Consider the following 72,089-nt stretch of genomic DNA (forward strand, 5'->3'; position numbering starts at 1 on the left):
GAAAATTGAAAAATATTGCCAAAATTTCCCTCAAGAGTTGACAATTTCAGGCTTTGCAGACACTGCCCACCCAAATCTGCATCCTTATCTGGTCCTGCTGCTCCCAGCCATGGTCAACCCCACCGTGTATTTCGATCCACCTGTTTGCAAATAAAAGCTCCACAGACAGCAGAAAACTTTTGCTTTCTGAGCACTAGGGAGAAAGCATTGGTTATAAAGTTCCCTGCTTTCACAGAATTATTCCTGGGTTTATGTGCCAGGGTGGTGACTTAACATGCCATAATGGCACTGGCGGCAAGTCCACCTACAGGGAGAAGTTTCATGATGAGAACTTCATCTTGAAGCATACAGATCCCGGCAGCCTGTCCATGGCAAATGCTGTACCCACGTGCAAATGGTTCCCAGTTTTTTATCTGCACTGCTAAGACTGAATGGTTGGATGGCAAGCATGTGGTCTTTGGCAAGGTGAAAGAAGGCATGAAGCACCTTGGGTCCAGGAACGGCAAGACCAGCAAGAAGATCATCATTGCTGACTGTGAACAACTCTAATAAATTTGATCTGTATTTCATGTTTTATCTTAACCACCAGAAATGCCTTCTGTAGCTTGAGGGATCACCCTTCTACCCTCAGTGTACTTGCAATATCCTGTAATCCTCTTCATTTTCAGCAAGCAATGTTGTGTCACCTGCATATTGTGGGTTGTTAGTTTTCTTCCAATCCTGATGCTGTGTTCTTCTTCATACAGCCCAGCTTCTCGGATTATATGCTCAAAATACAGATTGAATAAGTATGGTGAAAGAATGCAACCCTGAAGCACAGCTTTCCTGATTTTAAACCATGCAGTATCCCCCTGTTCTGTTTGAGTGACTGCCTCTTGGTCTATCTACAGGTTTTGCATGAGCACAATTAGCGTATTTCTATGCAAATAAGGTGCACCTTCTATGTTTGTTTGCCAACATGTAAAAAAATTAGCATAGTGTGCTTACAAAAACAAACAGCATGGGTTATTTCCGTAAAATATGTAAGTGTTCTGGAATTCCCATTCTTTGCAATGTTACCCATAATTTGTTATGATCCACACAGTTGAATGCCTTTGCATAGTCAATAAAACACAATTTAGGGTTGTGTTATAGTGAAAACATGGAGAAAAGGAATTGACATTATGCTGCAGTGACAAAGAAGGAGCTGCCTTGGAAATAAGGTCATCAGTCTGAGGTTCTTTACTCTGAAAACTGCTCAATAGAGATGCTGAAAATGGCATAAGGATATTAGGTAGCAAATCCTTATGTTTAAGGATTTCCCCAAACTGAGGTGCTTTCAGCCATCTGTAAATTAAACCATGTTTGTTTAAGGTGGTATTTGTGTGGCTGATTTACAGATCACCCGCAGGTGCCTACTTAACCCTTAAGTCACCATGCACATAGTGTCCCAGAACCACCTGTCTCATGTAATTGTATACCTCAAAGTCACTACATTCGGGGTCTCACAACCCGGATACTAGGAGCACAAACACTTTAGTATGTACTGACTTCCCTGTGGACAGGGACTTTTCTTTGGCTTATGATCCAGTGATGTGGCTTCTCTAGCTGGTACCAGGGATCCAGCTTTAGGTGTACTGGGCATGGTGCCATGAAGGTAACCCTCTCCTTTCTGGAGTATATCCAGCATCATTTTTCATTTTTCTCCAATTCTTCTCTTCACAGAGTCCCAAGAACTCACATTACTTGCTTTTTCCTCTTGTCTATTTTTAACTCATCATACTCAGGTTTCTGCTTTAACCTTGGCGAACTACAAAATTGAAAAGATTTTCCCAGTTTCTTGCCAATGCTCCAGTCCCAAACTTCTTGAAGATTTCCTCTCCATAAAAGACATGGGCCCAACTGTTCCTTCTCTGCTCACTCCTGCTCCTTCACTTGACCATAAAGGACAAGACAAAAGGCACAGATATTTCAGGCTGGAATTTTACAAGAAACTGGGAAGTCTCCTACTTTTCCTGGGCACAGCCAGACTCAGAAAACTGCAGAAAAAGCCAAGGAACACACTGATAAAACAGTTGAAGAACTCAAAAAGATTATTCAAGAACATACTGGAAAAATTAATAAGTTGCAAGAATCCATAGAGAGACAGCATGTAGAAATCCAAAAGATTAACAATAAAATTACAGAATTAGACAACGCAATAGGAAGTCAGAGGAGCAGACTCGAGCAATTAGAATGCAGACTGGGAAATCTGGAGGACCAGGGAATTAACACCAACATAGCTGAAAAAAAATCAGATAAAAGAATTAAAAAAATGAAGAAACCCTAAGAATCATGTGGGACTCTATCAAGAAGGATAACTTGCGTGTGATTGGAGTCCCAGAACAGGGAGGAAGGACAGAAAACACAGAGAAAATAATTGAAGATCTGCTGACAGAAAACTTCCCTGACATCATGAAAGACGAAAGGATATCTATCCAAGATGCTCATCGAACCCCATTTAAGACTGATCCAAAAAGAAAAACACAAAGACATATTATCATCAAACTCGCCAAAACCAAAGATAAAGAGAAAATTTTAAAAGCAGCCAGGGAGAAAAGAAAGGTTTCCTTCAAGGGAGGATCAATAAGAATAAGTTCAGACTACTCAGCAGAAACCATGCAGGCAAGAAGGGAATGGGACAACATATACAGAACACTGAAGGAGAAAAACTGCCAACCAAGGATTATATATCCAGCAAAACTCTCTCTGAAATATGAAGGAGAAATTAAGATATTTACAGATAAACACAAGCTTAGAGAATTTGCAAAAAACAAACCAAAGCTACAAGAAATACTAAAGGATATTGTTTGGTCAGAAAACCAATAATATCAGATACCAGCACAACACAAGGTCACAAAACAGAACATCCTGATATCAACTCAAATAGAGAAATCACAAAAACAAATTAAGATTAATTAAAAAAAAAAATGCTCCTAACAGGGAATCACTGAAGTCAATATGTAAAAGATCACAATAATCAAAAAGAGGGACTAAATACAGGTGGCATAGAACTGCCATACGGAGAGTGAAACAAGGCGATACAGAACAATACAAGTTAGGTTTTTACTTAGAAAAATAGGGGTAAATAATAAGGTAACCACAAAGAGGTATAACAACTCCATAACTCAAGATAAAAGCCAAGAAAAACATAACGACTCAACAAACATAAAGTCAAACACTACGAAAATGAGGATCTCACAATTTACTAAGAAAAACGTCTCAGCACAAAGAAGTATGAGGAAAAATGAAATTGTCAACAACACACATAAAAAGGCATCAAAATGACAACACTAAACACTTATTTATCTATAATTACGCTGAATGTAAATGGATTAAATGCACCAATAAAGAGACAGAGAGTCTCGGACTGGATAAAGAAACACGATCCGTCTATATGCTGCCTACAAGAGACACACCTTAGACTTAGAGACACAAACAAACTAAAACTCAAAGGATGGAAAAAAATATATCAAGCAAGCAATAAGCAAAAAAGAAGAGGAGTAGCAATATTAATTTCTGACAAAATAGACTTTAGACTTAAATCCGCCACAAAGGGTAAAGAAGGACACTACATGATGATAAAAGGGACAATCGATCAGGAAGACATAACCATATTAAATATTTACACACCCAATGACAGGGCTGCAAGATACATAAATCAAATTTTAACAGAACTGAAAAGTGAGATAGACACCTCCACAATTATAGTAGGAGACTTCAACACACCACTTTCGGAGAAGGACAGGACATCCAGTAAGAAGCTCAATAGAGACACGGAAGACCTAATTACAACAATCAACCAACTTGACCTCATTCACTTATACAGAACTCTACACCCAACTGCTGCAAAGTATACTTTTTTTTCTAGCGCACATGGAACATTCTCTAGGATAGACCACATATTAGGTCATAAAACAAACCTTTGCGGAATCCAAAACAGCAAAATATTACAAAGCATCTTCTCAGACCACAAGGCCATAAAAATGGAAATCAATAACAGAAAAATTAGGGAAAAGAAATCAAATACTTGGAAACTGAACAATACCCTCCTGAAAAAAGACTGGGTTATAGAAGACATCAAGGAGGGAATAAGGAAATTCATAGAATGCAACGAGAATGAAAATACTTCCTATCAAAACCTCTGGGACACAGCAAAAGCAGTGCTCAGAGGCCAATTTATATCGATAAATGCACACATACAAAAAGAACAAAGAGCCAAAATCAGAGAACTGTCCCTACAACTTGAACAAATAGAAAGTGAGCAACAAAAGAATCCATCAGGCACCAGAAGAAAACAAATCATAAAAATTAGAGCTGAACTAAATGAATTAGAGAACAGAAAAACAATTGAAAGAATTAACAAAGCTGGTTCTTCAGAAAAATTAACAAAATTGATAAACCATTGGCCAGACTGACTAAAGAAATACAGGAAAGGAAACAAATAACCCGAATAAGAAACGAGAAGGGCCACATCACAACAGACCCAACTGAAATTAAAAGAATCATATCAGATTATTACAAAAAATTGTACTCTAACAAATTTGCAAACCTAGAAGAAATGGATGAATTCCTGGAAAAACACTACCTACCTAAACTAACACAATCAGAATTAGAACAACTAAATAGACCCATAACTAAAAAAGAGATTGAAACGGAAATCAAAAAACTCCCAACAAAAAAAAGCCCTGGGGCGGATGGCTATACTGCAGAGTTCTACCAAACTTTCAGAGAAGAGTTAACACCACTACTACTAAAGGTATTTCAAAGCATAGAAAGTGACGGAATACTACCCAACTCATTCTATGAAGCCACCATCTCCCTGATACCAAAACCAGGTAAAGACATTACAAAAAAAACAAAATTATAGACCTATATCCCTCATGAACATAGATGCAAAAATCCTCAATAAAATTCTAGCCAATAGAATCCAACAACACATCAAAAAAATAATTCACGCTGATCAAGTGGGATTTATACCAGGTATGCAAGGCTGGTTTAATATCAGAAAAACCATTAATGTAATCCATCACATAAATAAAACAAAAGACAAAAACCACATGATCTTATCAATTGATGCAGAAAAGGCATTTGACGAAGTCCAACACCCATTTATGATAAAAACTCTTACCAAAATAGGAATTGAAGGAAAATTCCTAAACATAATAAAGGGCATCTATGCAAAGCCAACAGCCAATATCACTCTAAATGGAGAGAACCTGAAAGCATTTCCCTTGAGAACAGGAACCAGACAAGGATGCCCTTTATCACCGCTCTTATTCAACATCGTGCTGAAGTCCTAGCCAGGGCAATTAGGCTAGACAAAGAAATAAAAGGTATCCGGATTGGCAAGGAGGAAGTAAAGTTATCACTATTTGCAGATGACATGATTATATACACAGAAAACCCTAAGGAATCCTCCAGAAAACTACTGAAACTAATAGAAGAGTTTGGCAGAGTCTCAGATTATAAAATAAACATACAAAAATCACTTGGATTCCTCTACATCAACAAAAAGAACACTGAAGAGGAAACAACCAAATCAATACCATTCACAGTAGCCCCCAAGAAGATAAAATACTTAGGAATAAATCTTACCAAGGATGTAAAAGACCTATACAAAGAAAACTACAAAGCTCTACTACAAGAAATTCAAAAGGACATACTTAAGTGGAAAAACATACCTTGCTCATGGATAGGAAGACTTAACATAGTAAAAATGGCTATTCTACCAAAAGCCATCTATACATACAATGCACTTCCGATCCAAATTCCAATGTCATTTCTTAAGGTGATAGAGAAACAAATCACCAATTTCATATGGAAGGGAAAGAAGCCTCGGATTAGCAAAGCGTTACTGAAAAAGAAGAAAGCGGGAGGCCTCACTCTACCTGACTTCAGAACCTATTATACAGCCACAGTAGTCAAAACAGCCTGGTACTGGTACGACAACAGGCACATAGACCAATGGAACAGAATTGAGAAACCAGATATAAATCCATCCACGTATGAGCAGCTGATATTTGACAAAGGCCCAGTGTCAGTTAATTGGGGAAAAGATAGTCTTTTTAACAAATGGTGCTGGCATAACTGGATATCCATTTGCAAAAAAATGAAACAGGACCCATACCTCACACCATGCACAAAAACTGACTCCAAGTGGATCAAAGACCTAAACATAAAGACTAAAACGATAAAGATCATGGAAGAAAAAATAGGGACCTTAGGAGCCCTAATACAAGGCATAAACAGAATACAAAACATTACCAAAAATGATGAAGAGAAACCCGATAACTGGGAGCTCCTAAAAATCAAACACCTATGCTCATCTAAAGACTTCACCAAAAGAGTAAAAAGACCACCTACAGACTGGGAAAGAATTTTCAGCTATGACATCTCCGACCAGCGCCTGATCTCTAAAATCTACATGATTCTGTCAAAACTCAACCACAAAAAGACAAACAACCCACTCAAGAAGTGGGCAAAGGATATGAACACACACTTCACTAAAGAAGATATTCAGGCAGCTAACAGATACATGAGAAAATGCTCTCGATCATTAGCCATTAGAGAAATGCAGATTAAAACTACGATGAGATTCCATCTCACTCCAACAAGGCTGGCATTAATCCAAAAAACACAAAATAATAAATGTTGGAGAGGCTGCGGAGAGATTGGAACTCTTATACACTGCTGGTGGGAATGTAAAATGGCACAACCACTTTGGAAATCTATCTGGCGTTATCTTAAACAGTTAGAAATAGAACTACCATACAACCCAGAAATCCCACTCCTCGGAATATACCCTAGAGAAACAAGAGCCTTCACACAAACAGATATAGGCACACCCATGTTTATTGCAGCTCTGTTTACAATAGCAAAAAGCTGGAAGCAACCAAGGTGTCCATCAACGGATGAATGGGTAAATAAATTGTGGTATATTCACACAATGGAATACTACGCATCGATAAAGAACAGTGACGAATCTGTGAAACATTTCATAACATGGAGGAACCTGGAAGGCATTATGCTGAGCGAAATTAGTCAGAGGCAAAAGGACAAATATTGTATAAGACCACTATTATAAGATCTTGAGTAATAGTAAACCTGAGAAGAACACATACTTTTGTGGTTATGAGGTGGGGAGAGAGGGAGGATGGGAGAGGGTTTTTTACTGATTAATTAGTAGATAAGAACTGCTTTAGGTGAAGGGAAGGACAACACTCAATACATGGAAGGTCAGCTCAACTGGACTGGACCAAAAGCAAAGAAGTTTCCGGGACAAACCGAATGCTTCAAAGGTCAGCGGACCAAGGGTGGGGGTTTGGGGACCATGGTTTAAGGGGACTTCTAAGTCAATTGGCAAAATAATTCTATTATGAAAACATTCTGCATCCCACTTTGAAATGTGGCGTCTGGGGTCTTAAATGCTAACAAGTGGCCATCTAAGATGCATCAATTGGTCTCAACCCACCTGGATCAAAGGTGAAGGAAGAACACCAAGGTCACACGATAACTATGAGCCCATGAGACAGAAAGAGCCACATGAACCAGTGACCTACATCATCCTGAGACCAGAAAAACTAGTTGGTGCCGGGCCACAATCAATGACTGCCCTGACAGGGAGCCCAACAGAGAACCCCTGAGCGAGCAAGAGATGAGTGGGATGCAGACTCCAAATTGTCACAAAAAGACCATACTTAATGGTCTGACTGAGACTAGAAGAATCCCGGCGGTCATGGTCCCCAAACCTTCTGTTGGCCCAGGACAGGAACCATTCCCGAAGACAACTCATCAGACATGAAAGGGACTGGACAGTGGGTAGGAGAGAGATGCTGATGAAGAGTGAACTAATTATATCAGATGGACACTTGAGACTGTGTTGACATCTCCTGTCTGGAGGGGGGATGGGAGGATAGAGAGAGTTGGAAGCTGGCAAAAATGTTACGAAATGAGAGACTGGAAGGGCTGAATCATTATGGGGAGAGCAAGTGGGAGTACAGAGTAAGGTGTATATAAACTTATATGTGACAGTCTGACTTGATTTGTAAACATTCACTCGAAGCTCAATAAAAGTTAATAAAAAAAAAAGAAAAAAGAATAATAATATGGAGGCTCTAGAAATCAGATTCCCCCCTCCCCTAGGGTTTGTTTTTATAATATTTTTGGTACTAGTTTCTTTTTTTTTTGGTGACTTTCCCAAAATAATTCTGTAAAGTGTTTGTCATGTGTAGCCACTGGAGTCTCTACTCAGTTAGCTTCATGGTCAGCTAATGATTGGGCAGAGATTTCCTGAAACACCTGGAACCAATAAATCTTTCAGTTGCTCTGTGTGTTTATTGGAAATTGCCTTCAACACTGATCCAGTTGGTTTACAACTCTGCCTTAGCCTTCACTTCCTATTTGTGCAGAACCTCAAAGTCAGCCATAGGTGAATGCCCTGAGGCATTCTCAGGGCTTTTCTGAGGGTGCTCACAGCCCTATCCATATGCATGGCTTCCTAGATTCTCAGGAATTGTTGTTGTTAGGTGCCATTTAGTTGGTTCTGACTCATAGCTACCCTATGTACAACAGAATGAAACACTGCTAGGTCCTGTGCCTTCCTCACAATTGTTGCTATGTTTCAGCTCATTGTTGCAGCCACTGTGTCAGTCCCTCTCACTGAGGATCTTCTCTTTTTCAATGACATTCTACCAAGCATGATGTCCTTCACCAGGGATGGCTCCCTCCTGATAACATGTCCTGATAACGAAGTCTCGCCATCCTTGCTTCTAAGGAGCATTCTGGCTGTACTTCTTCCAAGACAGCTTTGTTCATTCTTTTGGCAGTCTGTGATATATTCACTATTCTTTGCCAACACCACAATTCAAAGGCATCAATTCTTCTTTGGTCTTCTTATTCACTGTCCAGGTTTTACATGCATATGAGGTGACCGAAAATATCATGGTTTGGGTCAGGTACACTTAGTCCTCAAAGTGGTATCTTTGCTTTTTAACACTTTAAAGAGGTCTTTTGCAGCAGATTTGTCCAACACATCACTTGATTTCTTCACTGCTGCTTCCATGGGTGTTGACTATGGATCCAAAATTAAATCCTTGATAACTTCAATATTTTCTCCATTTATCATTATGTTGTTTATTGGTCCAGTTGTGAAGATTTTTGTGTTCTCTTTGTTGAGGTGTAATTCATACTGAAGGCTGCTGTCTTTGATCTTCATCAGTAAGTGCTTCAAATCCTATTCACTTTCAGTAACCAAGATTGTTATCTGTATATCACAGGTTGTTAATGTCTTCCTCCAATCCTAATCCCACCAGCAATGCACGAGTGTTCCAATTTCCCCACATCTTGGCCAACACTTATTAGTTTCAGTTTTTCTGATAATAATAGCCAACCTAGCGGGTGTGACGTGGTATCTCACTGTGGTTTTGATTTGCATTTCACTAATGACTTGAGCATTTTTTGAGTGGTTATTGGCTCAGGTGGAGTTTTGATAGATTTCTTTGAACACCAGGAGCTAAGGGGGAAAAAAACAAAACAAAGAAAACCACCTCTCCCAGTGTTTGCAGATTGACTGTGTTGAGGTACTCCTTCAACTTACCCAGGCATACACTAAAGCCTAGCCATCGGTGAGGTTAAACTGTAGGGTGTTGCCCTGGGCATGTATGTAGCCTTCTAAGTTCTCTCTTATACACAGGCTCTTTTTAATGTCTTAATTTCCCAAAGAAATTCTCCCGGTTTTGTTCTCACGTTTGGCCATGTTTTGTAGTTTTCAACCATTATCTCGCCCCAGGCGTCTGTGGGTTACTTTGAAATGCAGTGTTTCCAAGCAACACCCACTGTTTTTCCAGGCTGAGTTCTGAGTTAGGCAAAACAGAGATGAGTGCCTTGCATCAGTCCTTCAGGTAGCCCCCGGACAGGTTAGAACAGAAACATGCAACAATTTGCATATAAGGTGTGTTCTGCTCTTCCGGAGCCAGAGACCATGGTCTTTCTCGGAAAACACAGGCTACCACTACTTTAAGACTGCTGCCATGCCCTGAAGGTGGAGGCACAGGCAAGTAAAAATGCCATAAAGATTTCCTACCATTTTGAAGTTGTCTTTTTCTTGAGTCAGTGCTGTCTTGGTTGCTGTAAACCCTTGAATGATTTCCAGAGTTCTGACATAGTTGGTTCTGCCAGACTGTGTGTGGAGACAAGAACTTGGAACTGCCTACTCTGCCATCTTGCTCGGTCTTCAACGAAGGCCTTTTCTCTTGTGAACAAAACCACTTTGGACTGGAACAAAATGAAAGCAATATGGTGGAAAATCTTTAAACATGGTTAAATATCTTTAGCCCTGTGAACTGGAGAACTACTGAGAGTGTTGGCTAAGAGACCTTAGATCAGTTCTTGTCTTCGAAGAAACTGAACTGGGAGCAACACAGGGCTTAAGAGTTGAAGACATCTGTACCAATACTTATTACCTATTTTTTTTTTTAAGTGAATGAGGTACACAGATTTGTAAAGAAGCAAAGTTTATTAAAACAAAAGGCCACAAAACATGGAAAAGACTTAGTGCAGAGAAAGTAAACTAAGTCAAATGTCCTTTGAACACTTAAGGAATGCATTTTTCTACTCCATTTCATGAAAGTGTAAAAATTTTGACCACTTAGTCCACGATGTCATCTTTACTTTCAAAGGGAGTGCAAGGGGACAGAAGATTGCCCTGAACAAGTCTCCAAGTCAGCTTGGAATGGGGACTTGTGATGGACAGGCTTTATCCTCCTGGGTCTGCTGAGGTGGGACTTTTGGTTAAAGCCTTGCCCATATGTCCTGTACATGTAAGGCTTCTCTCCCTTGTGAGTCATCTGATGCAACAGGAGGTGTGACTTTTGGGTAAAATCTTGACCGCATTCTCTGCACGCACAAGGCTTGTCTTCTGAATGTAACCGCTTATGTGTAATTAAAGTTGACTTATTGCTAAAACCAAGTCCACATTGCCTGCATGTATAAGGCTTGTCCCTTGAGTGTTTCCTCTTGTGCCTGATGAGACCTGCCTGGTGGCTGAAGCCTCTCCCACATTCCCTGCACACATAAGGCTTTTCCCCTGAATGTGTCCTCTGGTGTGCAATTAGGTTTGACTTCTGGCTGAAACCTCGCCCACAATCTTCACATACCATTGGCTTCTCCCCTGAGTGTGTCCTCTGGTGTCTGATGAGATTTGATTGCTGGCTGAAGCCTCGCCCACAATCCTTGCACACAATGGGCTTATCACCTGAGTGTATGTTCTGATGTCTGGTGAGGTGTGACTTCAGACTAAAGCCTCGTCCACACACTCCGCACACATAAGGCTTCTCCCCTGTGTGTGTCCTCCTGTGTGAGATTAGGGTTGAATTCTGGCTAAAACTGTGCCCACACACCCCACACACATAAGGCTTCTCCTTTGAGTGTGTCCTCTGGTGATTGACTAGGGTTGTCCTTTGCCTAAAGCATCGTCCACATTCCTTGCAAGCATAAGGCTTCTCCCCTGAATGTGTCCTCTGGTGTGAGATGAGGTTTGACCTATCACTAAAGCCTAGTCCACAATCACCACACACAATGGTCTTCTCCTCTGAGTGTGTCCTCTGGTGTCTAACGACAGCTGATTTCTGGCTAAAGCCTTTCCCACACTCCCTGCACACGTAAGGCTTCTCCCCTGAGTGTGTCCTCTGGTGTATGATAAGGTTTGACTTTTGACTAAAGCCTCGCCCACACTCACTGCACATATAAGGCTTTTCACCCGAGTGTGTCCTCTCATGTATGATGAGTGTTGATTTCCGGTTAAATCCTCGCCCACACTCCCTGCACACAATAGGTTTCTCCCCTGAATGTGCTTTCTGGTGTCTGGCAAGGCTTTTCTTTAGACTAAAGCCCTTCTCACACACCCCACACACATAAGGCTTCTCCCCTGAGTGTATCCTCTGGTGACTAAGTAGGTTTGTCATCTTGCTGAAGCCTAGTCCACACTCTCCACAGTTGACTGTTCCAAACCCTAAGACTTCTATCCTCTTCAATAATTTGTCTGTTTCCTCAGGGATCCCCCTCTGAGCTGGTCTGGTCTCTATTTCCACACCTCTGATGCCATTCCTAGAGTTGACTTGCTGCCTTTGGGGTAGCCTGGAGAATGTTCCTGAAGTCCTTTTCTTTGTCCTTCCAAACATAGGTCTGGCACCTTCTCTCTCCTGACCTTTTGATTTATCACTCCAGGAACTTTCATCACAGGTTTGCTGCTGTTTCTTCTGTTCCCCTGGGCAGGAACCCCTCAGCTGGACGTGATTTTCAGCACACAAGCACGTGAACATCCAAGGGGGAGGACTGCATAGTACACGTTGCATGTGGAATTTCTGACTGGAGAAATCCGGAAGGCAGAAAGGACAGGGCTGGATTTCTGGCTTTGGTTCTGCTGCAGAGAGAAAGGTTTGAGTTAGAACTTAATTTTTGGTTGGGCAACTGAAGCAATTCTGCTTTGTCTGATGGTGAGACTGGATCCCCTGTTCTTCAAAATGCTTAACTGAAATGCTATCCCAATCAAGACTTCCTTTTTGTGACCTATTTTTCTATTCCATCCCAATCCAGAAAACCTACTTGTAAGACCTGTTCTAATACACTATAAACGTGTTCAAAGAAGCATCACAAGCAGTTTTGGCTCTGTAGATAGGGGTAACGTGCAGCCATGTTTTCCCCTTACTGCAATTATCTTCTAACCCATAGCCACTCACACTGAGAGAAACCATGCGCACAAGTATTTGCTTTGCCTGACAGACAGCTAACTGTATAATCCATGTACAAATGTCTTTATGTCTTTCCCTATTTCCCTATGAGGACAAAGGGATGGATTAAGAGAGCAGTGATTCTGTCTGGAGAACCCCTACAATAGGAAGCAGTATAAAACAGTGGTTAAAGAAATCAAGTGTGGGGATTCTGGGAAGATGGTGGCATACACAAACCATTGTTATGACCTACCCCACAAATGCAACAAGGAAACAGTGCTTGCTTTGAGGGACCTGAATCAGGCAGCAAAGGAAAGCAGTGGAAAACTGCAGGCAGGCAAGAATCAACAAATCAATGAGTTGTATAGAGTAGGAAAGTTGTATCTCCCACTGTCCCTGCCCCTCCTCCCAGCCACCTGAGTTGCTGGGAGCTGTGAACTGGAGCAGTGGTCCAAGCAAAAGAGCCTGCTTCCCTAACCACCACATCCCTTGTCTGTACGAAGAGACAGGACTTCAAACTTCTGTCCTAAAATTGAAAAGGCAGGCCTCCCCAGGGCTCTGTCTGGAGAATGCCAGCACCTTCTCCATCTGGACACTGTCAGCTGCAAGGCTGCTGTGAACTGTTACAGAAGGCCCCTGCAGTGAAGTCTTCTCCCATAGTCAACACGCTACCTGCCTCCCTGTACACCCTCTAGATCAAGCTTCTCTAACCAATAAGACAGACGTTCTTGGGGGTCAGTTTGGGTCTGTCTGCTCCCCCTTTTGGTCTGCGTTGAGCAATGCTGACTGAGGCTGCTCTGTGCTAGGAAGCAGGCATCTTGAATACAGGTTACACCCACAACCAACATACTACAGGATGGGCTCTGACAGCAACAAGGCAGAATCCCTGGGGGTCCATTCAGAACGTGATAGCCCCTCACGCACTTGGACACTGTCAGCTGCAAAGCTGCTGCAAATTGGTACAGAAGGTGCCCTGCACTGGATTCTGCTTGCAAGTAAGCACTCTACCTACCTCCTTGCACATCCCATACCTCAGGCCTCTGAAACCAACGGGACAAATCTCTCTGGCAGTCAATTCAGGTTAGTCTGCTCCCACTTCCGGTTGGTGCTGAGGACTGCTGACTGAGGCTGGCACGTGCTAGGAAGCAAGCGTCTTGCGTGGAGGCTGCACTAATAGCCAAAAATCTACTGAGGGGAGTGGGGAGTGGGCTCTGACAGCCACAGCAGACCTCCATGGGGATCCGACCACAGCATGACATTCTAGCCCAACCTGATAACTGTTGGTTGCCAGGCTGTTGCAAACTGCTAAATAAGGCCCTTGAAGTGCAGTCTGTACCCACAGTCAGCACTCTACTGGCCTCTCTGTGCACCCCACAGCTCAGGCCTCTGAAACCAACAGGACAAGCCTCCCTGGGGGTCAGTTTGGATCTGTCTGCTCCCCTCTGGCAGTTGGCACTGAGAACTGCCAACTGAGGCTGCAGTGTTCTAGGAGGCAGGAATCTTGAGTGGAGGCTATATCATCAGTCAACATATTAGGTAGGCTCTGATAGCAACAAAGCAGACCTCACAGGGGGTCTGTTCAGTGTGTGACAACTCCCCCCTCAACTGGTAAGTGTTAGCTGCAGGATTAACATGAACTCCTACAAAACATTCCCTATAGTGGCACCACCACCACAGGGCCACTAGGGCTCTGAAACCAGCAAGACAGATCTCTCAGGGCTCTTTCTGGGGAGTGCTAGTCCTTCCTCCTCCTGAAATGTCTGCTCAGATATAAGCAGCTCCCACAGAGCAGGTAAGGAAGCCTTGGGCAAAATGGGAGGGAAACACCAAGCCATGAAGGGAGCTTACTGGATATGGTTTTCTCACTGAAAATGTGATTGTGGAAAGAGAGAAGTGAGGGAAGTAGTACCTAGGGAGAGGATGACGTCCTCTGGTGGAAAGACTGATTACTGCGTGATATCTTGCCCAAGAAGAGGTGCCTGCTGATGGAGACAGTAATCACTGTGTGTTCTCTGATGATCTGGGGACACTGAAAGTTAAAAACTAAGATTTGGAACTTCTGAATACTAATGAAACTAGGGAGAGAGAAGGCGCTATCAGAGAGAGGGAGAGAAAACGATAAGCAAAGGCCAAAGATTCAGCCAGCCTAAGACTTTACTGCAGAAAGTACTGTGGAGATACTGCGGAGATCTGAGAAAGTTAACACCCTTTAAAATTCCAATGCTCCAACAGAAAATCTCTAGACACACAAAGAGAAATGATCCAAATGAACATGATGAAGGGTGTGAAAACACATCAATGAAGACCAAATAATGAATGGAAGAATATAATCCAACAACATTAAACATAAAGAGTCAAGGGAAAACACAAAGATCTGCAAGAAATAAGGAAAACAATGTAAAAACAAAATGAGGACCTAAAAAAAGGGATAAAAAGAAACCTAACAGAAATATTGTAACTGTAAGGAATAATAAGTGAAATGAGAAACAAATGGAAGGATTTTAATAACATAAATCAAGCATTAGAAAGAATCAACGAATTAGAGGATAAGGTAGTAGAAATCACAAAGACTGAGAGCAACAGGAACAGTCTCTAGTAGGCTGAGCACACTTTAATGGAATTATGGGACAACACAACAAAAAAACCCAAAACCCGCTGCCATCAAGTTGATTCCAACTCATAGTGAACCTATAGGACAGAGCAGAACTACCCCATAGGGTTTCGAAGAAGTTGGCTAGTGAATTCAAACCATCTACTTTTTGGTTAACAGCGGAGCTCTTAAACACTGTGCCACCAGGGCTCCAATATACGCATCATGGGAATTCCAGAATTCATCCAGAAGCAGAGGAAAGAGACAAAGGGACAGAAAGAATACTTGAAGAAATAATTACCAAAAATTTTCTCAATCTGACGAAGGACATGAATCTACAAATCCAAGAAGCTCAAAGAACTGTAAGCAGGCTAAACCCAAAGAGATCTACACTGAGACATGTCAGAGTTGGGCTCTCAAAAAGTAAAGATAAAGAGAGAATCCTGAAAGCAGTAAGAGAGAAGCAAACAGTCATATGCAAAGGATCCACAAAAAGAGTAAGAGCCAATATCTCTGCAGAACTATTGGAGGCCACGAGGCAATGGAATATATTTAAAGTGCTAAAAGAACAAAACTGTCAAGCAAAAATACTATATCCAGCAAAACTGCCCTTCAAGACATCCCAGACAAACAGAAGCTGTGAGAGTTATATCCAGCAAACCGGCCATACACAAAATACTGATGGGAGTTCTGCAAGTGAAAAGACACTAGAATGCAATTCAAATCCATACATTAAAAAAAAAAAAAAACCCTAATAAAGAGAAGTACATGGAAAAGTATAAAGGCTATTAATAAGGTATTCATGCTTGATAATTCTAGTTATTTTGTCCTTCATGCTTTTTAATAACAAATGTATAGAAAGCAAGGATAAAATTACATTACAGGACACATGAAATATGAAGATATAATTAGTGATAACAACAAAAAAGGTAGGGGAAGAGAAACACGGTGGCTATAGAATTTCTTGTGTGTTATTGAAGTTAAGTTGGATAACAATTTACCCTCGGATGTTATAATACAAGCTGTTAAATGTAATATTCATGGTAAACACTAAGAAAATATCTAAAATACATACAGAAAAAATGGAGAAGGGAACCAAAGTGGATGACCACAATAAACCAACAAAACACAAAAGCAAGCTGTAGTAAAAGACAAAAACAAAGAAGGCTTAAGACACAAGATTACGAATAAACAAAATGGCAGAAGTCAGTCACTTCTTATCAGTAATTACAGTGAATGCAAATGGACAAAACAATCAAAGGCAGAGAGTGGCAGAATACATAAAAACACATGATCCAATTATATGCTGTTTATAAGAGAGACATCTTAGACACAAGGAGTCAAATAGGCTGGAAGTGAAAAGAGAAAAAAAATATTCCATGCAAATAATAATCAAAAGAGAGCTGGGGTGGAAATCTTTGTATCAGATAAAGTAGACTGTCAGTCAAAATCTGTTTGAAAAGATAAGACGGACATTATATAGTGATGAAAGGGACAATTCAAGAAGAATTAAGAATAATAAAATATATATGCAACCACTATCAGAATGCCTAAACATATAAAGCAAACACTGACAGGATTGAAGGGAGAAATAAAGAAAAAACAAACAAACAAACAAAAAAACAACCAAATCTATTGCTGTCGAGTTGATTCTGACTCATAACAACCCTATAGGACAGAAAAGAACTGCTCCATAGATAGCACTACAATAATAGTTGGAGGCTTCAATACACCACTTTCAATATTGGACAGCATATGTAGAAAAGCAAAAAGGAAACAGAGGAGTTGAGTGACACCATTAACCAACCAAACTTCATAGACATATACAGAATATTTCATCCAAACAGAAGCACAAAATACACTCTACCCCAAAGCACATGGATCGTTCTCCAGACGAGACCACATGTTAGGTCACAAAGCAAGTCTTTATAAATTTAAATCCCATGACCAAGTGGGATTTATTCTAGGAATGAAAGGATGGTTTAACATTAGAAAATAAATCAGTGTAATACACCACCTCATCAATAAAGCAAAGATCTACATGATCATATCTATGGATGCAAAAAAGGCACTTGATAAAATCCAACAACGTTTCTTGATGAACATCTCAAAACTGGAAAAGAAGGAAAGTTGCTCCATATGATTAAGGACATATATGAAAAACCAACAACCAACACTATACTTAATGGAGAAAGACTGAGAGCTTTCCTGTTGAAATAAGATACAAGGGTGCTTGCTCTCACTTCTATTCAATATTGTATTATAAGTTCTAGCCAGAGCAATAAGAAAAGAAAAAGAAATAAAAGGTATCCAGATGAGGAAAAAAGAAGTAAAATTATCTCTATTCAAAGATGATATGATCCTATATATAGAAAATCTCAAAGAGCCAGCAAGAAAACTTCTAGAACTAATAGAGGAACTTAACAAAGTTGCAGGGTACAGGTTCAACAAACAAAAATGAGCTGGGTCTGTATACGCCAGCAATGAGAAATATGAAAGGCAAATTAGAGAAATGATTCCATTTACAACAGCACCTAAGAGAATATTAAATACCTAGGAATAAATATAACCAGGGATATGAAGGACTTATACAATGAAAATTATAAAACACTGCTGGAAGGGTTAAAAAAGACTTAAAGTGGAAAGATGTTCCATGTTCATGGACTGGAAGACTTAATATTGTTAAGATGTCAATGCTACCTAAAGCAATCTCCAGATTCAATGCAATCCCTATCAAAATTCCAACGGCTTTTTTTTACAGAAATGCAAAAAACAATCTTCAACTTTATACAGAATGGCAAGAGGCCCCAAATAGCTAAACCAATGTTAAAAGAGAAGAACATACAGGAGGACTCACACTTCCCGATTTTAAAACACACTATATAGCTAATCGAAACGGCCTGGCACTGGTATAACAACAGACATATAGTCCAATGGAATAGAATTGAGAGTCCAGAAATAATTCCATACCACAGATCTACTGTCGACTGATTTTTGACAAGGGTGGTCTAAAGTCCATTTGATGGGGAAAAAATGTCTCTTCAATAAATGGTGTTGGGAAAATTGGATTTCCACATGCTGAAAAATGAACAGGATCCATGCCTCACACCATACACAAAAACAAATTCAAAATGGGCTAAGGACCTAAGTGTGTAAACTAAAACCATAATATCCTTTGAAGAAAATGTAGAGGCAATAATAACAAAAGCACAAACAGCAAAAGACAAAATAAACAAATGGGGCCTCATAAAAAATAAAAACTTTTTTTATTCATCAAAGGACTTTACCAAAAATGTGAAAACACAACCTACCGACCAGGAAAATATCTTTGAAAACTATGTAACTGATAAGAATCTAATACATATAAAACTTTGACAACTGAACAACAAAAAGACAACCCAATTATAAAACGGTCTAAGGACCTGAAAAGACATTTCACCATAAAAGGTATTCAAATGGCCATGAAACACATGTAAAGATGCTCAACATCATTAGCCAACAGAGAGATGCAAAACAAAATCGCAATGAGATGCCATTTCACTCCCACTAGGATGGCTACCCCCAAACATCTGTCAGTTTGTTGGACTGTGGGAGCTTGCATGTTGCCGTGATGCTGGAAGTTATGCCATCAGTATTCAAACACTAGCAGGGTCACCCATGGTGGACAGGTTTCAGCGGCGCTTCCAGACTAAGACAGACTAGGAAGAAGGACCTGGTGGCCTACTTCTGAAAACATATTGGCCAGTGTGAGCCTTAGGACAGCAGTGAACACTGTCTGCTGTGGTACCACAAGCAGAGCCCCTCAGGCTGGAAGGCACTGAGATGACTGGGGAAGAGCTGCCGCCTCCTCAAAGAAGAGTTGACCTTAATGGAGTCAAGCTTTTGGGACGTTCCTTTGCTGATGTGGCATGCCTCAAAATGAGAAGAAACAGCCACAAACATCCATGAATAATCAGAATGTGGAATGTATGAAGTATGAATCTAGGAAAATTGGATATCGTCAAAAATGAGATGGAATGCATAAACATCGATATCCTAGGCATTAGTGAGCTGAAATGGACTGGTATTGGCCATTTTGAATCGGACGATCATACAGTCTACTATGCCAGGAATGAAAAACTGAAAAATGGCGTTGCATTCATTGTCAAAAAGAACTTTTGAAGATCTATCTGCACTTCAAGATCTATACACCTACAGGGAAGGCCAGTTAATACGACTACTATTCAAATTTACATGTCAACCACTAAGGTCAAAAATTGAAAAATTTTACCAACTTCTGCAGTCTGTAATTGATCAAACACGCAATCAAGATGCATTGATAATTACTGGTGATGGAAATGCAAAGTTGGAAACAAAAAAGAAGGATCTGTAGTTGGAAAATATGGCCTTGATGTGAAAGAAATGATGCCGGAGATCGCGTAACAGAATTTTGCAAGAACAACGACTTTTTCATTGCAAACACCTTTTCTCAACAACATAAACGGCGACTATGCATGTGGAGGAAACCCTAGTGGTGTAGTGGTTAAGAGCTATGGCTGCTAACCAAAACGTTGGCAGTTTGAAACCACCAGCTGCTCCCTGGAAACCCTATGGGGGAGTTCTACTCTGCCCTATAGGGTTGCTATGAGTCGGAATTGACTTGATGGCAATGGGTTTATACATGTGGACTTTTCCAGATGGAATACACAGGAATCAAACAGACTATCTGTGGAAACAGATGATGGAAAATCTCACTACCATATCATCACTCAGAACAAGGCCAGGGGCCGGCTGTGGAACAGACCATCAATTGCTCACATGCAAGTTCTGGCTGAAGCTGAAGAAAATTAGAGCAAGTCCACGAGAGCAAAAGTATACCCTTGAGTACATACCATTTTAATTTAGATACCATCTCAAGAACTGAACACTAATGACTGAATACCAGACCAGTTTTGGGATGACATCAAGGACATCATCGATGAAGAAAACAACAGGTCACTAAAAAGACAGGGAAAAAAGAAAAGACCAAAATGGATGTCTGAAAAGACTGAAACTTGCTCTTGAACGTTGAGTAGCTAAAGCAAACGGAAGAAATGATAAAGTGAAAGAGCTGAACAGAAGATTTTGAGGAGCAACTCAAGAAGACAAAGTATTATAACGACATATGCAAAGACCAAAAGGGAAGAACATGCTGGGCATTTCTCAAGCTGAAAGAATTGAAGAAAAAATTCAAGCCTCGAGTTTACAGGGATTCTACATGGAAAATATTCAATGATGCAGGAAGCATCAAAGGAAGATGAAAGGAATACGCAGTCACTGTACCAAAAAGAATTGGCAGATATTCAACCATTTCAGAAGGTAGCATACGATTAAGAACCGATAGTACCGAAGCTACACCAAAGGCTTGAAGAAAAACAAGGTGCCACGAATTGACGGAAAACCAACTGAGATGTTTCAACAAATGGATGCAGCACTGGAGGTGCTCACTCGTCTATGTCAAGAAATTTGGAAGACAGCAATCTGGCCAACTGACTGAAAGAGATCCATATTTGTGCCCATTCCAAAGAAAGGCAATTCAACAGAATGCAGAAATTTTCGGGTAATATCATTAACATTACAGACAAGTAAAATTTTGCTGAAGATTATTCAAAAGCAGTTGCAGCAGTACATCAAGAGGGAACTGCCAGAAGTTCACCCTGGATACAAAGACAATATAGAACGAGGGATATCACTGGTGATGTCAGATGGATCATGGCTGAAAGCAGAAAATACCAGAAAGATGTCTACCTGTGTTTTATTGCCTATGTAGAGGCATTTGGCTGTGTGGATCATAACAAATTATGGATAACATTGTGGAGAACGGGAATTCACCAGAATACTTAATTGTGCTCATGAAGAATCTGCACGTAGACCGAGAGGCAGCTGTTCAAACAGTAGAAGGGGATATGGTGTGATTTAAAATCAGGAAAGGTGTGCGTTAGCATCGTATCCTTCCACCATACTTATTCAATCTGCATGCTGGGCAAATAACCCGAGGAGCTGGACTATACAAACAAGAATGTGGCATTAGGATCAGAGGAAGATGCATTAACAACTGGTCGTAACCAGGTGACACAGCCTTGCTTGCTGAAAATGAAGAGGACTTGAAGCACTTACTGATGAAGATCCAAGACTACAGTCTTCTGTATGGATTACACCTCAACATAAAGAAAACAAAGATTCTCACAACTGGGCCAGTAAACAACAACATGATAAAAGGAGAAAAGATAGACTTTGTCAATGATTACATTTTTACTTGAATCCACAATCAATGCCCATGGAAGCTGCAGTCAGGAAACTAGAAGACATAGTGCGTTGGCCAAAGCTGCTGCAAAAGACCTCTTTAAAGCGTTGAAAAGCAAGGATGTCACTTTGAGGAGTAAGGTGTGCCTGACCAAAGCTATGGTATTTTCAATCGCCTCATATGCATGTGAGAGCTTGTTGTTGTTGTTCAGTGCCTTTGAGTCGGTTCCGACTCATAGCGACCCTATGCACAACAGAACGAAACACTGCCCAGTCCTGTGCCATCCTTACAATTGTTGTTATGCTTGAGCTCATTTTTGCAGCCACTGTGTCAATCCACCTCGTTGAGGGTCTTCCTCTTTTCCGCTGAACCTGTACTCTGCCAAGCATGATGTCCTTCTCCAGGGACTGATGCCTCCTGACAACATGTCCAAAGTATGTAAGAAGCAGTCTCACCATCCTTGCTTCTAAGGAGCATTCTGCTTGTACTTCTTCTAAAACAGATTTGTTCGTTCTTTTGGCAGTCCATGGTGTATTCAATATTCTTCACCAACACCACAATTCAAAGGCATCTTCTTCTTCGGTCTTCCTTATTCATTGTCCAGCTTTCACATGCATATGATGCAATTGAAAGTACCATCGCTTGGGTCAGGCGCACCTCAGTCTTCAAGGTGACATCTTTGCTCTTCAACACTTTAAAGAGATCTTTTGCAGCAGATTTACCCAATGCAAAGCATCTTTTGATTTCCTGACTGTCAAGGAATCAAGAATGTGAAAGCCAGACAACGAATAAAGAAGACTGAAGAATTGATGCCTTTGAATTATGGTGTTAGCGAAAAACAATGAATACACCAGGGACTGCCAGAAGAATGAACAAATCTGTCAAGAAGTACAGCCAGAATGCTCCTTAGAAGCAAGGAGGGTGAGACTTCATCTCATATACTTTGGATATGTTATCATGAGGGATCAGTCCTTGGAGAAGGACACCATGCTTGATAACATGGAGGGTCAGCGAAAAAGTGGAAAACCCTCAATGAAATGGACTGACATAGCGGCTGCAGCAATGGGCCCAAGCATAGTAATGACTGTGAGATGGCACAGGACCAGGCAGTGTTTCAATCTGTTGTATGCAGGGTTGCTATGGGTTGGAACTGACTCAATGTCACCTAACACCACCACTTTCAATTTAATGAAACAAAGAAAGAAAACTTCTTACCTAGAAAAAAGATAGTCTCTGTGCATGAAGTAGATATAAAATTGTCAAATGAATTTTAAAAATGAAAACTTACCCACAATTCCTTAAAGTTATCTGTAACTCTACCACTTAAAAATAATACCCAGTAAACAGAAAAACTCCCAGCAGCTCCCTGTCCCATCCTCTCCATTTCTATCCCCAGAGGTAGCCACTGTTAATGGTAAACAGACTTCTATGTTCATATAAACATATTGATATATACTCATTTCAAGCACTTATTTAACAAAAAACTGTATACCTACATATATTACTTTGCAACTTTTTCATGTAATAATATATGATTAAGTATCTGTGCTATTCTTTTCAGTGGTTTCATAGCACTTGCATATACCATGCTACAAGTTAAATAACGTTTTAGTTATCTTTAAAGTGTAAGAGATAACACATTCTCCTATTAACAGACCTATACAAGGCCTGTTAAGTTTAGGTGTTATAAACAGAACTGCCCTATATAAGTTTTATGTAATGATTAATTATTAGTTTGTGGATGTAGTCTAGCCAGAATATATGAAACACAATTAAAAATTTTTATAAATGCTGTGAAGTCGTCTCCTAAATTATGGGAACATCAAAATGTTTTCAGTGTGCCCATTTTCTCTCTAGCCTCACGTATCTGGGATGCTGGCAATCATTTCAATGTGTGCGTCATGGATTGAATTATGTCCCACCAAAAATACGAGTATCAATTTGGCTAGGCCATGATTCCAGGTATTATGGGACTTTCCTATATGTTGTAAATCCTGCCTCTATAAAGTTAATGAGGGAGGATGGGCAGCAGTTTTGTTAGTGAGGCAGGACTCAGTCTATAAGACCGGATTGTGTCCTGAGGCAATCTCTTGAGATATAAAAGAAGGAAGTGAGCAGAAAGACAGGGGACCTCATACCACCTAGAAAGCAGTGCCAGGAGCAGAGTGCGTCCTTTGGACCTGGGGTCCCTGTGTGGAGAAGCTCCTGGTCTGGGGGAAGACTGATGAGAAGGCCAGCAGAGAGAAAGCCTTCCCCTGGAGTTGACACCCTGAATTTGGGCTTTTAGCGTACTTTACTGCAAAGAAATAAATTGCTCTTTGTTAAAGCCATCCACCTGTGGTATTTCTGTTATAGCAGCATGAGATAACTAAGACTGTGTGCGAATCTGATGAGGGGAATGACAGTTCATTGTTGATTTAATTTGCATTTAGTTAAATAGAGAAGTGAAATATTTTTACCTGTGATTATTGGCTATTTTGATTCCTTCCTCCATAATTTACAGTCATGTGAGTTGCCTCATTTTCTACTGACTGTAAGGAGGGTATTTTATACTATTAATTGCCCCGTTTTTGCTTTATCAACTTTTGACCTGTGTATCTTTTTCCTTATGGTTTGTGGCCATTATGTCACAGAAAGAAAGGATTTCTCCACATACAATGTTTTATTCCAGTGTTTCTTATAGTAAAACATTTCTAGTTAAAGCTATGATCAGTGGAGCCCTGGTAGCACAGTGGTTAAGAGCTTGGCTATGAGTCGGAATCAACTCGACGGCACTGAGTTTGGGTTTTTTTTTTTTGCTAACCAAAAGGTCGACAGTTTGAATCTACCAGCTGCTCCTCGGAAACCCTCTGGGGCAATTCTACTCTGTCCTAAAGGGTTGCTGTGAGTTGGAACAGATTCAACGGCAACCAGTTTGGGGTTTTTTTTGGGGGGGGGGTGGGATATGATCAATGTAAAAATTGTTTTTAGATATGACACAAATGAAGAATTTAAATTTCTTTTTAAAGGACAGTCAGGTATCTCACTCTCAGAGGCATTTCTTAAGTAATCATGGTATGAAATACCACTTTTTACTATATGACGATACTCCCGGTTAGATACAGGCCTGTTTCTGGACTTTCAGACGTAGAGGTCTGGTTAAGTCACAATGGTAAACTGCTTTATTTCACTGTAGTGTGGCTGCAACATTTTAGTTATCTATTATTATTATTATTATTTTTTATTAAGGCAAGCCACGAAAACCCTGGTGGCATAGTGGTTAACAGCTACAGCTGCTGATCAGAAGGTCAGCAGTTTGAATCCACCAGGAGCTCCATGGAAGCTCTATGGGGCAGTTCTACTCTGCCCTATATGGTCGCTATGAGTCAGAATCGACTCGATGGCAACAGGATCGGATCGGAAGGCAAGCCACATCTCACTATTATACTCTTTCAATACTGCCTTGGCTATTCAAACTCATGTATTTTGTAAAGCAAACTTTATAAAATCTACCTGTAAATCTACTCATACTCTTATCCTCCGCAAGACTGGAATCTGTTTAAAATATTATTTTACTTACATATTCATTTGGGAAATATTCAAACCCTTAAATAATCAATCTTTTCATCCAGGAAGAAAGTCTATCTTTCCCCTTCTTCATATCTCATTTTGTATCCTTCACTGAGGTTTCATTTTCTTCACAGAAGTGATGTGACATATGCAGAACGCTCAATGACTGTTAGCTTTTATTTGTATGTAGTCTTCTTTTATCTAGCCATCTTACTAGTCTATGCAATAGTCGTAATAGTATTTTAGCATCTCCTGAATTTTCTAGGTATACAATCATATAATAAACAAATAATAATAAAAAATCCACTGATAATGCCTCTTGCATCTGTTTCTTGTCAAACTCTTTATTACCTGGATTCTCCAGAACCATGTACAGTAATAGTGACAGTGAGTAGTCCTATCTTGTGTTTAATCATAAAGAGAATCTCCTTAATATTTTCTGCTAAATAGTCCGTATTTAGATTTTCTGTATTTTTTTATTATGAATATTTAGGTCTAAGTCTTTGTGTAGACATACATGTCAATTTCTCCTGGGTAAATACCTAGGAATGAAAGTGCTGTCATATGGTAAGTGTTTATAAGAAACTGCCAAACCGTTTTCCAAAGTGGCCATGCTATTTTTTCATTCCCGTCAGCAATGTTTAATAAGAGTTACAGGAGCTCCATACCCTCAACACTTGGTACTTCACATTTTTTTTTAATTTTTTAGTCGTTCCAGCATAGGTGTAGTGGTATCTTACCAAGATTTCAACTTGCATTTCGCTAATGGTTAATGATAAACTCCCCCCCGAAAAAAAAAAACAAAAAACCAAACCCATGCCATCGAGTGGATTCTGACTCATAGTGACCCCTTAGGGTTTCCAAGGCTGTAAACTTCTACGGAAGCAGACTGCCACATATTTCTCCCATGGAGACACTGGTGGTTTCAAACCGCCCACCTTCCAGTTAGCAGTTGATCACTTTAACCACTGTACCACCAGGACTTCAATGATTAATGAGTGAACATCTTTTCATGTGCTTTTTTGCCATTTGTATGTCTTCTTTGTCAAGTGTCCTTTCGGATCATTTGTCCATTTTTAAATCAGTTTGTCTTCTTATTGCATTTTAAGAGTTATTTATACATCCTAGATTTTGTTGCTGTTATTAGGTGCCACGTCAAGTTGGCTCCGACTCATACTGACCTTACAATAAGCATAACAGAATGCAACATTGCCCAGTCCTGCACCATCCTCACAATCGTTGAAATGTCAGTCCATCTCGTTGAGGGTCTTCCTCTTTTTTGCTCACCCTCTACTTTGACACAGTGGCTACAACAATGGGCTCAAGCATAGTAATGATTGTGAGGATGGTGCAGGACCTGGTAGTGTTTCGTTCTATTGTACAACACAGGGTCGTGATGAGTTGGAACCGACTCAACGGCACCTAAAAACAACAAACAGATTTTTAAAAAAATTTCTCATATAAAAATTTATACACACATTGTTTTGTAACATAAGTTGCAATCCCCACAATGTGACAGCACGTTCCCCCTTCCCACCACTGGTTCCCTGTGATCATTCCATCAGTTCCTGTCCCTTCCTGCCTTCTCGTCCTGCCTCTGGACACGAGCCGCTCATTTGGTCTCGTGTATCTGATTGAACTAAGAAGCACACTCCTCACGTGTATTATTTCATGTTCTACAGTCCCGTCTAATCTTTATCTGAAGAGTGGGCTTCAGGAATGGTTTCAGTTCGGGGTTAACACAGCATCTGGGGGCCATAGTTTTGGGGGTTCCTCTAGTCTCTGTCAGACCATTAAGTCTGGTCTTCTTATAACATCCAGATTTCTACGTCCAGTGAAAATAACCTTCAAAAATGAAGAAGATGAAATAAAAACATTTTCAGAAAAACAACAAATAAGAGAAAACACCTGGACCTAAAGCAATGCTAAGTGAAGTCCTTCAGGCTGAGGGAAAACGATTATCCGGTGAAAAGTCAAACATTCAGGAAAAAAATGAAGAGCACAAACAGGATGAATACAGAAGTACATTTTTTCCTCTTAATTTCTTTAAAATACATGTGAGTGATAAAAGCAAATATTTTAATATCATATTCGGGAGCTAATGATGTCTGCAGATGTAACAATACCAATGACAGCTATAGAACAAAGGATGCTGGGGAAGGAACCAACTGGACTCCACCTGGCTAGGTAGGCCCAACCTTGTAATGGCTTATAAAAAGCCCTGGAACAGAGGTTTCAGGGCCACCTGGTTGACGACAGTATAGAGGGGAGCCTGGCTGACAAGTGCCTGCAAGGGAGCCCTGCGCTGAGACCCCTCCGAGACCCGGGAACGAGCCATACCCTCTTAGGGCTGCAAAGTCACCAGAAAGAGTAAAGACCAGGAACAGACCCAGAGGCAGCAGTGTGGGGAAGAAGAGGCCCAGCAGAAGAGTGGCACAGGCCCACCTGGAGTTCAGGGACCAATGGAAACATTAGGGCCCGACCTAAGCAGGGAGCTTCTTGGCCGAGAAGGTAAAGCGTCCATTAAAGCTCTGTGCCGGAAACCCTCCCAGACCTGGATCAAGGAGCTGTAACACGCTTAGAGCTGTAGAGGATGGCAGTGATGGTGTCAGAAGCGGTGGAGACAATGAGCAGACCTGGAGAGTGGAGGAGAGCGGAGATCAAGAGCTGCTGGAGCAGGAGGTATTTCTGCCGGGGGAGACGTCGTGGAGCGCTGTAAGCAGGTCCACTGTGCTAGAGCCCCTCCCAGACCTGCCCCATGCACAGGTTCGTTTCTATTTATATTCTTTGCTTGTATCTTTCTCTACTGTATCAAAGTTGTCATTACAGGTGTGGTGATTCTCAGTTTTGTGGGCATTGCCATGAATTATCCAACCCAGTAAAGAGAAAGAGTACTCTTGGATGGTTGATGTCAGAAATAAGTGGAGATATACAGAACCTCTGCCTGATAGGAACCAGCTTCATGGTGATTCTTATAGTCAAAGTTATAGTAATAGAGTTATCTGTTCACAATTTAAAATGCAACCATTCAAAAATGTAAAAACCATCCTCAGCTCCCAAATTTTTTAGAATTCCATTTCAACTTCTCAATTGACTTTTTAGCCTTCCTTCCTCTCACTGAGCTTGCCTTCTTTCTCTAGCTCACTCAGTTTTTTCCCAAATTCTTACCTGTTTGTTTTTTTTTTAAATAGTATCAACAAAAGAACCCCAAAATATGGAAAAGAACTGAGTAAGCTAGAGAAGGCAAAGCCAGCAAGAAGACGAAAGGCTTCATAGGGGAGAAAGGAGACCAGAGAAACCAGGGAAGCCCTCACTTGAGTGAGGATGAAGGCAGGCAGTGCCAGGCAATCTAAACACCTTCCTCCCTAGCCCTGAGCGAGGCCTCCTCCCTCCCAGATGAGCAGCTGACAGCTCTGTGTCCATCTCTCTAGTGTTCCCCACTCACCTGGACAGATGGCTGGTCGACACTTTTTCTCCTCTCTCCAGGTCTCTTTTCCTTGCTCTAGCTGGGTGATGAGTTTTGGTTTAGAAAATGGAATTCCTGCTCACAAAAAAGAAAATAAGGTGACTGTAAGTTATATGCTTAAGGGCCCATTCCAGAACTCAGAGCCAAACTGGGCAGGAACTTCAAAAGGTGAAATGAGAGACCTGAGAATAGTAAGCTCTCAGCAATGGAAGGGATAAGTGGAGAAGGTGAACAGAATAAGAGAGAGCAGACTGATTCTATTCCATGCTGAGTGGATACACACCTCCTTTGTTTAGAAGATACCCTAGGAAGAGAGGCCCAGAGGCCTAGAAATGCAGAGTATTACTTACACACACACACACACACACACGCACGCACACACGCACACACACACTATCTCATTTTTCACTCTACAGGATCCTAACCTTCCCTGGGAAAACAAGAAACAGAATGTCTTTGTTCTGGGGCCTCATGCAAAGGCAAAGTCAAAAAGGCCAGATGGCAGCGTCGAGCGTAGGCTAAGATACAAAGCAGCAGGACTGTGCGTCCTGAGAGAAGCCATGCTTACCCAGGGAGACCAGGTTGCTGTAGTTGTCCAGCATCACTTCCCTGTACAGGGTCCTCTGAGCAGAGCTCAACAGCCTCCACTCCTCCTGAGTGAAATCCACAGCCACATCCCTGAATGCCATGTGTGCCTGTAACACAAAACACGGCCCTGCTCACCCAGGAGCCAGGGTTGGCCACAGGCTAGGGTGAGGGGCAAGAAGGCTGCCTTGAGGGAGGAAGGTGAGATACCTAGATTCTGCCTTTGACTGTGACCCTAGTGCCACGTGTCCCAAAACCTTTAAATGTCTATCTCTATCCAGCCTTCAGCATTCGTGGACCTCTATATTCAAGGTCCTGAATGGGCTATTTTGGGGTATACATGTAAAAATTAGAGTCCCTAACTTTGGGGGGCAAAACCTAGGCAGAGAGAAGAACAAACAACATATAAAAATTTTAGCAAGACTAAAGAAATAAAACGAAAACTCTGTGCTACCTGGAAATCCAGACTCTAGAATAGGGGTCAACAAATTCTGGCCAAAGGGCTAAGTCTGGCCCACCACCTGTTTTGGTAAATAGAGTTTTATTGGAATACAGTCAAACCGATTTGTGTACGCACTGCCTTCTTCTTTTGCGTTGTAATGACACAGTTCAGTGGTTGCAAGAGATGATATGGACCACAGCACCTAAAATAATTATCATCTGGCCTTTTATAGAAAAAGTTTGCTGACCCCTGCTTTGGAAGGTGATGCTAGATAAAAATCCCAGCGTTGAGAATCCTGTAGTAAGGTGTCCTGGCTGAGACAGGGTACAGATGCAAAACTTACATAATCCTGGTGACCCAATTATAAGATCCTTGTCAGCCTAGTCCTCATTCTGACTTAAAAGTACAGCAAAACCAGCAGTCCATAAATAGGCTTTTGTTTTGACTCATGGTGCATTAAAACTTTTTGTTTTTTAAATCATTCAAACGCTGGCAGGTGTCTCATGAAAACCCTGACTTGCTGCCTGGCTCCTGTTGAAAAATCCAGAGATCTGACCACGCCAGGCAAATGCTGCAGGGCCACAACTGGTTGGTGGTGAGGCCTGGCTGCTGGCCTGTTAGCCTAGCCTTCCTGCTCAGCCTCAGTCTCTCAGGTTACCACAGGGATTTGTGCTGGTAACCGGTCCTCATGCACACCAAGCCCAGCCTTCCTGCTCAGCCTCAGTCTCTCAGGTTACCACAGGGATTTGCTCAGGTAATCGGTCCTCATGCACACCAAGCCCAGCCTTCCTGCTCAGCCTCAGTCTCTCAGGTTACCACAGGGATTTGCACTGGTAATCGATCCTCACGCACACCAAGCCCAGCCTTCCTGCTCGGCCTCAGTCTCTCAGGTTACCACAGGGATTTGCTCTGGTAATCGCTCCTCAAGCACACCAAGCCCAGCCTTCCTGCTCAGCCTTGGTCTCTCAGGTTACCACAGGGATTTGCTCTGGTAATCGCAACTCAAGGACACCACCACTCCTTAAGTATCAGACCCTGGGATTCTCACACTAAGCCTTTGGTGTGCCTTCCTGAGGGACCCTCCGCTTGGCAGCCTTCCATCACATTACTGTCAAATCACCTGCCAGCTCCCTTTTCCTAACCTGGGTGGTCTTGGGAATGGCTTTAAAACACCACCCCTGCCAACACTACCAGCAGTCAAAAGGCCCAGCCAAGCCCAACATACACACAATCATAAATGGAAAAGCAAAAACAAGAGTGACAGTGGTTCCCACCACTGTTCTTATAGCAGATATGAACCACTTGAACATTTTTTTTTTAATCACAGGTAACCTAGGCCCTAGCCCAAATCAGTTATATTACAATCTCTGGAGGGGGCCAGAAAATCAGTTTTTTTTTTTAAGTTCCCAAGTACTGCCAGGGTTTTCAATCACTCTATCAAGGGATTTCAAAATGGAGAAGTCACTATAATATATCAGGGAAGGTTTCACTAGAAAGGCCTGGGAACTTGGTCTTGAAGGATGGGCGGGAATCAAGAGAAGATGGAAGAACTAGGCATTCCAGCTGAGGCCTGTGAGCAGAAGGAAAGGCGAGCCATTAGCAAAGGAAGACAGGAAGCCTGCAATGAGGACAGGGAGGGACCACCTGGGAGGAATAAAAGGTAAAAGGTACCTAGGGGCAGAATAAAGGATGGGGGCTGGAAGTGCAGCAACCTTTTCCTGTCTTGAAGATGAATAAGTGCATGCAGACTCTATGCTGCAGTGTGGAACTGTGTGTTGTGCAGTGAACTCCTTGGTGAAAGGCCAAGTGACAGGTAGAGCAGAGAGGGAAGCTGAGGGAGGGCCGCAGGTTAAGACATGTCACACCTCAAGTACTGGAGCTGGACTCTGCCAGGTACCAAGGGTAGTCACGGCAAGAGAAAGGAACGCGTCCATCCTGTGATGGTATGGAAACTCAGGAAACACTCACCTCTCCCCTGGCTTTCCAGGGCCCTGTGGTCATTTTTTCCTGGTCTCCCCAAAGAAAGAGGATATTTCAGAAGCCAGATCTGTGAAAAGAAAACAGAAACAAGAGTGTCAGGTGGAAATGCTCTCCTGTGAGGGAAGCAAGGCCTGCTTTCCATCCCACATTTGGGGCTGTAACAGTACTGTTCTCTACCAAAACCCAAAACCAAACCTGTTGCCATCGAGTCAATCCCGACTTATAGCAACCTGGAAAAGGGTCCAGAGAGCCAGGCCTTTGACAGGTTCAGCCCTAAGCTCTCCTGATCCTAACGAACCAAACGTAGAGGATGTTTTCCAGGTTGTCGGGGAAACATGAAAAGTAACTCCACAATAAATTATATTAATGTAGCATTATTACTTTGGCTGTTGTAAAAATGGTACTGTATTTTTTTTTTTTAAAAGAAATGCATACTGAAGTATTTATGGGTGAAAATGATTTATGGGATTTGCTTTAGAAACAGTTCAGAAAAAAATGGGGCAAAGAAAAATGAAACAAAGATCACCATACAGTAATGACTGTTAAAGCTGGGTATGAGTTTATCACACTATTTTTACTTCTGAATACGTCTGAAAATTGTCCATCAACAAAAAAAAATATTTAAAAATTCTTAAGTACCTTCAACCACTATGGAAAATGGTATCGCACGTCCTCAAAAAGCTAGAAAAAGAAAGCTATGATCCAGCAATCTCACTCCTAAGTATATATGCTAGAGAACTAAACTACTGAAATGAACAGATATACGGACAGTTATGTTCATTGCAGCATTAGACACAATAGCAAAAAGATGGAAACAACCTAAGTGCCCATCAACAGATGAATGGATAAACAAACTGTGGTACATATACACAATGGAATACTATGCAGCCAGAAAGAATAATGATGAGTTCTCAAAATATAATGTGGATGAACCTAGAGGACATTATGCTGAATAAAATAAATCAATTACAAAAGGACAACTGCTATATGATCTTGTATTATAAAGAAGACAAGAATAAATATACATAAAGAGAGCAACACTCTTTGGTGATTACCAGGGATGGGAGGGAGAGGGAAGAAGAATCACTTTCTAGATAGTAGGCACTTGCATAAGGCAATAGTGAATAAGAGTAAAGTCAGCACAGCTTGACCAAGTTAAAAGATGATACTAAGAAGTACACAAGAATAAAGGACAATTTTGGTAAAAGCCACAACATACACAATTTTGCAGTAATAACCAGCAAATATGTGTGAAGTTATACAGGTAGATACGTATGTTCATATATGTAAACCAAAACCAAACCAAACCTGTTGCCGTTGAGTCGATTTTGACTCACAGTAACCCGACAAGACAGAGCAGAACTGTCCCATAGGTTTCCAAGGAGCAGCTGTTGAATTCGAACTGCCAACCTTTTGGTTAGCAGCTGAACACTTAACCACTGAGCCACTGGGGCTCCTATATATGTATAGGTAAGCACATATGGGAGCCCCGGTGGCGCAGTGATTGAGAGCTCGGCTGCTAATCAAAAGGTTGGCAGTTCAAATCCACCAGCTGCTACTTGGAAACCCCATGGGGCAGTTCTACTCTGTCCTACAGGGTTGCTATGAGTCTGAATCGACTCGAGGGCAACACATTTGGTTTTGGTAAGTGCATACGAATGTATGGGTGTGCATGTAGAGGTATTTCTGTACGCAAATGTATACACGTTTTGCATGTGCTGCGTATATATATACATCATATTTTTACACAAATAATGCGTGCCTTGTATGTTTGCCAACCACGCCCTCCCCCCATGAAGTATTTTTGTAAGCATGCTATGCTAACTTCTTTACAGCAATATGTTAAAAAAATTGGCATAGCAGCTCTTATGCAAATACCTCCTCGGGGGAGGGCACAGTTGGCAAACAACCATAGAAGCAATAGAAGGCAAGCGTTATTTGCGTAAAAATACGGTAAAATAAAAGCACATGGGGGCATGGTTATAAGTGCTTCCTAGACATAACCAAACACCTCACCGGACAGGGTTACTGGGTTTGAGGATTAAGGACCATAGTCTCGGAGGGCAACTTGGTCAATTGGCATAACACAGCTCACAATGTTATACATCCTAGTTTGGTGGGCGGCACCTAGGGTCTTAAAAGCTTGCGAACGGCCATATAAGATACAGCCTCTATGCATCTGTAGCAAAGGGGAAAGAAGGAAATTAAAGACTCAAGAAGAAACTAGTCTACAGCACTAACAGGCTACTAGAACCATGGCCTCACCTACCTTGAGACCAGAAGAACTACATGGTGCCCAGCTACCACTACTAACTGTTCCAACCTGGGACACAATAGATGGTCCTGGATCGAGTGGGAAAAAAAGGTAGAACAAAACTCAAAATCCTAAAAAACACCAGATTACTGGACCAGTAGAGACTATCGCCCTAGGATACCCTTTAAACTTGGAACTCAAACCACTCCTGGAAGTCATTCATCAGCCAAAAGACAGAGTGGCTCTTAAAATATCACCTGATCCAATGTGAAGAATGTAACCAATGTCGCTGAATAATATGTGCAGAAACTGTTGAATGGGAATGTTTTGCTGTATATACTTCCATCAAAGATACAATAAAATACTAAAAAAGAAAAGTGAAAGGTATATAATTTTTATTCATAGTCAGGACAGAGAAAACACTGTAGTAAGTACAAAACCAGTGAAACCTAGAGCAATAATCTGCGCAAACACCGGCCAGAAGACTGACTTATTAATTTTGAAATAATGAATTCAGGGTAAATGAATAAATACTATGATTAGGATGAAGTGGTCAGAAATAAAATAAAACTGCAAATCATCTATAAGGAAGTCAAAAGACATTTTTTTTTAAAAGAAATTTATTTTTGTTGCTTAATTTCATTGTATTTAATTACCCATGTAGTTAACATCTCTGGTGATGTAGTGGTTAAGAGCTATAGCTGCTAACCAAAAGGTCAGCAGTTTGAATCCACCAGGCGCTCCTTGGAAACCCAATGGGGCAGTTCTACTCTGTCCTATAGGGTCGCTATGACGGCAACAGGTTTTTTTTTTTTTTTTTGGTAGTTAACAGGTTAGTTAGTCCTGGAAGGAATTCAGAGAAGGCAGAAGATTATAAAGTAAGAGGTTTAGTTCTCTTTCTGCACCCTGTTCCAGATCCACACCCTTTCCCACGGTAACTGCTGTGACCTGTTTAGCTAGTGCTCTTTGAGTTATACTCTTGTCTATTTATTTTCATTTATATTTAGGTATGTGTGCAAATAATGTTATTTCCCCACAAATGGAAAACATCCGTGTTGTTCTGTAGCTTGTTTTCATTTACTGTCTCAGGACTATTTGCATGTCACACTCACAGACCTAACTCCATTCTTTTTAAAGCTGTTGTACTGTTTCTATGAGCAGACCATATTTTTCTTTAACCAAGTATACCTCTATCAGCTGACACTGAGATTAGAGTGTCTCTCTATTACCAACAAGGTTACACAAAACACCTTTTTGCACGTCAGTATTTTTTGTATGAGTCACAAAGGAGCGGAATTACTAGGCCTAATACTGACCACACATTTACACTGCCAAACTGCCCTTTCAAGGGCATACCGACTCAGTCCTAACTACCATGTATGAAAGTACCTCTTTCCCACATTTTTTACAATACTTGTGATTCTATCAGTTTTTTTAATTACCAACGTATTGGGTTAAAAAATAAGCAAAAACTCATGGTTTTCATTTGCATTCAACTGTAGAAAGCAGAAAGAAAACAAAAGCAGAAACTGAGGGAAAGAAAAGACAGTTATGTTTTTAGAAAAAAAAATATTAAAAAATTTAAAAAAACAACCAAACAAACAAAAAAACCCCAAACCCATTGAGCCACCCTATAGGACAGAAGAGAACTGCCTCATAGGGTTTCCAAGGAGTGGCTGGTAGATATGAACCACCGACCTTTTGGTGAGCAGCTGAACACTTAACCACTGCACTTGATACTGGCAGACCAGCTTCTATCAAACTAACCCCCCTGGTAATAACTATAAACCCTAAATAAAATATAAAAAGCAAGTATCTGAAGGCACTGCAACCAAAAGCAGTCAGAAACTGGAGAGGATATGACCCTTGAAAGAAGGGATGCACAGACCTGTATTTAACTGGCTTTTCATCTGAGGGCACTTCCCAGTCCCAGTGGCTGCCAGAATGCCTGGAAATTATATGAAAAAAACCTACGAAAGTGGGAGCAAGAAAGGATGGAGACCCAAAATCTACATACAGGTTTAGAGCTCCCCCTAAAATCTTTGACTGAATCCTGAATTATGCAAGCATAATGTGAGACAAGAAGGAACTCAGATGAACAATAACAGCTGAAAGCTTGAACAAATGATGCAGAGATTTCAGCAACTGCTCGCCACAGGAGCTTGAGTCCAATCAAGTAAGACAGCATCACTAAACACCTTAGGCTTCGGAACATAAGAAGTGAATGACACGAAACATACACCTTCAGCATAACTAGAGAACGTCATAGCTTCAAACGACCTGTAAGTAAAAACCTAAACCAGTGAGCTATCTCCCATATTCCTCGCAGTAACTTTGGGGAGTACAAGGCCCTCTGGGGGAGGGAGAGACTACATATAAGGGAAAAGAGGGGCACTAATTGCAGACTTAAAATGGATCAAAAACAACCATCAGAAAAAAAAGGCCACCCTACGTGAGAAAACACTGAAAAGGAGTACTGATAGGTCAGACCACTTACTTACTGCAGGGAATAGACTTAAGTGCGCACGCAGGATAAGAGCTGAAAGTCTTGGAAAGATAATGCTCAGGGGAAAAGGGGTTACAAGCAAGAGAGACAAACCTTGGAAACTGCAAGGTGAAGGGAAAAACAAGCCAGAGGGGGAAATTCAAGATCCTGCAAAACAAGGGGGAAAAAAAAAAAAGTCATATAATCCCTTCTCCCTCTCCAATCCAGTTAAAGAAACCATACTTTGCTACGTTGACAAAAGAGTGTTTTTGAACTAAAGAATCTCAAAAACACTGGAACCTGATGGTTCTGTCCAAGGAAATGCAGACTTGTAGTCTTCATCATAAAAAAACCAATATAAAAATAAATCGGAAAATGAGAATCCAATCAATTCAGCTAAAGAAAACCATACACACACACACACACACACACACACACACAGTGACAAAAAGCCATAAAAAAACTCTCCGAGCTGAATCACATACCCTCAAATAAGCATTCAGGGATACGAAAAAATCATGTTGAATCAAAAACTAGGAATGGAAATATAAAAAAAAAAAAAAAAAAAGAAGAAATAAAATGAGAGTTCACTGAACTTTAGAAAGAAATAAAAGAAAAAATGGTACCAGAAATGAGCATTTAATTACAAGATACCCAAGGAAGAACAGAGTCATAACGGGCACTAAAACAAGGCAGAAAGACGACTTAAGAGAATGAAAATGAGATAAAGAAAGAAATAAAAGGACAAAGTGGTTGAAATAGAAAACAGGCAAAAAAAAAAAAAATGCATATAATTGCTGTTCCTGAAGAAGAAAAAAACAAAACAATGGAACGGAGTGAATATTTAAAACTATAATTCGAGGAATCTTTTTGGAAATAGAAGATCTGAATCTAAATACCCACAGGGTACCAGGGAAAAACTGACACACAACCATTAACTCCAAGACCAAAAAACCAAACTTTTTGCAGTGGAGTCGATTCCAACTCATAGCAACCCTACAGGACAGAGCAGAACTGCTCCATAGGGTTTCCAAGGATCACTGGTGGATTCAAACATGCTCAACAATTTCTGATTAGCAGCCGAGCTCTTAACCACTGTGCCACCAGGGCTCCAACTCTAAGACATAAACTATAAAAACTTTATCAGGCTTTAAAAGGAAAATAAACAAAACCCAAAGAATTCTAGCAGAAAAAACATCAGATTTCCTCAAAACAGCAATCAAAGCAAGACGACAATACAGTCACATTTACAAGAAACTTAAGGAAAAATATTGTGAAATGAAGATTTTATATCTAGACAAGGGATCCTTCAAGTAAAAAGGGCTAGAGAGAATGTTTTACACCACATGAGGGCTTGGGGAATTGTGCAGCCATGAGGCCTTTGTGAAGACTCTACTAACCAAAAACCAAATCCAGTGCTGTCGAGTCAATTCTGACTCATAGTGAAGACTCTACTAGAAGGTGACTATCATTTAACTAAGACATGACGGGAAACTTCAGCAAAAGAACTAATGGCATGCATTTAATATACATAACTGCAGACCTCAGAAAAATGGTACTTAAAGCCTTGAGAGTAGACAGGATCACCAAGAGAAAGATTACAGCTGGAGAAAAACATGGGCCTCTCACAGTGGAGTGGAAGAGAAGTCAGAAAGAGAAGAAGCCAGCAAAGGAGACAGGAGTAGCCCATGAGACAGAAGGAAAATCTAGACACCAAGAGCAACCAAGTGAAAGGATGTTTTAAGAAGGAGAAAGTCTGCAACTATGTAAAATATTGCTGAGAACTGACCATGACATTTGGTCACAGGGAGATCACTGGTTACCTTGACAAAAATACTTTTTGGTGGGTAGAGCTGAAAAAATCTTATAACAATGTTTAAAAGAAAATGAAAGGACAGTAATGGACACAGTTTATGGAATTCTTTCGAGAGCAGATACATGGCAGCAGCTAAAGGGGGAAATTCTGCCACTGTTCTGCTGAAAAGCCTTTAGCGTTTGGCCCTGCGTTCAGATCTAGTCCACATCCACCAACCTGGCGCTTAGGGCCTACCTTAATAATGCCAAGCACCTCCCCTACCACCACTCTGCAGTAGACTCCTGTGAATCTCCCTCTGCAATCAGCAAGGACGACGATGTGTTTTCACAGTGCATCACCTACTCATTCGATTGAGTGGGGTGCCAGGCACTGTATCAGTGACCCAAGAGGAGCAAGCTCAGACCCTCAAAGAGCCACTTCACAGTCCAGTGGGACAGCTGGACAGTCATGATGCAGCCTGAGGGCCGCATTTCTAAGGTCATCATTTGAAAGGTGTTCTGCTGCTAACAGGGAGACAGAATAATTCAGCCTGGGGAAATCTAGGAACACTTTGAAATGGGATCACATCTGAACTCAACCAACAGGACTTCACACTGAAGCAGAAAGGCACGGAGAAATAAAACAGCACAAACTGGAATATATTTCCATGAGGCTGTAAAACACGGTGTGATGGGATGGGTGGTAGACGGTGACACTGAAAGGCAGGTTAGTGGAAAAGTTAGAAGCAGTAATAACAATCCTAGCTAACACTCACCGAGTACTCACTATGAACCAGGCACTCAAACTGCACCACAAGCATTAAACCAGCTCTCCCAACATCCCTATGAGGTAGACAACATTATGACCCCCATTTTACAGATGAGGAAAGACTCGGAAAGGTGAAGTAGTGTGCTCACAGTCACACAGCTAGAACATGGCGAAGCTGACATTTGAACCTGGGCAGTCTGACTTTGGGGTCTGGACAGAGGCAGATGGGCAAGCAGAAAGAGGCCTTTCTAGCAGGCTGAGACCATTACTCACATACCAGGAGCCCAACTCAGGAGGTGGGGGCGAGGAGGGACAGGAAGGTGGAGAAGAGACAAGAAGCTGGGGCGGTACAGGAGTGGAGACAAAGGGAAGGGAGGGAATCAAGGGGTACCACACAGGTGGAAATGAGAGGACAAAATAGCCAATCAAATCGGTGCTGAGGGTGAAAAGAAGAAAGAGGCAAGGAAAGCTCAGAGGCCCAACTTGTACCAAGGGGTGGAAGGGGTAGCTATTAACAAACATCAGCTCGGTCAGAAGAAATGAGAAGAGAGACAGGAGCAGGGAAAATCACCATACCGAATTCCAGATTTTTCTCCTCTCCTGCCTCTGACCAGGGCTGTTCTGACTGAAAATTCAAAAAATAATATAAAATAAAAATCAAGACTTAACAAGTGGGAAAAATTAAATGTGGAGTAGGTATTAAAAAAAAACATAATATTAATTCTTAATTTTGCTAGGTATAAAAATTAAATTGTGGTCTCCTTAAAGTTAGAGATGCCTACTGAAATATTAGCAGATGAAAGGATATATTTGGGATTTGCTGCAAACTAACAGGGAAAACAAGTAAGCGGGGGCACTGGATGAAGTAAGAACAAAAATTGAGTAAGGTGTATGTCTGAGTATTTTTCACAGAAAACATCAAGAGCGTCCATAAAGAAAACACTATGGAGCAGCTCTACTCTGTAATACACGGGGTCATCATGAGTCGGAAATGACTCGGCAACGGGTTTGTTTTTTTAAAGTGTCTTAAAACTTTGAAGCGGGGAGGGGGGGAACAAAAACAAAACAATCAGCTAGCTCCTGGCTTCTCCAAATAAAAGTACAAACTATATAATCCAATGTTCTGCTTCCTCCCCTGTAAAATGAGGATTTCAAGTCCTCTCTTGCAGGCTGGTTGAAGGAATAAAATACAGCAGCGCTTCTAAAGCCCTATACCTGGCACAGAACAATCATCCGGTAAAGGGCAGTTATTGCCATTTTTGTTTTCTCAGTACCTGACAAGTCCTGAGAGTGAACAGTTCTGAACAAATTCTGAGAGAAGGAATGCTGGGGCAAGGATGGAGGTTTTCTGCATGAGGGCACCAGGGCTGAGGAGTATTCTCGGTGAAAATTGTCACGCTAGCGGTCTAGTTTCCTGGGGGACCTGCTGGGGCTGTGATCCCCAGACGGCACAGTGTGGGACACAAGATGTCAAAATCAGCAAAGGAAACCCACAAGGTAAGTGGCACCCACCCAAGCCCGGGCTGTCAGGAGCCCAGGAGTGCTCCCTTCCCCCACCAGGAGTCTTCTCTGCGCAGGGCGAGGCCACAGGAGGCAGAACAACAACAAAAAATGTTCAGGAATGCCACTGGAGATCCTCAAGCTACCGCAGGGTGGGTGTTCTTCTTCCTTAAAGACATCAGGAATGGACCTGCCACAGAAAAATGGCTGGCAGCTTCCTGGGAATAGATAACTGGGGTGTAGGGTGTGAACACAGCCTGCGGTGACACGCTGCTGACACTGAGCACAAAGCTGATCCTCTCTTTACCTCTGGGTCTTGAGGTTTGTTGTTAATGATAACAGTTAATACTTGCTGAGCACTTAGTATTGATTCAGGAAATAATACCACTCCTACTGCCGTCGAGTCGATTCCGACTCATAGTGACCCTGTAGGACAGAGTAGAATATGGAGCCATTATTCCCTGTCCTAAAATGTTACCCAGCTGGAGCTGGACCCACAAGGACACATCAACTGGGCCCTGAGGTACAAAGACAAGAGCTAGGACAATCTTGGAAAACATCTTTTAGGGAACTTTTCACATAAACAAATCATAACACAGCAAAAATGACCTACATACTTCCCACACTTAATTTTTTTTTATTAGCTTTTAGTAAACAGTAAGATTTGCTGGACCAACGAAGACCCTCCTGACTGTTATTACTGAAGCCTGTACCAATGATTATGAAGAAAGACGACTCGAAATGTAGAATCACATTCATCTCGCAGTTTTTAGCCAATCTGTGAAAAGGTGAAGATTTCAGTGATTTTACCCATTTGTGATGTTAATATATACTGATGATTCTGTAACGTTCCTCAGATTCGGGCAGACATTAGGCCCTGGCAGCATGCTTGTCCACTTCCCACTTTTGCCTTTTTGAATATATGCTGAATAAAACTCTTTTTGCTTTACTCAACTTTGTGATGTTTTTACCTTACGACAGTATATACGGGGGACTATTCCAAACGCTGTGCGAGTTTTATCTCATTCTATCCTCACAACAGCCAGATGAAGTAGGTATTATTTACTCTTCTCAGTTTACAGATGAGAAAATTGAAGAAAAACACTCATGGCGACACAACTATAAAGTGACAGAGCCTAGACAAAATCTCGCTGTGGAAGGCCACGCTCTTAAATAGTAAGGGCAGTGATGGCAAACCTGCGTGGGCTGTCAAGATTCTCAAAGTGCACGTTCCCCTTGAAAACAAGAACAAGGCTGTTCACCACTCCTATTTAACATTGTGTTGGAAGTCCTAAGCAGAGCAATAAGGCAAGAAACAGAAATAAAGGGGACCCAAACTGATGAGGAATAAGTTAAACTGTCCCTATTTGTGGATGATATGATATTATACTTGGAAAGACATTCGACTGTGTGGATCATGACAAATTAAAGAAAACACTGTGAAAAATGGAAACTCCAGAACACTTAATTGTGCTCATGAGGAACATTTAAATAGATCAAGAGGCAGTTGTTCAGACAGAACAAGGGGATACTGAGTGGTTTAAAGTCAGGAAAGGTATGCGTCAGGGTTGTATCCTTTCACCATACCTATTCAATCTGTATGCTGAGCAAATAGTATGAGAAGCCGGACTATCTGAAGAACGGGGCATCAGGTTTGGAGGGAAGCTCATTAGCAACCTGCAATATGCAGGTGACACAACCTTGATTGCTAAAAGTGAAAAAGACTTGAAGCATTTACTAATGAAGATCAAAGACCACAGCCTTCAGTATAGATTGCACTACAACATAAAGAAAACAAAAATCCTCACAACTGGACCAATGAGCAACATCATGATAAACGGAGAAAAGATTGACGTTGTCAAGGATTTCATTTTACTTCGATCCACAGTCAACAGCCATGGAAGCAGCAGTCAAGAAATCAAACAAAGCATTGCATTGGGCAAATCTGCTGCAAAGGATCTCTTTAAAGTGTTGAAAACCAAAGATGTCACCTTGAAGACGTCACCTTGAAGACTAAGGTGCGCCTGACCCAAGCCAAGGTATTTTCAATCGCATCATATGCATGTGAAAGCTGGACAATCAATAAGGAAGACTGAAGAACTGATGCCTTTGAATTGTGGTGCTGGCGAAGAATACTAAATATACCATGGACTGTCAAAAGAACGAACAAATCTGTCTTGGAAGAAGTACAAGAATGCTCCTTAGAAGCAAGGATGGTAAGACTGCATCTTACATACTTTGGACACATTGTCAGGAGGGATCAGTCCCTGGAGAAGGACATCATGCCTGGCAAAGTATAGGGTCAGCGGAAAAGAGGAAGACCCTCAATGAGGTGGACTGACACAGTAGCTGCAACAATGAGCAGAACAACAATTGTAAGGATGGAGCAGGACCAGGCAGTGTTTTGTTCTGTTGTGCACAGGGTCGCTATGAGTTCGAACTGACTCGACAGCCCCCAACAACAACAAGATGATACTAAGAAAATCCAGAAGACTGCACGAGAAAACTACTGGAACTAATAGAAAGGTTCAGCAGAGTAGCAGGATACAAGATAAAACACAAAAATCAGTTGGATTCCTATACTCCAATAAAGAGAACAATGAAAAGGAAATCAGGAAAACAATATGATTTATAACAGCACCTAAAAAAATAAAATACTTGGGAATAAATCTAACTAGGGATGTAAAAGACCTAAACAAAGAAAACTTCAAAACACTACTGCAAGAAACCAAAAGAGATCTACATAAATGGAAAAACATACCATGCTCATAGATAGGTAGACTCAACATTGTGAAAATGACAATTCTACCCAAAGCAATCTACAAATACAATGCAATACCGATCCAAATATCAACAACATTCTTTAAAGAGAAGGAAAAACTTATCATTAATTTTACACGGAAAGGGAAGAGACCCTGAATAAGTAAAGCACTACTGAAGAAGAATACAGTAGGAAGACTTGCACTACCTGACCTCAGAACCTACTATACAGCTACGGTAGTCAAAACAGCCTGGTACTGTTACAATGACAGATGTGAATCCATCCACCTACGGTCCCCTGATCTTCGACAAAGGCCCAAAGTCCATCAAATGGGGAGAAGACAGTCTTTTTAACAAATAGTGCTGGCAAAACTGGATGCCCATTTGCAAAAGAAATGAAACAGGACCCATACGTCACACCACATACAAAAACTAACTCAAAATGGATCAAAGACCTAAATATAAAGCCAAAAACTATGAAGTTCATAGAAGAAAAAATAGGATCAACACTAGAGGCCCTAATACACGGCATTAACAGGATATAAATCACAACAACACATAAGCTCCAGAGGATAAGCTAGATAACTGGGATCTTCTAAAAATTAAACACTTACGCTCAACCAAAGACTCCACCAAAAGAGTTAAAAGAGAACCTATAGACTGGGAAAAAATTTTTGGCTACTACAAATCAGACAAAGGCCTAATCTCTAAAATCTACAAGAAAATCTAATACCTCTACAACAAAAAGACAAATAATCCAATTAAAAAATGGGCAAAGGAAATGAACAGACACTTCACCAAAGAAGACATTCAAGTGGCTAACAGGCACATGAGGAAATGCTCACGATCTTAAGCCATCAGAGAAATGCAAATCAAAAACACAATGAGATACCATCTCACCCTGGCATTACTGGCATGAATCAATAAAACAGAAAGTAACAAATGTTAGAGAGGCTGCAGGGAGATCAGAACTCTTATGCAGTGCTGGTGGGAATGCAAAATGATACCAGCTTTTTGGAAAACGATATGGTGGTTCCTTGGAAAGCTAGAAACAGAAATACCATATTGTTGCCAGCACCTCTACAGCTCTAATTAAATAAGGTTCTTGCCTCTCATTGGTCAAGAATGAGCAGGTAAGGCATGGAGAATTTTCCACACAAGGAAAGCTTTATTAAAGAGGCTCACAAGTGGAGATGGAGGTAAGCAAGCCAGCCAGAAGATTCCAGGAGATACGCGAGGGGACCCTTTGCGTCTCATTTTCGGACCTGAGGCAGAGTGGAGAGGAAAACTGCCTGACCCCGGTGGACGAATGCGCAGCTGCCGAGACTTATTTTTTCTCGTGTTTCTCTGCCTGGTAAGGACTTCTCTTCCCCTTACTTCTTGTGGCTCGATCTTAGTTTCATTTTCCTCCCAAGCAAACTTTCCTTTCTATTCTGTCTGTTTTTCCTTGGAAACGTGGAACGTAATAACGAGGACTTAGATATCCCAGTGATGGATTAAAAGTCGCTTGCTCCGGTCAGGTCACCCGGGAATCCCCCATGGACGGGTGTCTTGTTCTGTGGGGGCCGGAGACAATAGTGAAGGGTGAAGGGTCCCCAGTGTGATGGGTTTTCCGACCCTAGGGACCAAGGGACGCCTTCTTAAGCCTCAGGGACTAGGGGGCTCCACACCAGAATTAATACTGAGAGGTCTATGGAGGGTCCCCAGTGCGATGGGTTTTCTGACCCTGGGGACCAAGGGAAGCATTCTTTTTGACCCCAGGCAGTAGGGAATTTCTGGACAGCTGGTAGTGCACTCTTGACGGGAACTGCAGCCCATCCCTTTTCCTCCTCTTTCCTTTCCTCTCTAGCTGGCGTTTTGTCCAGCCACTTGTTTCCCAACCCTTCACTATTTTCCGGAAATTTCTGTTTGTCTCTGGGTCCCCCAGATCTGTAACTATTTGTGGAAAATTTCGGAAAAAGTGTGTCTCGTTTGCCATGCTGATACTTGTCTGTGTGAGCCCCAGAGTATTCAGCCTTGTGCAGGAGGTCTTACTGACTCCTTCCCAGATCTTGTTCTTCCTTTTTGTTGTCTCATCTGCCACCTCTGTCTTTGTCTTAAGATTTCCTATCAAAGGGAGAGAGCCACCAGTCCTACTTTGACCTGGTACAAACTTGATTTTCTGGAAAAGATAACCCATTCGCAGGGCAAAACTCGTCCTCAGAGACTTAGAAGCTCTTGGTAAGAGACTTAGAAGCTCTCGGTAGCTTCATAAAACTGCTTGCCTCCAACTGCTTAAAATCTTGACCCAGCAGGGTAGAGTTGATCAGACCAGATCTTTTTTTTTTTTTTTTAATAATTTTTATTGAGCTTTAAGTGAACGTTTACAAATCAAGTTAGTCTGTCACATATAAGCTTATATACACCTTACTCCATACTCCCACTTACTCTCCCCTAATGAGTCAGCCCTTCCAGTCTCTCCTTTCATGACAATTTTGCCAGTTTCTAACCCTCCCTACCCTCCTATCTCCCCTCCAGACAGGAGATGCCAACACAGTCTCAAGTGTCCACCTGATACAAGCAGCTCACTCTTCATCAGCATCTCTCTCCTACCCACTGTCCAGTCCCTTCCATGTCTGATGAGTTGTCTGCAGGAATGGTTCCTGTCCTGGGCCAACAGAAGGTTTGGGGACCATGTCCGCCGGGATTCCTCTAGTCTCAGTCAGACCATTAAGTCTGGTCTTTTTATGAGAATTTGGGGTCTGCATCCCACTGATCTGCTGCTCCCTCAGGGGTTCTCTGTTGTGCTCCCTGTCAGGGCAGTCATCGGTTGTGGCCAGGCACCATCTAGTTCTTCTGGTCTCAGGATGATGTAAGTCTCTGGTTCATGTGGCCCTTTCTGTCTCTTGGGCTCATAGTTATTGTGTGACCTTGGTGTTCTTCCTTCACCTTTGATCCAGGTGGGTTGAGACCAATTGATGCATCTTAGATGGTCGATTGTTAGCATTTAAGACCCCAGACGCCACATTTCAAAGTGGGATGCAGAGTGTTTTCATAATAGAATTATTTTGCCAATTGACTTAGAAGTCCCCTTAAGCCATAGTCCCCAAACCCCCGCCCTTGGTCCGCTGACCTTTGAAGCATTCATTTTATCCCAGAAACTTCTTTGCTTTTGGTCCAGTCCAGTTGAGCTGACCTTCCGTGTATTGAGTATTGTCCTTCCCTTCACCTAAAGCAGTTCTTTTCAGCTAATTAATCAGTAAAAAACCCTCTCCCTCCCTCTCTCCCCACCCCAACCACAAAAGTATGTCTTCTCAGTTTATACTATTTCTCAACATCTTATAATAGCGGTCTTATACAATATTTGTCCTTTTGCCTCTGACTAATTTCACTCAGCATAATGCCTTCCAGGTTCCTCCATGTTATGAAACGTTTCAGAGATTCGTCACTGTTCTTTATTGATGCGTAGTATTCCATTGTGTGAATATACCACAATTTATTTAACCATTCATCCATTGATGGACACCTTGGTTGCTTCCAGCTTTTTGCTATTGTAAACAGAGCTGCAATAAACATGGATGTGCATATATCTGTTCGTGTGAAGGCTCTTATTTCTCTAGGGTATATTCCGAGGAGTGGGATTTCTGGCCTGTATGGTAGTTCTATTTCTAACTTTTTAAGAAAACACCAGGTAGATTTCCAAAGTGGTTGTATCATTTTACATTCCCACCAACAGTGTATAAGAGTTCCAATCTCTCCGCAGCCTCTCCAACATTTATTATTTTGTGTTTTTTGGATTAATGCCAGCCTTGTTGGAGTGAGATGGAATCTCATCGTAGTTTTAATTTGCATTTCTCTAATGGCTAATGATCGAGAGCATTTTCTCATGTATCTGTTAGCTGCCTGATTATCTTCTTTAGTGAAGTGCGTGTTCATATCCTTTGCCCACTTCTTGAATGGGTTGTTTGTCTTTTTGTGGTTGAGTTTTAACAGAATCATACAGATTTTAGAGATCAGGCACTAGTCGGAGATGTCATAGCTGAAAATTCTTTTCCAATCTGTAGGTGGTCTTTTTACTCTTTTGGTGAAGTCTTTAGATGAGCATAGGTGTTTGGTTTTTAGGAGCTCCCAGTTATCTGGTTTCTCTTCATCATTTTTGGTAATGTTTTGCATTCTGTTTATGCCTTGTGTTAGGGCTCCTAACGTTGTCAAATCAGATCTTATAATCACCAGGATGCTGTTCTAGGGGCCTCCATCCAGCCCCAGGATCTTTAATGATAGGACATAATACAGGATGGGTACAGGTTCTATTATCCCCCACGACTCACCCCTTGGCTGCTTATTGAGCAATTGGTCTTTTGCTTTAGATGTATTAATGAAAAAGAAGTTTATCTTTTTTTGTAATACAATTTGGCCACAACATCCTCTAGGAGATCAGCAGACTTGGCCTAGGGATGGGAGTCTTTCCTATAATACCTTCCATCAGCTGAACCTATTTTGTAGGAGAGGAGGAAAATATGGAGATATCCCTTATGTACAAGCCTTCACGGCTCTTTATCAAGACCCATATCTTAGAGCCAAATGTAAATTTAAAAGAGAAGTAGAGAAATCCATTAAACTCTTCTTACTAAAGTCAGAAGAGGGGGGAGATTTACTTTTGGACCCCCCTTTCCAGACCCCAAATAAACCTACTGCACCTCCAAATGTGGAGGAGGAGGTATCCACTGTGAGTTCCTCTTCCGATCCCCCTGGGGCTGTAAACTTGGAGCCTCCACCATATATCCTTTCAACTGGTAATTCAGTTAATTTAAAGGCTCCACACTGAGGGACTCATGAAAACGCCCCTTCGTCAACATGTACTCAACTATCCCCTTCATTGACCCCAGTTCCAACAGAACCTAACCCTTTAATTTGCCAACCTTGTCCTATGGGATTGAGGTTGGGAAATAAATTGTACCCACCTTTGCCTCCTACACAAGGCCCCGGGATGTACTCCTTAAGACAGGTAGCTGATGGGAATGGGGGAACACATGGATACATGTCCCCTTCTCGGTGTCTGACCTTAGCCTATGTAAAGAAAAATTGCGGAGTGTCTTTGAAAATCCCGAAAAACTTAGAGACGAATTCACAAAACGTAGTCTGAACTTTAGTCTAACTTGGGGAGATGTTACGGTTATACTTACTCATTGTTGTTCCTCTGATGAAAAGGCTAGAATTCTGACAAAGGCCAGAGAGTATGTAGCTGGTGTCCATTGACCCCATCTCACTCATGAAATTTTTAAACCAGGAGGGGAAGCAGTTCCCGAGGTAGACCCAGGGTGGGATTACAATACAGATGTGGGATCAGAAAAAGCCAAACATCTAGTTACTTGTGTATTAGAGGGGATTTAAAAGTGCATCACTAAGCCTGTTAACTATGACAAAGACAGAGAAGTCACTCAGGGATTAGAACAGAATCCAGCTGTATTCCTCATCAGGCTTACTGAATCTTTTAGGAAATATACCAACACTGACCCTGAAAGTAGGGAAGGGAGAGCCTTAATGGCCATGCATTTTATCTCCCAGTCCTCATCAGACAAAAGACTGAAGTTACAAAAATTGGAAGTGGGGCCCCAGACCTCACTCTCCCACCTGGTGGAGGAGGCTTTTAAGGTATTCAATAACAGGGACGTGGCTGCCGAGGAGAAAGTGAAAAAGGAATCTAAAGAAAAAATGAAGAGAAAAGCCTGTTTGTTGGCAATTGCTCTCCGAGGCCACCCACCTCGAGGTAACCCCAGAGGACCCTGACAGCCTGGATTTGGGCCACCCTGGCAGCCAGTAAGTATATATACCCTGACCAGTGTGGGTACTGTCAAAAGCGAGGCCACTGGAAGGCGGAGTGTCCCGAGTGCCCTAAAGCAGGATGCCCGGCTGACCCCCTTCAAAGGTCTGGACCGACAACTCCCATTCGGAGAATGATAACATTCTCAGAAGAAGGTCTTGAAGAGGCCGAACACTGACGGGGCCCTAAGTTTGCCTAGCTCCCAACTGTACCGTCAATATCTCCATGGGAGAGCCCAGGGTTACACTCAACGTGGAAGGTAAGGAGACTGAATTTGTTTTGGACATGGGAGCCACCTTCTCTACTTTGAATTACTTGATAGCCCCTCTTTCTGGGTAGGACTGTGTAATTACTGGCCTAGACGGGAAGCCCAGAATTAGGAAATTCACTTGTCTCCTCTTGTGTCTGATAGGACCATACTCCCTAACACACTCTTTCCTCTATGTCCCAGAATGCCCAGTCGCTTTGTTGGGATGGGACCTAATGAATAAGGTTGGGGCAAAAATACATTTAGAGACAGATTTAATAAGTGTCAAAAGTGAGAACCTAGAGCTACTTATGTTATTAACTAATGCACCCCAACCGAGAGACCAGATACCACTAGACATTCTAAGTCAGGTGACCCCAACAGTATGGGATACAACCACACTAGGGAAGGCAAAAGCTATAGAACCAGAACTCATTAAACTAAACCCAGGAGTGCCTTACCCCTGGAGGAAACAATACCCACTGAAGCCCAAAGCTCAAGTTGGCATCCAACCTTTGTTAGAACATTACCTACTGCATGGGTTAATCAGGCCTTGTCAATCACCCTGTAATGCTCCAATACCTCCAGTAAAGAAACTGGATGGCACCTATAGGTTTGTACAAGACTTAAGGGCAGTTAATGAAGCAGTAGTTCTTATACACCCCATGGTCTCCAATCCCTACATCCTTCTAACACAAGTTCCAGGAGACACCCAATATTTTACAGTCTTAGATCTGAAGGATGCCTTCTTTTGCATACCTTTATATCCTGAATGCCAATTTCTCTTCACCTTTGAATGGAGGGACCCAGACACACAAGAAAATACACAATACTCCTGGACTCGGTTACCCCAGGGTTTCCAAGATTCACCCCATTTATTTGGAAATGCCTTGGCAAAAGAATTAAGGGAAATATCTTTGCCAGAAAGCACATTATTACAGTATGTTGATGATTTATTATTGGCCAGCAGGACCAAAGATGCCTCAGATACAAATACCATCCTTTTATTACATTTCTTGGGAAAGAGGGGATATTGGGTAGCCCTGAAAAAGGCACAAATTTCACAAACCCAGGTGCATTATCTTGGATTTATCCTGACGCCTGGAAAGCAAATGCTGGCCCCTGACAAGAAGAGGGTGACCACTAAGTATCCCCTCCCCAAAACCAGGAGACAATTTCTGGGGTACTTGGGGATGGCTGGATTTTGCAGAATTTGGATTCCTAACTTTGGCCTCAGTATCCCCTTGTTCTGTCCAAACAAGGGGATACTGATTGGTTTAAAGTCAGGAAAGGTGTGCGTCAGGGTTCTGTTCTTTCACCATACCTATTTAATCTGTATGCTGAACAAATAATCCGAGAAGCTGGACTGTATGAAGAAGAACAGGGCATCAGGATTGGAGGAAGACTCATTAACGACCTGCGTTATGCAGATGACACAACGTTGCTTGCTGAAAGTGAAGAGGACTTGAAGCACTTACTAATGAAGATCAAAGACCACAGCCTTCTGTATGGATTACACCTCAACATAATGAAAACAAAAATCCTCACAACTGGACCAATGAGCAACATCATGATAAACAGAGAAAAGACTGAAGTTGTCAAGGATTTCATTTTACTTGGATCCACAATCAACAGCCATGGAAGGAGCACTCAAGAGATCAAAAGACGCATTGCATTGGGCGAATCGGCTGCAAAGGACCTCTTCGAAGGGTTGAAGAGCAAAGATGTCACCTTGAAGACTAAGGTGCGCCTGACCCAAGCCATGGTATTTTCAGTCACATCATATGCATGTGAAAGCTGGACAATGAATAAGGAAGACCGAAGAAGAGCTGACGCCGTTGAATTGTTGGCGAAGAACATTGAATATACCATGGACTGCCAAAAGAATGAACAAATCTGTCTTGGAAGAAGTGGGGCCAGAATGCTCCTTAGAGGCAAGGATGGCGAGACTGCGTCTTACGTACTTTGGACATGTTGTCAGGAGGGATCAGTCCCTGGAGAAGGGCATCATGTTTGGCAGAGTACAGGGTCAGCGGAAAAGAGGAAGACCCTCAACGAGGTGGACTGACACAGTGGCTGCAACAATGAGCTCAAGCATAACAACGATTGTAAGGATGGCGCAGGACCAGGCAGTGTTTCATTCTGTTGTGCATAGGGTCACTACGAGTCTGAACCGACTCAACGGCACCTAACAACAACAACAACTTTGGCCTTATAGCAAAAGCATTGTATAAGGCCCTAAGAGGAGAAGAGAGGTCACCCCTAGAACTGACAGTCGAATGCTGGCAAGCATTTGAGAGTCTGAAAAGTAATGTTGGGCAAGCCCCAGCCTTATGACTGCCTGATGTAACGAAGTTGTTCAAACCAGATGTGCATGAGAAACAGGGGGTGGGGCCAGGAGTTCTTCCTCAGGGTGTAAGGCCGGTCACCCGAGCTGTGGCCTGTTTCTCCAAACCATTAGACTTGGTGGCCAAGGGCTAGCCAGCATGCCTACGACCAGTAGCTGCAACTGCTCTCCTAGTCAAAGAATCCTCTAAGTTTACCCTGGGACAATTCACTGAAGTATATACCCCCCACTAGGTACGGGCAGTCTTGGAAGTCAAGGGAAGTCACTGGCTATTAGGTGGCAGGATTACTCAATCAATAGAGGCCCTCCTCCTAGATACCCCCGGGTTAAACTTAAAGGTGTGCCAAACTTTGAACCCTGCCACCCTTTTACCACACCTGAAAGCATCTGAGCCTATTCATAACTGCACAGAAGTAGTTAATGGGTTTTTTTTTTTTAGTCTAGTTGTCTGGACCTCCAAGCAAAACCCCCAGGAAACCCAGAGGATGAGTGGTATATGGATGGGAGCAGCTTTGTCGAACAAGGCATCCATAAAGCAGGTTATGCAATTGTCAGCCAGACTGGTGTTACTGAGGCAAGGGCTTTACCACCAGGAACATCAGCCCAAAAAGCTAAGCTAACTGCCCTGGTGCGTGCCCTCCAATTAGGAGAAGGAAAAACTCTGAACGTGTACACGGATTCAAAATTTGTGTACCGCGTTCTTCATGCACATGCTGCCATATGGAAAGAAAGGGTAATGTTAACAGCTCGAAATTCCCCTATAAAATATAAAGAGTTAATCCCAGAACTGCTAGAAGCAGTACATAATAAGCCTGAAGAGTTAGCAGTAATTCATTGCAAGGGACACCAGAAAGACAACTCCCTAGAAGCAATGGGGAATCACAAGGCTGATCTGGCCGCTAAAGCTGCTGCAAGGATGGCAGAGACATCAGAATTAACGGCCCTCATTCCTTACAGATTAAACCAGTTAGAGCCAAAATATACCCAAAAGAAGAGGAAGGGAAAGAAAGGGGTTTTTCTTATGATGAGACAGAATGGATGAAGAATGATGAGGGAGTATTATACATGCCTGAGTATTTATTATGGAAAATAGTAAAAGCCTTTCATAGTGCCACACACTATGGCAGGGACACCCTTCTTGGACTATTGTCTAAATGTATAAACAGAAAAGGGTTACACAAAGTAGTTAAACAAATTACCAATAGTTATGAGATCTGTCTGAGGAATAACCCACAAAGCCATCATATATCCCCATCTCTGGCTAGACCTGTCCAACATCGGGTATGTACCCAGGGGAGGACTAAGATTTCACTGTTACACCATCAAGCAAGGACTAAGATACCTGTTGGTGTTTGTACATAGCTTCACTGGCTGGGTAGAAGCCTATCCCACTAGAACAGAAAGGCTTTAGAAGTGGGAAAGTTCCTTTCAAAAGAAATAATTCCCTGATTTGGACTACCATAGTCTTTATAATCTGACAATGGCCCAGCACTTGTAGCAAAAATAACCCAGGCTCTCTCCGTAGCCTTAGGCATAAATTATAAGTAACATATAGCCTGGTATCCTCAGTCCTCAGGAAAAGCAGAAAAGATGAATCAGACTCTACAAAGGACACTGGCAAAGCCGTGCCAAGAAACCCAGGAAACTTGGGTTAAGTTATTACCCATAGGCCTCATGAGAATTAGGGCTGCCACTAGGGGAGATTTAAAACTCAGTCTGTATGAAATGCTGTCTAGAAGGCCCTTTTTAACACCAGATCTACTACTGGATCCCGAACGACGTCACCTTCTTAAATATGTTACCCACCTGGGACAAGTGCGGAAGGCCCGAAGAGAATATGGTAATAATGTGCTCCCCACACCAGAAAATGGAGCCCCTAGGCCTGCTAAGCCAGGAGATACTGTTCTCCTTAAAGCCTGGAAAGAAGGATGACCTGAAGATCTGCTGTCTGAGAAATGGAAGGGGCCCTTCCAGGTCATGCTGACCACCCTGTGAGCAGTCAAACTTAAAGGAATCACTCCATGGACTCGTAATTCCAGAATTAAGCTTTGTACCCAACAGGAGCTGGCCGACAGAGCTGACAGACAAGGAAACATCACCCACACCTGTGAACCAACAGAAGCCTAGAAGCTTCTCTTCAAAAAGACGGCTGCCACGTGACAAGAAACCTCATCAGAAGCACCAGAAGAGAGGCAAGCACATTCCTGTGAACCACAGGAAACCCTAAAGCTCCCCTTCAGAAGAGGACGCCACCGAACGGGGGTGTGCTACAGAGAAGCAGCCTGTTCCTCTTCACCTGGACGACCCTCGTGCCTCTCCCAGGCCCCAAGCTCCCCGTCAGAAGAGGACGCCACCGAACGGGGGTGTGCTGCAGAGGAGCAGCCTGTTCCTCTCTACCTGGACAACCCTAGTTCCTCTCCCAGGCCCCAAGTTCCCCGTCAGAAGAGGACGCCACCGAACAGGGGTGTGCTGCAGATAAGCAGCCTGTTCCTCTTCACCTGGACGACCCTAGTTCCTCTCCCAGGCCCCGTCTAACGCTCTTACACAATTCTACCCCACTAGGCCCATCCCTGCTCTAGAGACAGTTGACCCTGGGCTGCCGAACCTCCGTTTTGGCTTTTCCCTTTACTTGCGAGGACTTACCGTCATCTCCTCGCAAGCCCCTCAGCCGGCGCCAGGGTACTGTGCCTCAGCTAAGTGTCTAGTCTATGTAGCAGAGGAAGCCCTGCCCTCTGGGGGAAAAACAAAAAACAAAAAACCACCTGTGGTCTTCTCCATGCAAAACCAGAAGCTAAAAATGCCATCCAACAGCTCCTTAACACCACAGCAGTAGTAGGACTCAATAAGTTGCTCCAGCAATCAAGCTGGAAGAGAATCTGTGGAAAACCTCCATCTATAACCTTGGCCTGCTCACCCCAAGTCTCATCTTTCTTTAGCCAGTCCTACCCAGGGCACCAGTGGAGTCTTATACCGGAAAAGGCGGGTACCAGTGGCACCTCTAGCAGTGGGGGTAACCACTGTAGTGTCTGGAGCCTTGACCAGGGGAATATACAATGCAGCCACAGCCCAAAATATCTCAGCTATTCTGGAAAGAGTAGTTGAAAAGTCAGACCAAAGCCTTTTGGCTTTAAAAACCTCAATAGACTCTTTAGCCAATATGGTCCTCAATAACCGTCAAGCCCTGGACCATATTCTGGATGAGTAAGCAGGGGTACGCACAATAGTAAATACCTCTTGCTCCTTCTATATTAATACCTCAGAAGAAGTAGAACTTCAAGCTCGGGAATTGCTGGCTGAAGCAAATTAGTTACAAGATAACCGACCTAAGTTAGCCCTAACTATGAGGGAACAGGTAAAACAACACCTCCCATCAATAGCTTGGTTTCTCCCCTTCCTGAGACCCTTGGTAGCAATCTTTTTACTACTTAGTTTGGCCCCTGCCTGTTTAAACTTCTGGTAAAGTTCATATCCGCCAGATTACAACAATTTCGGGCCAAGCTCCTGGTCATGCAAGGCTACCAACTGATTCCCCAGGAAAGGGTCCTGACAGTGCGCACTAAGATCAGGTAGCGAGAGACTTCTACTCAGTTAGGCAGGAATAATGCCCCAGTCCAGCATGAAGAAGTTACAGAAGCAGAGACCTCAATCCACATTCCCATAAAGATTTAGGAGTTTCAAGTCTCTCAGTGGGGAGTAAGACAGGGTACAGACGGGGCCCCAAACCTGCAATTCACATAAACAAATTAAAGTAATAAAGTAACAGGAAATGGGCCAGCGCACAGAAACAAAGCCATTCCCCAGGACAATGGGGCAGGGTATCAGAAAACAGCCCAGAAACTTGTCTTTCAGAAGCAGCCAGATGAAGGTTGTCTTTCAGGAGCCCGATGAAACTAGCCCCAGGGACATGCATTGAACATCCACCTGTGACAGCTATGTGACCTTCCACCAGGGGCAGTGAGGTGCTGCAGCCGCAGCTGGGGAATTGAACTCGGGGAACAGGCGACTGCACAGGTGCAACACCCCATAATAAATCCTGCTACAGATTCCAGAGGCCTCCGGGAGTCGTCTTAAAGCCATCTTAAAAAAGCTGCTTTGCGTGCATCTTAGTTAACCTATCCCTGCCCAAAACAGGCCACTTGCCGGAAAACCCTGCCTATGACGCTGAATAAACATGAATCTTCACCCCTCCACCTCAAGAATTTTTAAAAACCCATGCAAGTACTCTTTTCTGCAAGACAGGGATAAGTGTTACCTAGGCCCTCCTTATCTCCGCTTGCAAGCCTCTTTAATAATGCTTTGCTCATGTGGAAAATTCTCTGTTTTTACCGGCTCATTCTTGACCAGGGAGAGACAAGAACTTTATTTAATTACAGGCGTAGAGGCGCCAGCAACAATATGATCCAGCAATCCCACTCCTAGGAATATATCCTAGAGAAATAAGAGTCATCATGCGAATAGATATATGTACACCCGTGTTCACTGCAGTATTGCTCACAATAGCAAAAAGATGAAATCAACAGATGAACGGATAAACAAACTGTGGTACATACACACCATGGAGTATTATCCAACAATAAAAAGCAATGATGAATCTGTGAAGCATTTCATAACATGGATGCATCTAGAGGACATTATGCTGAGTGAAATAAGTCAATCGCGAAAGGACAAATATTGTATGAGATGACTACTACAAAAACTCACGAAAAGGTTTACATACAAAAAGAAACAATATTTGATGGTTACAAGGGAAGGGAGGGGTGGGGATGGAAAAACAATAGACAAAAGATAAGTGGTAACTTTGGTGAAGAGTAAGACAGTACACAATACTGGGGAACCAAGCCCTTGGTAGCTCCATAGACACATCCAAACTCCCTGAGGGACCGAATTGCTAGGCTGAGGTCTCAGGGAACATCTAGCTCAATTGGCATAAGAGAGTTTATAAAAAAAAATGTTCTACATTCTACTTTGATGAGTAGCATCTTAAGAGCCAGTGAGCAGTGATCTAGGATACTCCAGTGGTCTCACCCCTTTGGGAGCAAGGAAAAATGAAGAAAACTAGAGACACATGGGAAAGATTAGTCCAAAGGACTAACAGACCACACCTACCATGGCCTCCTCCAGACTGAGTCCAGTACAACTAGACGGTGCCCAGCTACCACCACTGACTGCTCTGACAAGGATCACAATAGAGGGTCTCGGACAGAGCTGGAGAAAAATGTAGAACAAAATTCTAACTCAAAAAGAAAGACCAGACTTGCTGGCCTGACAGAGACGGGAGAAACTCTGAGAGTACGGACCCCCGGACACCATTTCAGCTCAGTAATGAGGCCACTCCTGAGGTTTGCCCCTCAGCCAAAGATTGAACAGGTCCATAGAACAAACCAAGACTAAAGGGGTGCAACCCTGGGGCAGGGACTGAGGCAGGAGGGAACAGGAAAGCTGGTAATAGGGAACCCAGGGTTGAGAAGGGAGAGTGATGACATGTCGTGCGGTTGTTAACCAGTGTCATACAACAATGTGTGTACTATTTAATGAGATACTAGTTTGTTCTGTAAACCTTCATCTAAAGATTAAAAAAAAAAAAAAGATTCTCAAAGTGCACCCATTTTGAGAGGAATCAGGATTGACCACGAGGTGGTTAAGTGTGGAATCTAGGTGATGGGTCTGTGGAGTTCTACCTATTTCTGTCTGTCTGAAATTTCTCCAAAATAATAAGTTAAAATGAGACTGAAAACCCCAAAGCTCAGCTACACCAGAAATATGGAAATCTATGACTCCTACGGTCAATGACAGTCCCTGGGACCTTTGAAAAACTTGCCCAGTGACCGCAAGCCTGACCTTCTCCTCCAAGGCCTCAGCCAGACTGAGATGGTCAAGATCAGTATTGTCAAAGAGAAAAATTAGTAGCAGACGTCTTATTTTGATTTTAAGGTTTTTCTTACCCGCAAAACCAAATATTAACTGTAAAAAAATCCTGACCAAAAATCAATCCTGCCATTGGTTTTTTTTCACCAAAGTTGCTATCTTTTCTTTCCTGTTCAAAGCCAAGGTCCCTTAAATTTCAAAAGGTATAGTGGCTACAGGTGGGTGGAGGGCCAGAGACCACCTTACGACCTGTTATCAGTAGCTCTCAGTAAAAAGCGGAGGGCGTGGCTCAACCACATTAAGTTTAGCCAATGGTTGACGTTCTATTCTCCCTCCCCTCTATAAGCCTCATTGTAACCAGCCTACTTCCAGATTTTTTTTTTTGGTGGTGGGCGGGAATCAGGATGGTCTCCCTATATGCATATAGAACTGCTCAGAATAAACCTTAACTTTCCATTTCTTTGAGGTTTAGTTATTTTTAACAGTACTTACACCCCAGGAACCAAAATGGCTACCCCACACCCAGCCCAACTAGGGCAAGTTCAGCCAATCCGGTATGCCCCTCACCCCGTCCTAGCAAACCCTGGGGATAGTTGGGTCCGAACTAAGACTACTAGCCCCCATCCACTAAAACCCCGGAGGCCCACTGCCTTTGGGGTGGCCTCGACCCCGCTAGCCGGGGAAATACCAGACCCCAAAAAGCCTACTTAACCAACCCCACAAAACCTGAGGGCTTATCACATGACCCCCCAGTTCCGCGATTTCGGACCAACCAAACCAGCTCCCAACCCACAAAAACTCCAGAAGGAAGGGCGGAGTCCGGCTTCCATCCGCACCTGGCGTCACGGTCCCAGCAGTCCGTCGGAGAGGCGCGCCCACACAGCCAAGACGAGGCGTCCGGGAGAGCACGGCCTGAGCCACGACAGCGCGTCCCCACCACTGCCCCCCAACCGCACCCCGCGCCATCCGCACCCTCCCCAGCCTCAGCCCCCAGCCCAGTCTTTAGGATCCCGGGCGGGGAGGGGCAGGGCTACAGGCAGGGTCCCGCGGGACTCTCACTCACCAGCGCCACCAAAGAACAAGGGGTCGGTCCAGCCATCAGCTGGGGACCTGCTCCAGCAGCGCCGCGGGACTACCCTACCCAGAATCCTCCGCGGGGCGCCGGGACCACACCTCCCGGGATGCTGGGTGGGGGCGGCTGCGCGCTGCTGGCCGGCGGTTCCATTGGCCGTCTCAGGAGCGGGGTGGGTAACCTGCTCCGGTCTCCTGGCCAGTGGCTACTGTGGCCCCAGGAGTCCCCTCTTTTTTCTTTAAACTTCCTATATAAGACACGTAGAGGGTGTCGGGTGAAGCTCCTTGCCGTGCCCCGCTGACGCCTCCACCTCGAAGACTACACTCCCCAGAACGCCCTGCGGTGGCTTCTGAATCCGGCGCTGGATCCACCCCTTCGGCGCGCGAAGATGACGTACAGGGGAGCGTTTGTTCGGCTTCTGGGGTCGGATCCTGGCGTAGGAGGCAGGACCCCGCTCCTTACCCCGGTGGTTCCAGTTGCTGTGGTGTCGGTTCTCCCGGTCTTCAGCTTCAGAGGTGGAAACCTGCGCCCCTCTTTGGGTGAGCGCCGGGCAAGCATGGCCTCGTCCAGCTCACATATCCTGTAAACTCTAAGCCCATGGAGAGACTGAGACTGGGAGAGGCAGAGCAGCCCTCCCATGGTCTGTATTCTGACCCCACGCTCTCAACCTGAGCCCCGGCCTGCGGGTGCCCTGGAGTCCGCAAAGTTAAGGGCAAATTCTCATCCATCTCCTGGGGGACAGGATCCTCGCCCCCAGATGAGAGCTTGGGGGCGAGCCCGTTGACAGCTTGGCTCTCTGGTTTAGGGCCGCTGGTTGAGAACGGGACTGCGCTGGTGCCTTCTGGATCGCCCCAATTAGGGGGCTGGAGAGCAAGCCCCACTTCGCTCGTGGGAAGAGCGTTTACACCTGGGCACCGTCTCACTTCTCTTTATCTTTCTCAGGTCTGCCTTCTGAAACTTTGCCCTCTCAAACGCCACGAAAATGTCCTCGTGGCCCGGAGAGCTAGGGAGAATGAGAATTTCCTGAAATTCTTTTCTAGATGTTGGAGGATAAATCCATTTCCTTCTCTTGCCCTGAGGCTGCCTTGTTCCGAAGTAGGTTCAGCCCAGCTTTGGCCCAGGAGAAATGGCCTCTCCTGAACATTCCTCTCTGCTCCACCCATCACTCAGTCATTCACCAGTAAGTTAACTATTAACACACATGGAAGAATCAAAGTAACAATGCAGGGATGCCCATTTTTAAGTGTCCAGTGATGACTGGTGTAGGTGAAAGGCACGGAAGGCTGAATCTCAGAGGCCTGAAGATAAGAGACCAGGGAAGACTTCCAGGACGAGGGGCTGCCTGAGCTGCCCTGAGTAAGTTGGCAAAATGAAGAGCTGAACGAGGCAGAAAGCAGAGTCTCAGACTGCCCCGGCCACAGTAATGGAAGTTTTCAGCCTTACACTTAGGCTGATTTTCCATGCATATAGGCAAGGAGGAAACTCTGGTGGTGTAGTGGTTAAGTGCTACAGCTGCTAACCAAAAGGCTGACAGTTTGAATCCACCAGGTGCTCCTTGGAAACCCTATGGGGCAGTTCTGCTCTGTCCTTTAGGGTCGCTATGAGTCAGAATCGACTCGACGACAATGGGTTTTTATGGGTTATAGGCAAGGATGCCATCTAGCTGTCCACATGTGACAGATGTGTTTGGTTTGGTCAGCCTCCTGTTTTATGTTTGAAAGAGTTCTTGGCATTTAATAATTGGGAGTTTCCACCTAGAAATCTGGATTGCCTGCTTTCTGAAAACATTCTTCCTTGTCCCTTTCTTGATCTCTTTTTTTGCTTGTGGTACTTCCCTCCCACCTGCCGTACCCCATATCTCATCTGGAATACTGTTGCCCACTCCTCTTTACTTGGATCTTCTAAATCCTTTCCATCTGTTGCTGGGTGGAAACACCAGGTTCTGCTCGGCGTCACTTGTATCAGCCAAATGAGAGAACAAAATGGGAGAGCAGAAAGGTACCTTTATTTCATTGTGCAAGGAAAGTAGACAGTCGGGGCTACTGCCACCAAGTCTGTACCTTAAGAGCAAGGGGAAAGGTTACTTTTAAGCAGTTTACAAGTAGAAAGTTTGTGCAAGTTATATCAGCAACATTCTTAATCCTACTATGCAGGTGCAATGGGGTATTCATATAACTTCATGCATCACCAGGATTCTAATGCAAAGTTATGGGGCATGCCAAGCAAAGGAACCCGGACTCTAATGCATAGTTATGGGGCGAGCCAAGCAAGCTGCTTGAGGCTGTGTCTTACTTCCTCCCTTTCTTTTTTGGACATTGGTCATTCAGGGCCAGTGTCCATCCTGAACATATAGCCTGGCCCAGAATTGTTTGGCATGTTCTCTGGGAGGGGGCAAATATTAGAGATAGGCTTGAACGGTTGGCCTTTTAAACCAGGACACACAGGCAGGGATACCTTGTATGCAACAGCAGGAGCATATACCTTTGATCATTATTAACACTGTAAAAGCAACCAATGATTTTAACCACCCTAGTCTGGGTAACCGTGATGTCAGCCAGCTAAAATTAGGATCTGAAGGCATCGTTAATTGTTCGGCAGTTGCATGATCTTGTGTAGTTGTCTAACTAAGCTTTACTTGATCATGTTCAGTCTGTCTAGATGCATTGACTAAAGAGCAACAGCTAGCATTGATATATATATATATATATATATACAAAATTCTCCGTAAGAAGTTAACACTAGATCTAAGGCAACCTGATTTTATAGAACCACGATTTCAATGGAGTCTACTTCAGACTGCAAAGTCTGGGTCAAGCTTTTGATGGTATTGGCTACTGTCTCAAGTGACAGAGATACATTCTTAATGAACTGATACAGGGTGTGAATGTCCTCATAGTTGTTCCCAACTCCAAGCATTGTTGGGAGTAGCACCCTCTGTATCTTTTCCCAAGCACTCTTAGTAGCATCTATAGTTTGTAGTTTAAACATATGGATGCTTCTGGAGGAATACAGAATCTCTTCTAGGGGGAGTAAATGTATGCCTCCTGCCCATACCCCGTCCAGCATACATGTGCCAGTATGATTATCTGCCCATGTCTTATAGGCTGAATGCCCACAGAACCAGTAAAGTTCTTGGTGTCTTAAGGAATAGGCTGTAGGGGGAAATTGGAAGACTGCTTTTGTAATGCATTGATCAGTTATATCGTCCCCTAGTTTTTCTGACATAACTGTGCTAGTGCTGTCCCATTTAAAAGAGATGTTAATATTGAATTTAGTCCATGTTTGGTTAGCATAGACACAGGTACTACTGCATGGTGGCCACCGTCCTACTGTTGCATTATGGGTAGGATGCGACTGTACGCACTAAGCTGCTGGATAGTCAGGCCTCACAGTGGTGTATTAGACTCTGTCTAGGGTTTTGTTTTTATTTATTAATTGTGCTCCCTATTTTAGCCAGTAAAAGGGCTGGAGAGGTACAGGGATTGTGGGTAAACCTTGCCCTACATACAAAGGGGAATGTGAACAAATCCAGCAATTGTTAGCCCCTGCAGTATGTGCCTGGTGTAACCTATTAAGAACATTGAAATCCCATCCAGCATTTACACATAGGCCAGCTCCTAGGAATAATCACATCATCCTGTTAGTGGTTGATTCTGCTCGCTGAAATGTCTGTAGCAATCTAACTTGTTCAAGTAGAGTATACAGGTATAGGAAATGTAATACTAACACCAAGGTTATTAGAAGTGTTAAAAGTATTTAGGGGATCTCACCCATGCAGGAGGATGTTGGGAAAACAAGTACTTAAGGTCCTTGACTGGCTCACAAGTCCAGTTCTCATAGTTTTGGCGACTTTGTTCCTTGGCATCCAGTGGGGTGGTTTTCTTTAAGTATGGTGGATCCAGCTTTGAGTACGTTGAGTTTGACAGACGTCAGCGTAGCCAAGAGGACTTCTGCTGAAGGGGATTGGCTTTCCATGACGTGAGAAGGACCCAATCACCAGGATGTAACAGATGGAGGGGTACCTCTGGCTCAGGTGGGCTCCTTAGGTGAGCACATCTGTAGAGAGAAGACAGTGTTGCCCAAAGGGACTGCGAGTATTTGGTAACTTGAACATCTCCAACCTTGTGGAGGGAGGGAGGTTGGTGATCATTAAGGCAAGCTATGTTGGGCATTTTCGAGTTCTTTAATAAAGGGTACCCATGTTGTTGTTAGGTGCCGTCGAGTCGGTTCCGACTCATAGCACCCTATGCACAACAGAACGAAACACTGCCCGGTCCTGTGCCATCCTTACAATCGTTGTTATGCTTGAGCTCATCATTGCAGCCACTGTGTCAATCCACCTCGTTGAGCATTTTCCGCTGACCCTGTACTCTGTGAAACATGATGTCCTTCTCCAGGGACTGATCCTTCCTGACAACATGTCCAAAGTATGTAAGACGCAGTCTCGCCATCCTTACCTCTAGGGAGCATTCTGGCCACACTTCTTCCAAGACAGATTTGTTCGTTCTTTTGTCAGTCCATGGTATATTCAATATTCTTTGCTAGCACCACAATTCAAAAGCATCAACTCTTCTTCGGTCTTCCTTACTCATTGTCCAGCTTTCACATGCATATGATGTGACTGAAAATACCATGGCTTGGGTCAGGCGCACCTTAGTCTTCAGGGTGACATCTTTGCTCTTCAACACTTTGAAGAGGTCCTTTGCAGCCAATTTACCGAGTGCAATGTGTCTGTTGATATCTTGATTGCTGTTTCCGTGGGTGTTGATTGTGGATCCAAGTAAAATGAAATCCTTGACAACTTCAGTCTTTTCTCCGTTTATCATGATGTTGCTCACTGGTACAGTTGTGAGGATTTTTGTTTTCTTTATGTTGAGGTGTAATCCATACTGAAGGCTGTGGTCTTTGATCTTCATTAGTAAGTGCTTCAAGTCCTCTTCACTTTCAGCAAGCATGATTGTGTCATCTGCATAACACAGGTTGTTAATGAGCCTTCCTCCAATCCTGATGCCCTGTTCTTCTTCATACAGTCCAGCTTCTCAGATTATTTGTTAAGCATACAGATTAAGTAGGTATGGTGGAAGAATACAACCCTGACATACACCTTTCCTGACTTTAAACCAATCGCTATCCCCTTGTTCTGTCCGAACAACTGCCTCTTGATCTATGTAAAGGTTCCTCACGAGCACAATTAAGTGTTCTGGAATTCCCATTCTTCGCAGTGTTATCCATAGTTTGTTATTATTCACACAGTCAAATGCCTTTGCATAGTCAATAAAACACAGGTAAACATCCTTCTGGTATTCTCTGCTTTCAGCCAGGATCCATCTGACATCAGCAATGACATCCCTGGTTCCACGTCCTCTTCTGAAACCGGCCTGAATTTCTGGCAGTTCCCTGTCAATATACTGCTGCAGCCGTTTTTGAATGATCTTCAGCAAAATTTTGCTTGCATGTGATATTAATGATATTGTTCTATAATTTCCACTTTCGGTTGGATCACCTTTCTTGGGAATAGACATAATTCCCTCAAAATGAGAAGAAACAGCTGCAAACATCCATTAATAATCGGAACCTGGAATGTACGAAGTATGAATCTAGGAAAATTGGAAATCGTCAAAAATGAAATGGAATGCATAAACAGATATCCTAGACATTGCTGAACTGACATGGACTGGTACTGGCCATTTTGAATCGGACAATCATATAGTCTACTATGCTGGGAATGACAACTCAAAGAGGAATGGTGTTGCATTCATCATCAGAAAGAACGTTTCAAGATCTGTCCTGAAGTACAACGCTGTCGGTGCTAGGATAATATCCATAATCCTTGTAAAAAAAATTCTTTTTTTACAAGGAAGACTAGTTAATATGACCATTATTCAAATTTATGCACCAGCCTCTAGGGCCAAAGATGAACAAATAGAAGATTTTTGTCAGCAGCTGTAGTCTGAAATTGATCGAACATGCAACCAAGATGCATTGATAATTACTGGTGATTTGAACGCGAAAGTTGGAAACAAAGAAGAAGGATCAGTAGTTGGGAAATGTGGCCTTGGTGATAGAAATGATGCTGGAGATCAAATGATAGAATTTTGCAAGACCAACGACTTCTGCATTGCAAATACTTTCACCAACATAAACAGTGACTATACACATGGACCTCCCCAGATGGAACACACAGAAATCAAATTGACTACATCTGTGGAGAGAGACAATGAAAAACTCAATATCAGTCAGATCAAGGCGAGGGGCCAACTATGGAACAGACCCTCAATTGCTCCTATGCGAGTTCAAGCTGAAACTGAAGAAAATCAGAATAAGTCCACGAGAGCCAAAATATGACCTTGAGTATATCCCACCTGAATTTAGAGACCATCTCAGGAATAGATTTGACGCATTGAACACTAGTGACCGAAGACCAGGCGAGTTGTGGAATGACATCAAGGACATCATCCATGAAGAAAGCAAGAGGTCACTGAAAAGACAGGAAAGAAAGAAAAGACCAAAATGGATGTCAGAGGAGACTCTGAAACTTGCTCTTGAGCGTCGAGCAGCTAAAGTAAAAGGAACAATTGATAAAGTAAAAGAACTGAAGAGAAGATTTCAAAGGGTGTCTTGAGAAGACAAAGTAAAGTATTATAATGATGTGTGCAAAGAGCTGGAGATGGAAAACCAAAAGGCAAGAACATGCTCGGCGTTTCTCAAGCTGAAAGGACTGAAGAAAAAATTCAAGCCTCGAGTTGCAATAGTGAAGGATTCCATGGGGAAAATACTAAATTATGCAGGAAGCATCAAAAGAAGATGGAAGGAATACACAGAGTCATTATACCAAAAAGAATGAGTCGATATTCAACCATTTCAGGAGGTGACATAGGATCAGGAACCGATGGTACTGAAGGAAGAAGTCCAAGCTGCTCTGAAGGCATTGGTGAAAAACAAGGCACCAGGAATTGATGGACTATCAATTGAGATGTTTCAACAAACAGATGCAGCACTAGAGGTGCTCATTCATCTATGCCGAGAAATATGGAAGACAACTTCCTGGCCAGCTGACTGGAAAAAACCCAGATCCGGTGTCGTCGAGTCGATTTTGACTCATAGTGACCCTATAGGCCAGAGCAGAACTGCTCCTATGGAAGAGACCCATGTTTATGCCTATTCTCAAGAAACGTGATCCAACCGAATATAGTAGCTTAAATGGAGTAAGTTTTAGTTTGCCTCTAGAGGTGGAGTGAACTCTCAGGAAGGCTATAGGCAGTACTTTTGTCCATACCAACTTGGTCTCTTGGCACAGCTTTGCTAGGTGTCTCTTTACAGCCTTGTCAGCCTGCTCTACTTTACTGCTGGACTGGGGTTTCCAGGCTGTGTGTAAGTTCCAGTTAATGTCTAGAGTGGTTGCCACCAATTGCACCTCCAAGGCCACAAAATAAGGCCCATTGTTACTGCCAATGGAGACGAGAAGCCCGAATCAAGGAATAACTTCTTTCAGGAGGTGTTTCACAACCTCAGTGGTCTATTCAGTCCTACAAAGAAAAGTTTCAACCCAGTTAGTGAAGGTGTCAATAGAAACTAACAGATATTTGTAATTCCTGGGATCTTGAGGCATCTTGGTGAAATCTACCTGACAGTCATCTCCAGGCATTACCCCAGTTCAGTAGACCCCTGGGGTGCTTCAGCAGTGTTTTGGGGATTATTTTTTGTGTAGGTGGGACAGCTGTTTACCACTGCTGAAATGCTAGTGTGGGCCTTTGGTCCAGTTAAATGTCTCTTAACCCAATCATATAATCCATCGACTACATAATGGGTGGACTGGTTGGCTCTCTGTAGGATAGGGTGCATGAGTTTTGTTGGAATGAAAATCTTTCCATGGGTGGTGTACAGCCAACCAGCCTTGTTTAGAGTGCCCTCCCACCCCCAGTCTTGGCAATGTCTTTATCTTGTTAAGAATAGTCTGGGCGGAAGTCAGGTGGTGGTAACTCCAAATGGGGAATTAGCAGGGCTACTATTATAGGTTTCTGTTAGATTGCAGCTTTCTTTGCTGCTACATTTGCTCTGTCATTACCCTTGGCCACTGTGGTGTCCCCTTTCTGATGCCCTTTGCAGTGTACTACTGCTACTTGGGTGGGTAGGAGAATGGCTTGTAAAAGTTGTAAAATGTCTTTGGAATATTGAATGTCTTTATCACCTGCTGTTAAGAGCTCTGTTTCCTTCCAGATTGTCCCATGTGTGTACAATACCCCAAATGTGTACTTGGGATCAGTATAAATAGTTACTCCCTTACCTTTGGTGATTTTAAGGGCCTGCAGCATGGCAATGAGCTTGGCCTTCTGGGCAAAGTTACCTGGGAGAAGCACATTAGCCTCTAGAACCTCGTCTAAAGTGACCACTGCATATCCAGCTTTTCTTACTCCTAGTTCCATGTAACTGCTTCCATTGGTGTACAGTTCAAGGTCTGGGTTTTGGAGCAGCTGGTCAGTGAGGTCAGGCCAGCTGGCATACACCAGGTCAATGGTCTTTAGGCAATCATGTTCCTTTTCTTGCTTTGGCAAGGTAGACAGTAGGGTGGCTGGGTTTAAACTGGTAGTTTCTTCTAGGGTGTTGGCTGGGTTGTCTAAACAGTATCACTTGGTACTGAACCATTTGCCCTGTGGAGATCCAGTGTGACCCTCTCTGATCTAAGATGGTCAGAGCTGAGTGGGGCACGGTTACCTGGAGAAGTTGGGCCAGGGTGAGTTTCTCAGCTTCTTTGATGATTAATATGGCTGCTGCTACTGTCCAAAGGCATGCCAGCCATCCTCCGGTGACCAGGTCTGCTTTGAGAAGTACACCACCAGCCACTTCCAAGTCCCGAGCTGCCCCTTTGGTGGACTCGTGTAGAATAAATAAAGAAAAAGATTTATTCATAGTGGGGAGTCCTAAGGCCAGGGCCTCTATCAACTTCTTTTAATGGTATCGAAAGCCTGTTGCTCTGTCCCAGTCCATTCTAAGGGGTCTGTGTCTTTTCCATCTGAGGCTCCATATAAAAGCTTAGCAATAAGTCTGAAATATGGGATCCAGATGTGGCAAAAATCAGCCATTCCAAAAAAAACCTTGGAGCTGTCTCCACTTGGTAGGGGCTGCCAGTCTACACATAGCATCTTTTCAGGTGGGGAGGAGTTCTCGCTCTCCCTGTCTGATTTTAAAACCCAGATAAATCACCTCCTTTTGTTGACCTGAGCTTTTTCTTGTGACGCCTGATACCCTGCGTTTCCCAGAAATTCAAAACTTCTATGGTGTTCTGGACAGTCATACTCACCGTTACTGGCAATAAGTAGGTCATCCACGTATTGGAGGAGGACACCATTGGTCAGGGTCAGTTGTCTCAGTTCTTGGGCCAAAGCTTATCTAAAAAGAGTAGAACTATTTTTAAAATCTTGTGGGAGGACTTGTCAGCACAGCTGCTCTTTTATTTCCTGCTCCTGGGTCCTCCTACTCGAAGGTGAAGATTTCCTGACTTTTCTCTTCCACTCGGATGCAAATGAAGGCTTCCCTCAGGTCTAGCACAGTGAACCTGGAGAAGGTGGGTGACAAGGTTGACAGCAGGGTATACAGGTTGGAAACTACAGTGTGGACCATAGCTGTTACCTGTTGATGGCTTGCACATCCTGGCTGAACCAGTATTCTCCATTTTTCTTCTTCACCAGCAGGATGGGAGTGTTGAACTGTGACTGAGATGGTCTCAGCAGTCCACGTTTCAGGTATCTGGTGATGATTTTTTCCAGTACCTGTTGGGCCTCCACCCAGATGGGGTATTGCTTAAGTCAGGGGGGAGGGGAACTATGCTGGGTAGGAGCTTGACTGTCACTGGGGGAACGTTTTTGGTGCATCCTGGCACCTTTGGCTCATACCTGCGGGACCACTGCATCCTTGATGTCTGGCCCTAGTAATCCCTGATAGTGTCCTTCTGTGCTATAATTGGTGGTTCAGCGGTAAGGGCCATCTATAGTCGCCATCCGTTCTCTTGTCATACCTGCATCTGCATGGTCCCTTTATCAAAAGAAATGTGTCCTTGCAGTTTGCACAACAGGTCTCTTACCAGCAGGGGAATGGGACACTTGGGCATGTAGAGAAAAGAATGTGTTCCCTTGTATGGAGCATGTTAGAGGCTGGAGGGAGGGAGGATTCTCCCTCTTACCTGAAACTCTCACGAACAACACAGTTTGTTTCGTCAAGGCTGTCTTTCTCTGGGTCAGGACAGAGTGGGTTGCTCTGGTGTCTACTACAAACCATACAGGTTCCCCACCCCCACCTTCTTTTTAACCAGCAGCTGAGGTGGGGGACTTGCCTCCAGTCCTCCTCAATCTGAGTCTTCACCCATCAGCATCATGGTGCCCTGGGCAGCCCCAGGCTCTTTCTTACCTCTGGGTAGGAATTTAGGGCGCTCTCTCTTCCAGTGTCCTTTCTCTTTGTACCAGGCATACTGGTCTTGGCTTAATGGGGGTTGGAGCCTCTCACGTCTCTCTCTCTCCTCAGGGACCCTCCTTTTCTTGCACCACTGGGAGATGAGTCATTTCCCTGCAAGGTGGCAGCCAGAAATGCAGGCTATCTCTTCTGATCCATGGGCTTTTCTCTGTTCCTGTTCCTGGTCCTGATTGGAATATACCTGGTAGGCAAGCTCAACAAGCCATGAGATCCCTAATTCCACATCTCCCTCAAGTTTTTGAAGTTTTCTCTGTATATCCGGGGCACTTTTTTTTTTTTTTTTTTACTTAGCCTGATAAAAATCATATTCACTGTGCGAGTGTCTTCAGAACTCTCAGGGTCCATGTCTGTGAACTGTCTAAAAGCCTCATAAATTCTTTTCAGAAGTTTTGCGGGATCTTCAGTTAGTTCCTGTTTGATTCCATATATTTTGCTAAGGTTTTTGTTGTTGTTGTTGTTCAGGCACCCCCTCTTCAACCTTTCTAAAGGGCACTTCCTGTGATAAGCAAGGTGATTCCTTCTTTGGCTGTATTCTGATCCCAACTAGAGTCCCCCACAGGGAAAGTCTTTCCCCCTGGCTGATTTACTGCCTGCACTTTGTAGCATCTGTCAGCCTCTATTAATTTATATTGTGGCCAGGCAGTGTTGCAAAGGAAAATTATTTTCTTTTTCATGGGGCTTGGCCTGAAATATTTTCAGTTTGTGAGGATGCATCCCTAAGGGGCTGCAATCGGGGATCCCTTGAACATTTCCCATTCTTCAGACACACACATACCTTACTCACTCACACAACCTAATTTAGTACACCAACCTAGAGCCTTTTATGCCCTCAGCAGTCAATTCCTCCTACTTCTTGGGACTCTTCTAAGGCCTTACCTAGGAGTTACCCTGTTATTTACCAAATAACGCTGAATACCTAATACCCTCAATGGTCAACTCCTCCCACTTTGTGGGACTCTTCTAAGGCCTTATCTAAAAACCAAAAACCAAACCCCTTGTCATCGAGTCAATTCCGACTCATAGCAACCCTATAGTACAGAGTAGAACTGCCCCATAGAGTTGACCAGGGCTTTTTTCCATGGTACCACTGGATGGGTTCAAACCACCAACCTTAGGTTAGCCACACCCACTGCCGTCGAGTTGATTCCGACTCATAGCGACCCTGTAGGACGGAAAAGAACTGCCCCATAGAGTTTCCAAGGAGCACCTGGCGGATCTGAACTGCTGACCTTTTGAGTGCAAACTGCATCACCTAGGAAACCGTCTCTTTTATGATTAGTGCTTTATTTTTATCCTGAGAAATTTTTGCTTACATGGTTGCATAGTGCTTAAACATTTGATTTCTAACCAAAAGGTTGGCCGTTCTAATCCAACAGCTACTCCTTGGAAACCCTATGGAGCAGTTCTACTCCGTCCTATAGAGTCACTGTAAGTTGGAATCGACGGATGGCAGCGGATGTGTGTGCGTGCAAAGAATGTCTTCTATTTTTTTTTTTTAAAGAGATTTCTGTGTTATCTTTTAGAGATTTCTTAGCTTTTACATTTATATTTAGGTCTATGATCTATCTCAAATTTTTGTGTGTGGTGCAAGGTTGAGGTTCATTTTTCTCCGTACAGACATCCAATTCTATTTTGTTAAAAAGATGATAGGTTCACCTCTAAGCAGGTTTTTAGTTACATGCCAAAGATTTTGATGTATTTTCATTCTCACTCAATTCAAATTATTTCCACTTTCAATGTGATATGTTATTTGACCCTTGAGTTGCTTAAAAATGTTAATATTCAACTATATGGGAATTGCTAATTTAACATTTATGTGCTCAGAGAACATACTGAGTAAGATTTCAGTCTTTTGAAATCTATTGAGACTTGTTTGATGACCTCGCATATGGTCTGTATTGATTAACATAGTAGATGCATTTTTAAAAGACTGTGTAGAGGTGGGGCCAAGGAGGCAGAATAGTCAGATGCTTCCAGTGGTCCCTGTTACAACAAAGACCCCCAAAACAAGTGAATCGATTATATATGACAATGTAGATGCCCTGAGCATCAAAGGCAATATGAGGAGTCATATCGAGTGGCAGGGGAGGGAGAGACAGTTCAGAAACAGTGAGGAGTTGCCAGACTTGACCTGGGGGGAACTGGCACTCTGTAGGCCGGATCGGCTGACAAGTTCAGTCAGGCAAGCAGTGGCGCCTGGGACATGTTTTCTACGTAGGGGGAGACCGAGCAGCGGAGAGCCTGCTCAACCCTCCAGAACCAGCGAGAAGTGGTCCCCAACTGACAAAAGATAAGTACATGTGTCTAACCTACTGTGGATCAAAAAACACTCTGTTTAGGAAGAACCTCTCTCTTAGCTCCCTCCCTACTCTGAACTGGGTCCCGGGCAGGCTTCAGTGATTACCGACTGGTGCTTCCCCTGGGCTGGAAGTAGGCCCCTGGGCCAGCCTGGGAGAGTGAGGGAACAAATTAACAAACAGGAAAAAATAATCTGCCAGCTCCCTAAACCAAGAACTCAGGGCAAGTACAGCTCTTTTGCCTAGGCACAGGCAAAAGGGTCCATGAACTTTGAATGCCTTTCACCCCTGCACAGACCTATGTGGGCCCATTTCAACAGAGTAGGCTCTCATTAGCACAGTACAACAGGTTATATACCTGAGGCCTAACTTCACTGTATCAGCTATATGGTAGAGTGACAGGTTCGTGATATTTGGCACCGCTCTGCCCATTAAGCAGGGTCCTCACCTACCCACATCAGGGGCCTGAGGACTGACGGCTACACACACATCACCTAGCCACCTGCAACAGGGGTCCAGGAATAAGTGGTGCCTCCCACTCCTTACAGCCAACCACACTGGGTGCCCATACTCTGGCTGAAAAACCTACCCACCTATGCAGGCTAGGGAACAAGGACACGGTTTCCTCCCAGATACTCAGGGACAGCTGTCAGCCCCTTGCCTTGCTCAGCGTGTGACCCCCTACTGCACCCAGATACCTGTGCCTACTCCAATCACCCTTTCCTGTCTAGGACGGTAAGTAGGAGCCTGCACCACACACCTGCTGACTGACTGTCAGGATGCCTGAGCTGAATCCATACTAGAAAAGTAAATGG

At 43.0% G+C, this 72,089-nt stretch overlaps 1 protein-coding gene and 1 pseudogene across 9 annotated transcripts; one reads left to right on the forward strand and one right to left on the reverse strand.

The window, feature by feature from the left end:
• The first annotated feature begins 219 nt into the window (after positions 1-219).
• On the forward strand, positions 220-668 carry LOC100677644 (peptidyl-prolyl cis-trans isomerase A-like; annotated as a pseudogene).
• A 9,844-nt stretch (positions 669-10,512) lies between these two features.
• ZNF133 (zinc finger protein 133) lies at positions 10,513-58,614 on the reverse strand. 9 transcript variants are annotated; one of them, XM_023549901.2, is made up of 7 exons: positions 58,505-58,584; positions 48,123-48,228; positions 39,499-39,547; positions 31,609-31,687; positions 29,182-29,308; positions 28,593-28,688; positions 10,517-12,439 (listed from the first exon to the last, which is right to left on the reverse strand). In XM_023549901.2, exons 4-7 carry the CDS (start codon positions 31,639-31,641, stop codon positions 10,692-10,694), a joined length of 2,004 nt encoding a protein of 667 aa, XP_023405669.2. In that variant the 5' UTR covers positions 31,642-31,687; positions 39,499-39,547; positions 48,123-48,228; positions 58,505-58,584; the 3' UTR covers positions 10,517-10,691. The 9 variants fall into 9 exon arrangements, with proteins under 9 accessions (XP_064131816.1, XP_064131819.1, XP_064131820.1 ...); XM_064275744.1 differs by lacking the exon at positions 39,499-39,547; XM_064275746.1 differs by lacking the exons at positions 39,499-39,547; positions 48,123-48,228 and having other exon boundaries at positions 10,513-12,436; positions 58,505-58,614.
• Between the last annotated feature and the right edge of the window lie 13,475 nt (positions 58,615-72,089).

This window comes from Loxodonta africana, chromosome 24 (genome assembly GCF_030014295.1).
Source record: "Loxodonta africana isolate mLoxAfr1 chromosome 24, mLoxAfr1.hap2, whole genome shotgun sequence".
Classification (NCBI taxonomy): Eukaryota; Metazoa; Chordata; class Mammalia; order Proboscidea; family Elephantidae; genus Loxodonta; species Loxodonta africana.

What these genes read in the sequence shown, in the direction of transcription:
- ZNF133 (XM_064275744.1), bottom strand. Translation starts at nt 31,641, where the DNA reads ATGACCACAGGGCCCTGGAAAGCCAGGGGAGAG. An exon ending in CCTGGAAAGCCAGGGGAGAG is followed by an intron (nt 29,309 to 31,608) that starts GTGAGTGTTTCC and finishes TTTGTGTTACAG; the next exon opens with GCACACATGGCATTCAGGGA. An exon ending in TCGACCAGCCATCTGTCCAG is followed by an intron (nt 12,440 to 28,592) that starts GTGAGTGGGGAA and finishes TTCTCTCTGCAG; the next exon opens with CAGAACCAAAGCCAGAAATC.